At 41.7% G+C, this 72089-nt stretch overlaps 1 protein-coding gene across 1 annotated transcript; it reads left to right on the forward strand.

The window, feature by feature from the left end:
* The first annotated feature begins 12812 nt into the window (after positions 1-12812).
* Positions 12813-50400, forward strand: PPP1R3A (protein phosphatase 1 regulatory subunit 3A). The gene is made up of 4 exons (XM_045008238.1): positions 12813-13606; positions 44924-44982; positions 45092-45228; positions 47473-50400. The coding sequence occupies exons 1-4, from the start codon at positions 12813-12815 to the stop codon at positions 50398-50400; spliced, it is 3918 nt and encodes a 1305-aa protein (XP_044864173.1).
* The last annotated feature ends 21689 nt before the right edge of the window (positions 50401-72089 follow it).

Raw genomic sequence — 72089 nt, forward strand, 5'->3', positions numbered from 1 at the left:
ATGGTTAAGGCAGTTGAATGCTTCCCTGGATAACTGGTGTCTATCGAAGCCCCTGCCACAGAGTTCCGTATGATTCTAGAGAAGTAATGCAAACCAACTTTGGACATGTAGTCACTAACTGTGTGTTCCTCACCTTCTGAGTGCCTGACTTGAGATCCTGAGGTCTGTTTTGCAGAATTACTAAGGCCTGGTCTACACTGGGTGGGGGGGATTGATCTAAGTTATGCAACTTCAGCTACGTGAATAATGTAGCTGAAGTCGACGTACTTAGATCTACTCACTGTGGTGTCTTCACTGTGGTGAGTCAACTGCTGCCACTCCCCCGTCGACTCTGCCTGCGCCTCCTGCGCCAGTGGAGTACAGGAGTTGACGGCAGAGCACTTGGATGTTGATTTATCGCATCTAAATCGACCCCTGCTGGATTGATTGCTGCCCGCTGATCCAGCAGGTAATGTAGACATACCCTAAGCATTTCCTGTTGCAGCTGAAGTCAATGTGAGCTGTGCTTTGAAAGCAGCAAAGAATCCTATGGCACCTTATAGACTAACAGATGTTTTGGAGCATGAGCTTTCGTGGGTGAATACCCACTTCGTCGGATGCAAGTAGTGGTATATATATAGGTATATATACCTGCCCCTGGAAATTTCCACTACTTGCATCCGACGAAGTGGGTATTCACCCATGAAAGCTCATGCTCCAAAACGTCTGTTAGTCTATAAGGTGCCACAGGATTCTTTGCTGCTTTTACAGATCCAGACTAACACGGCTACTCCTCTGATACTTGTGCTTTGAAAGTTTAATGTGCTATATAATGCTAATTACTCTAAAAAATCATGTCCAATGTGTTATAAATTGGGTCCCGCAAACTAGTGGATACTAGAGGATACAGGTTTTCTGTGGTTCAGTTCTCCATCTGTAAAATGGGGATAATATCATAGCATTTTGAAAATAAACTGATGTTTATGAAGCTCTCGGCTAATATAGTGGTTAGCACCATAAGAAATCCCAAGAGGAAATTAATAATTCTGTCTTCAGAGCAGGGTTTGAAAAGTATGCAATAAAAACAGTCTGGGGCCACCTATTGAACAATTAAGAGAAAGCAAAATATCAAATATCTTTTTATTAGCAAGCAGCATCCATTCTGTGCACTGAATGAGGCAGGGGTCATGTTGAAATAAATAATATATGATGATATATAACAACTATCACAATGCATATGCACAAGGATGCCAAATTAAGATGCATAAGAAATCTTAATTTTGGCATTTCCTATCATTTGAGTGCTTGTCTTTGCAATCTTAATAGAATTCTTCTAACTTAGTTTTTTGTGTATAATTTCCTAGGTTTTTTAAAAAGGAAACTGAAAAAAACAGAAATTCAATCATGTGCCATCACATTGACACCAGTCTGGATCATCAGCAGACTTAGAACTTTTAGATCCACCAAACAGACATCTGTAATTTGAGCTAATGGAGTAACTCATAGCGGTAGTAAGTTGTCATTCTCTATCTGGACCAGCAGTAGAGGGGCATGGGACACTTTGTCAGTGGGTTTCGCTGATGTTTGCTGACAGCAGAGGAATGGTGAGACTCAGAAATCTTGGATTCCATTCTAGGCTCTGGAATGGAGTGTGTTCTACTGGGCACAGACTCTTCTGCAGGGCGGGTGCAAGGATGTTTCGCGCCTAGGCGAAACTTCCACCTTGCGCCCCCCCCCAAGCCCTGTGGTAGCTCTCTGCCTCCCCCTGCCCTAAGGTGCACGCCCCGCAGCAGCTCCCCATCCCCCCTGCCCTGAGGCGCCCACCCCCCACCCCCCGCAGCAGCTCCCCCCAGCCCGGGGAGCTGTGTGGCAGCTCCCTGCCCCAGCTCACCTCTGCTCCGCCTCCTCCCACAGCATGCCATCGGCCCTTCACTTCTCCCACCTCCCAGGCTTGGGGCCCCAATCAGCTGTTTGGTGCCACAAGCCTGGGAGGGAGAGAAGCAGAGCGGGGTGGTGTGCTCAGGGGAGGAGGCGGAGCAGAGGTGAGCTGGGGCAGGGAGTGGTTCCCCTGCGTGCTGTGCCCCCCCTTTCTTGCTGCAGGTGGCCCTCCCCATGTCCCCCTGCCCCAGGTCCCTCCGCCTAAATGCCACCGACGACTGGGGCGGCCGAAGATCCGGCCGCTGCGGTCACCGCTGAAGGACCCAAAATGCCGCCCCCCAAATGCTAGCGCCCTAGGCTACCACCTAGGTTGCCTAATGGGTTGCACCAGCCCTGCTCTTCTGTCAATTCCCCCAAAGGAATTTCCATTCCTTCTCTCCAATCCCCTCCAATCTGCCCTTATCCAAGTCCTGTCTCTTCCCCAGCCTATGATTCCTCATTCCAGCCTCATTCTCCTCACCTAGCCAGTCCCAATCTGCACATCTCAGCCATCTCATTATCAGACCTCTTGCCCAGCACATTCTAGGATTACCCCAGCAAACTCTTATCCGCGGGGTCTAGAGCTGGCCCTGCTTATCCGAGTGTATCCCCCCGACTCCCAGTCCAGTTTTCTTGCCCAGCCATTCCCAGTTTTTGCCCAGGGCTCCCAGTCCCAGTCTCTGCCCTCCACATTCAATCTAAACCTCTGCTCCAGGGGACCAGTCCCAGGCTACTTGTCATCCGGTCACAGTCTCCCCTTCCACCTCAATTCTCAGTTTCAGTTTCCCTCTCCCTCTTCCAGTCCCAGTTCCCATCCACTACACTCATGGAGAGTGCAGGAGAGACAGTCCCCCAGCTTTCAATTCAGATGCCTAGACCTAGCCCCCGCCCCCCGACCTGCAGCAGCCCAGAAGTACAATTGTAGGGAAACCCCTGATCATCCCTAGGCTGGCACATGCTCAGTTCACATGGAATCTTTGGGAAGTTTAGGGGCTAAGTTCTAACTCTCTATTGAGTATGTGCAAACTGATTTTTCAAAGGTTTATAACATCATCAAATTTGGGCAGATTTTCACAAGGACAGCAAAAGGCACATCGTTGACAAAAAGGCTTCTCTCTGCCAAATTTTAAGTCCCTGCTCCAAAGCAGGGGGTTGCTAGAGATTTTTTTTTTTAAAAAGTTGCCAAAATTCTTTAACATGGACAAAATAATGCATTTTTCCTAGCCTCATTCTCAGAAATAGCTGAAACCAGTTTGGCTGAAATTTTCCATATAAATTCAGCCTGAAACAGACACCAGCTTGGAAAATTTCAGCCTGAACAAGTAAGGTATGGCAAAGTTATAAGCAAGGAAAACAGGCTCTTATCATTGGAAGTGTCGAGCAACATTGATAACTGGCAGTGCTGCCATTTCCGTCTATAATGTAGTTTGATTAATTTCAGTTTTTATACTTAGAAACTATGTCAGATACATTAAATACATGGTGGTTTAAGATATATTGCTGGAATATGTTGTAACTATTTTACAATACACATTGCTAAGTAGATGTAAATAGTTTATCAAGTAAAAGTAAATGCGTGGTTTAGATGGTCATTAACATATTTCAGGTATAAACTGAGAAAAATATTCACACAACCCCATGCAAAACTGCTTCTTATTTTGGTAAACAATATTATTATTCAGGTGACATTATAAAAAAAGTGTAAATTTTGTAATTTAAACAGGTTACACACAATTAATGGTTAAGCTATTAATTACTTAAAGAGGTTACACAATATATAGTTGTGGGTTTGAGAACCAAAATCAAAATGTAAAGGCTCTTTCAAATAAAAATTAAATTGAAATAATGTTTTGATTGTGAAAAAGTTTATTCATCTGGATATTTATATAAAGAGAAGCAAGTAGAATTCCAGTAATAAAGACCTATATAAATGTATGGTGCCTGTCAAACATAATCTGCCAGACCATAAATAATATAAAGCGAGTCTTGCCTAACAATATCAAATACAACTTTCAGAAGGGTAATTCATGTGGTATTTTAAAATGTATGTGACAATTATAGCATTTCAGAAATATCAGTAATGGGGAAGGGAATATATTGTAATATTTATTACTATACATGATTTTTCAGTAAATGTAAGCATATTACATAGATGCATGTATAATGGCATCAGTTTAAAAAAGCATGGCATTATTACTGGTATAGGGCAATCCTAGTTTAGTTCTGTTGAGTGATCAGTCATATTTGATTTACTCTTATGCTTTTTTAGGCTATACAACACCAGTAATGTACAAGTAGAAATTTTTTAAAAAGCGCATTAATTGTTATAATTGCAAAAGCTCATACTCTAGTTCATAATCATTGCTAATCATTGGCTTAGGTAACTAGGTAAGATTCTCTCTCTCTCTACACACACACACACACACACCCCATTATATATTATGGCATTATATCTATATAAATGTTCATTAATACAGCTGCCTTTGAAATTACTGCACTTCAAGTGCAAGTGACAATCTTTCTGGTACTCACAAGTGTGGCTGAATGCTTAACTTTTCTGCTGACTGTCAGAGGAGAAAAAAATGTAATTAGGGAATGACTGTTGAACATTTAGAAAAATATTCTGCTGTGTAGCTGATGAAGTATGTAATCCATAGAACCAGTCCATAGAATTCCACTTTGGTTCATCAAACTGTATCAGAGGTGAAAACTTTCCCATACTGAAACCATAATTAACATTCCACTTTTGATATTCATGTGCAAAATACAGACTGTCAGCATAAAGCATTTTCCAAACAGGGTCCAGAAAATAGGAATGTGTTTGGTAAAGTGAACTTTGTGCTAAACAGGAACAATTTTGCCATGGCATGGAGTAACTCAGAGAGAGATAAGGCTCCAAATCCTTTTGACGCCCTCGCTTTCGTGTTCTTCGGTGTTGCTTAAAGTCCCCATGAACAAAATCATTTAAGTTTGCTGGGTGGATGCTCCAGTAATTTCCTTTCCCATCCTCACATCTTCCCACTTTGATAAAACAATCATTTAATGAAAGGTTATGTCTCACACTGTTTCTCCAACCTTGATCTTTGTTCCTGTAGTAAGGAAAATTATCCTCAATATACTTGTAAATTGCAGCTAAATTCAGCTTATTTGTAGGGGAGGAGAGAATTGCCTTTGCAATTAAGGCTATGTAAGATAAAGGTGGTTTTTCCAGAAATCCTTCTTCGTTCCTGCTGGTGGAAAGACAATTGTCAGTCCACAATTTAGAACTGGAAGGGTTGGATGGAAATCCAGGAACCAGTTGTAATTCTTCTTCTCCTCTCATTTTACAGGTGTCTTTAATTCCATCATTGTTTTCAAGACTACTGTGAGTCATTATAGCAGTGTGACGGTTACCTTAAGATTCCTGGTATTATATCATAAGAACTTAATGAGAGAATTTGTTCATTGAAGCTAAACTGCAGCAGAAGTAAATGTTAGGCACTAAATGTGCTGCTGTAACTTGTTCAGATTCCTATTTTATACTGTGTTAAGTCAACATCCTAAACAATGAAAACAGAACTGCCTATATTTACAAAAAATCAAGGTACAAATCGTAGCTGAATGAAAAAAAATGCAAAATAATTATAATACGTTAAGTATGAAGATAAATAGACCATGGTGTTAGCCTTTCATTTCATTATGATCTGGGAAAACACCCTTCAGTGTTCCCCATTGAAACCTAATGATTAATGAAAAAATGACTGTGGTTAGATAGCATTGTGAAAAGATTGAACCCTTCACTGATATGCAGAACAAATTGAAATCAACACATTGGTTTCTGTGTTCTACACTAGTCAAATATGTTGTATTTAGTACAATAAATGTTTGGTTTGCACACTAAAAGGAAGTACTGTATGAAATGAAACATGGTGTCATATTCAGTAGCTGCACATTACCTACTGTACATGAAATTGAATTAAAGCACAACTCTTTATTCTTAATTCTCTGGGCCCAATTGTGTAACTGTTCCTCAAGTTGAGTAGTACTTACTCATGTGATTGGTCCCACTGACCCCAGGAACTACTTGTGTGAGTAAGTACCACTCAGAGTAAGTAGGCATTGCACAGTAGGGCCGGCAGAACATACAGTGCAGCATGAACTGCATCATTACATTAAGAGCCAATTTAGGGCATTCTGAGATCTGATACCACGAAGGATAGGTTTATGAATGTCACTTCATCTAATCTGAGTGGCTGGGGAAGTTCACTACATAGTCTCCAGTATGTTTTATAATTTAAAAAAAAAGGCAGGTGAAGCATTACAAGAGTTTGAAGAAACTTGATCTTCAGCTCTTCCCTGTGGCTACTTTTAAGCATTTAAAAGGTTTGTCCTCTATTTGGGCATTTCCTGTGCTCAGATATGTGTTTCCGATAGAAAACAATGATTCTGCGGAGACAGCTGTGAGGATCATTCCTGTGAAGCTGGAGCTCCTGGCATTTTGAGGGTTCTGTGGGTTCTGAAAAACCCTTCCTGCAGGTAATAACTCTGGCAACCAATGACAAAGAGAGTCCTCAGAATATTAAAGCTGCTGATGCTAACGCTTCAGACCCTGTGCAATCCCATTGGCTGCCCAGGCTATGACCCTGTTCCCCAGGGGCGGCTCTAGACATTTCGCCGCCCCAAGCATGGCGTCATGCCGCGGGAGGCGCTTTGCCGGTCGCCGGTCCTGCGGCTCCAGTGGACCTCTGAGCCGCGGGACCAGCGGACCCTCCGCAGGCATGCCGCCCCAAGCACACGCTTGGCTTGCTGGGGCCTGGAGCCGCCCCTGCTGTTCCCAACCTACAATGAATAAACCTCATTTGACATTTTCAGGTTTTCCGGGTTGTTAGCATTAGCAGCTCAAACTTGTGGGCAGCTGTAAAAACACCCAAATTAGGACTGTTTGGGTGAAAGGGATGTGGGGAGGCCCTGGCTCAGAATCAATTTGTGCATGAATTAACTCAAATTGTAAGGATCACAGGATTACCCACCTTCCCACCTCAACCACTTATAAACTAACTGAAGTCAAACAGTCACTAGGGGAAAAGGAGCCAAGTACTGTCTGTGGGCACGAGCCTGCCATGTAGTTGGAGCCCGTTCTAAGGAGCAATGCAGAGCACATTGCCCCTCAAGAGCTCTTGCATGTGGTTTTCTGGATGCAGCTTACTACCTGCCTGCCTAAAATGCTACTCATGATATAGACTTGAAGGAGGACAGTTTAGGTGTTGTACAATTATGGGAAATAGAGGTGGCCACAGATACTTTTTGAGCATCCAATACAATAAAGGGTCTGTACTGGCAAACACAACAAACATAACCTAGATATATCACCTCATCATTGTCGAGGAACTCAGGACCGCGTTGACAAAGCCAAAGTACCACAAGGATTGACCCCGACAACCTGATCTGACACATTTACTCTGCTGCTGATGCTACAGTCCCTCAGAGTGGCACAACACTGGTAGGTTATGGATCTTCTGAATGCACCAGCCTTTATCTCAATTAGTCATTGGAACCCACTATTTTTAAATCAGGAGTCAACATACATTACAATACAATGCTGAAGTTCAGGGGTGCCCAATCTACGGCCAATGGGCCATACATGGTCCACCAAAGCATTTCATAAGGCTCAGGGCTGGCTTCAACACAATATACTAACGGGTGTTCTATCGTCATGTTTTCATCATTTTAGTTTACACAAATGTGTAAATAGACCATACTGTACATAGAAACAACCTATCTAAATACATCTGAAACAATCTGAACTTAAAATATAAATCAATACAGGTGACTTTAGATATTATTAAAATATGTAGAATCTGTTTGGCCCACACAAGGTTGTGCTTAGGTTTATATGACCCTTCTGTGTAACAAGGTTGGGCACCACAGCTATATTGCATAGGTCTCAGTGCATTCAGCACTTTTTGTGCCAATGATGCAGTGTCAGCTTCTTTCTTGTCCTGCTCAATCATAGAGCTGTGTCTTCATAGATCATTGGTATGACCTGGGTCAGACTGGCATCATCCCCATTGACGAACCTTGTAAGTTAATGGAAAAGCCTTAGGATGTTACACAGAGTCGCTGTCAGTGGTCACTCTGTGCCAAGTGCAGGCTGCTGTTTTCTGGGCTGGAATGGAGCTGTGTGGGTAGAAATTCTGGATGACTATGTGCTGTTCATAGTATTAGTTGATTATGTGGCAGGTGGAATTCCATTGTGTTACCATCCCTTGCTTCATGCTATGGCAGAGATGTTGATGCCTCATTTGAGAAGTCAACATGCAACAGAAAACTGTCTAAAATTGCTGCAACACTCTCAGGCAATGGTGGGAATAGTCTTCACTTGCTCATTATCTTGGACAAACCTCTTCACCTCTAGGTTGAAATAGTGCATAAGCAGGATCAACATGTGAGAAACTGCTGTCACAGTCTTTGTTCTTCATATTTGGCCCATTGTCTGAGGCCATGAACCAAGGAGAGAGAAAGGATGTTGTAAGCTCTTTGGGAGAGGGACCATCTTTTCGTTCTGTGTTTGAATAGCACAATGCGGTCCTGGTCCATGATTAGGGCTACTTGGTGCTATGGTAATACAAATAAATAAGAATCTTCTGTGACAGTATCAATTTTTTCCAATCTGTAGCTAACAGCAGGTTGCTCCTCAAACACACATAGGGGCATGATGGTGTGCTGATACATATTATTATCAGTGCATATAGGAATGCATTGTCTAAAGTGCTGATAGAACATTGGAAGCTTCCATCTTTGCATCAATACATCCTGTCCAAGAAGAGAAAAATCTTAGGCTAACTCAGATAATGCTTTAGTCAAAGACTAATAGGTATGGCAAGAAGAAAGTTATCATACAATTATGTAATGGGCAAGGGGTGGATTAGCTGAATTGGATTTTGTTATAATTTGCTATAAATGGAAATTTCTTGGAAAGATAGCCTTGGTGAATACTGGGACAGTAATGGGCAATTCTACTCTGACAAGTGACTGTGTAAGAATGGGGCTTTCTCACTCAGTTGATTTGGTCCTTGTGACAAAAACCTGGAATCACTGCAGTAAATGGGAGTTTTGTTATTGGTTGCAATGTGTTGAGTGTATTCAGAATATCTCCTTGCTTTAGTGACAAATTTATATATGTAATATTTTATTATTAAAATATTTTTACTGTTTCTGTTAGCACTGTAAAACCAGCACAGGTTTCAGAGAACGAACTGGTTTCTATGCTGGCTCACAAAGATCAACAGAACTGAAAACCAACTGGTCACTGCAGGTCCAAATTCTCTGCAGCTCCATTGAGATACTCAGAATCTGTAACTGAGGGCAGAATATAAAGATAGCAAGAGTTGCACAGATACAACTTTGCTCTTACAGCCTTTATTAACTTGTTTCTCTTAAAATCACTGTTTATGAGGCCAGAATATCTTGGCAGAACACAGATGAACATGATGTGTGCATTCTTTCTTAAGACCACAGACTTAAAAAAAACAATGATTTCAGGATATTCCTCAGGGTATGCCAAGACCCTGTTTTCTAAACCTTTTTGGCCTTTTAACTATCTCTCCTCCAGCTTTTATGACCATCGAGCAACTGTCTGAGGTAGTCTGTTCTTCATGGAGAAACCATTCCTATATTCTCACCCTACTCCACCTATTACTTAGGCTGCATACTCTGGGTTGAACTGGACTGAGGTGAATGCAATTTTTTTAGCCCACTGGAGAACATTTGACTGGGGTTCCTGCTGTTCATCGTCAGTTGGCCTGAAGTCCTCTTTTGTGGCTTTAATAAAGATGCTTCCATGAGGCCCCTCTTGGAATGCTCACTGCATTTTGTTTGTTGTGCTGGAGAATCTGGTCCCTGTACTGCTGTGAAAGCTTTACTGGGACGTGTTAATTTTTACAGTAATCTTGTTCCTGGCCCAATTGTTTGTAGTGGTTAGAATATTGCTTAACTAGCATTTAAGAATATGCAGAAACTGGTTAAATCTTATTTCAACATTTGAATTTAATAATATGCAAAGGTAAATAAAAAAGGGAAGCTGGAGCCCTAGAGAAGGAGGGCCCAGGCAAGTTGCGCCAGGAAAATGGTTTGAAAATACCTTCGGTGCAATCCAGAGGGAAAATAAACTGCTCCTCAGTTCAGAAGTGCTGTCTCTCTTTAAATCAAGACTAAAAGTAATCCCCAAGCAGGGATTATTTTGAAACAACTGGGGGATGAATTCCACAAGTGGTAGGGTAGAGTTTCAGAACCACAGACTAATCCCATTCAGTTAAAACACTGACATGACTGATGTTATTTGGGTTTGGAAAAGTTTTGCCCTCCAATGTCTATTTCTGTTTTCCAGAAGGAACTGAAGAGAACAAATACTAATTGCAAATAAAAGTCTGACCTATGCTGACAAGAGCATAGAAATCCAGACATGAGGATGATGCTTTTTACTTAAAGCTCCTTGTAATGCAAAGTTACTTGTCATGTGATGTAACACGCTTTACACTGGTAGAGTTGGCCAAGACAGTCTAACAGTGCCTACTGAAGTCTATGTAAAGATTCCCATTTGCTCTTTGGGCATTGGAGCAGGCCCAGACAGAGCATTTTTTTCTGAATTAATAGGCTTAACTCCCCCACCCCCAAGTCTATCTCTACTCAGACTTCCCTATAGTCTTTTAAGAGTTTCAGCCTTCACAGTTTTTGGTAACCTTCTGCTTACTCACCTCAGTCCTTCCCTTTTTATCTAAGAGTCAACCAATTTTAAAAGGCCTCACTGGTACCAGATAAGCCCTTAACTCCTGATTGCCTTCACTCAGGAGCTCTGCCTTACTAGCCCAGCCCTTCCCAGCTGTGTGGCCTGCCAGAGAGTTCACCAGGGAGTTAATCCCTGTCTGCAAGCTACTGGGTCTCTGGAAACGTTCAAAAAGGCTTTCATAACAAATAAAAGGGGGAAATTGCAGCATGTAACAAAAAAGGACCAAATCATTACAGTAGTACTGCTGTAAGCAAGCTCTAGTGGTTTATACCATTGCTATTGGAATATTTTCTTAGATTATATAGGCAGAGAGGGTGTGAGACAGCCACAATTTACCACAGGCCTCACATGACCCAAATTGCACATAGTCAAAATGGCCCAGGGCATGTAGCTGCCAGGATATAGGTTGCTGCAGCTATGCACTGCTTTTGCTCCTCATAAGCAAGGGCAGAAGAGAAACTGCTGTCACATGAGAACTTACCTAGGGAGAGAAGATGGTGGCTGCTCCTGTGGGACCCCAAAAGGCTCCCAACAGAGAGCTCCCTCCTCTCTATCTTTGGCATGCGGTCACCACTTCTCTGCAGGCCTATGCTGCACAGATCTCCTGTCTTGTGTGCAGAGGCTCTCTAAGCAGCACCTCCTTCTTTGTTACAGAGCATGGTAGCCTCCTTATTAGAAATTATTCTACAGCAATAGCCCCAAATTCTGCGGTTCACAGTAGTGATACTCTGGCGGGATCGGCATTTATGGTAAAATACTTTACTTTTTTTTTTAAATAAAGGGAAGCACTGCTTCTATGTGCCCTGTCACAAGAGGACGTATCAACTGAGATACAGTGACAACAGGGGAGTAGGGAGGAATAACAGCAATGGATGAGACAATGGCAGAGGTGAGAATAGTGGAGAAATAGCAAACAGGAATGGAGATGCACTCACAGTGTGGGAGGCAGTATCATCAGAAAAGGGGGCTCATGGGAAAGAGAGTGACATTGGGGCAGTAGGGGAAGACAGTTAGTAGACATGATAGGGAAACAGTGGTGTTGCCAGGTCATGGCTTTGCCTCCTGATCAGTGTAACATTGTACGTTTCTACGTACAGAGTGCCTTGAAAGTGATATCCAAATGCTGACTGATTAATGGCTCATTTCTGGCATTTAGCCACAATCCCATGCTGAGGGTGATGCAGAGCCATTTAACTCCAGTGGGAGCACTGGGAGGCATTCTGCAGAAAAGGTGGAGGGAGCAATACCCCTTTAAGGGGTGAAGCACACTTCCTTCCACCTCCCTGGCTGGCCAGCATGAGGTTGGTGATTCTGGGTAGCTGCATAAGGAGGCAGGGGTCCCTGTTTCCATATCCATACAGCTGAATAAGGGCTAGCTACAATTTAGCCCTAAAAGATCTTATAGCATAACCAGTAGTTAATAAACAGACATAATTACAGTGATTCCTCACAACTTGATCTCCAGTTTAGTCACTAAAACTTTTAACTACATTCTGGGTTCATTGGAATGTTTATTATTATGGCTGTATTAAAACTGGCAAATGTTTCTGATGACAAGATCCTGGTGTAAATGGGCATAGCTCCAGAATCTGGCCCAGTGAATTTGCATGGTATAGAATCAGGACAGAATTTGGTTCTCTGTGTCCCTTGCATTTTTGTATTTGGACACAATGTAAATAATGTCCTTAAGAAGTAAAGTCGAAATTATGCACAGTAAAGAAAACATTTTGTTGACAGAACATGTATCCCAATGGGACATTTATGGCTTTACATTTGTGCTATGTTATACATTTGATTTACAATGTAAATTCATTGTATAAAAATATATATATTATCACATTTTGACAATGCAAAGAAGTCAGATTTTTAAATGTTACCTTTGTGCTTTGCCTGTAGATGCTTCCTTAAAAAAAAAAAAAGTCGATGCATTATTTAAAACTTATGTCTGAAATTGTAACACTAATGCTATCAGATTTAAAGCCTTTGGAGAAGAGTCCAACATAGTTTACACACCACTGCACCTATTAATAGACCTGACTCCCTTTTCTTTCAATGTCAACTGTAACATTAATCCTTGTTTTAAATCATAGTGTCTCAAATATCAGCTGCCACTAGTTGCAGAGTTCTCTTTCAGTTTATATCAGAGAGCCCAATGGAGTCTTTTGAAGAACCCAGTCAGATTAGAAGGGATAACTTATTAGAAGTTCCTGCTTTAAATGACTCCCTTTCAGAAGATGAAGATATTAAAGGAACCCTTAAGCCTCGTTTCTCCCCCCTTCCCCGAAGGCGGAATTCTGCTTCTTCAGAAGACATGGAACCAGAACCCCCATCTACCATTGCAAGAAAAGTTTCGTTTGCTGATGCATTCGGCTTTGATCTTGTGTCTGTTAAAGAGTTTAATACCTGGGATGTTCCAATCACATCACAAAACGATGACTTAGAAGTTAAAGTTTTAACTGCGGAGGAATATTTTCTCTCTCCTCTGTTTATATTACCTGCCTCACAAGAAGACCTTTTGCAAAAAGTGCGTGTACAGAAAGTACTGCTAGAGTCAATTGAATTCCTACCTGGGTTAACATGTATGAAGGGCATTATTCGAGTTCTAAATGTATCTTTTGAAAAGTTGATATATGTGAGAATGTCACTGGATGACTGGCTAACTTATTATGACATCTTAGCAGAATATGTGCCTAATTCTTATGATGGTGAAACTGACCAGTTCTTCTTTAAGATTTCATTGGTTCCTCCTTATCAGAGAAATGGAGCTAAAGTTGAGTTCTGCATACGTTATGAGACATCTGTTGGTACATTCTGGGCAAACAACGATGACAAAAATTACATACTACTCTGTCATAAGAAAGAAACTGTGCAGGAGGTGGATAATGCATCTCACGAAGAGGCTACTGACAAATACATCAAAGGTTGCTTAAAGACATCGCCAAGCAGGTGAGATGACTTCTTACTAGTTTTCACTGGTTTTCAAAGTCTCAAATACAACAGTCACTATTTAAAAGTCAGCATTGTGTCAACAATCACACAGTTGTATCTGAGACACCAGTTTTTCCATATTTGAGAAAAGAGAATAATTGGTAACTTTGTGGTATCTGCTGGTTAATGCTGACTTTTTAACTGCAACCATTAAGCTTTGCTTCCACTTGTTGTCCAGGATTAGTAAAACCATTCTGCTCAAGAACTGTTTTCAGTAAAGCACATACTTATTTAATACAATTGTGTTAAGTCATGAAGTCAAACGTTATTATTACTAAATATGCCACATTTGCTGTTGGTTGGGAAGGTAAATGTGGGTTCTGCAGCTACATGAAATAATAAAAATTAAGGGGTAAACGCTGATTTTAATCTCTGCAGCACGGAATTACAATTAATATCCGTGGGAATTTGGCTGTACACTGAGGTGGGCTTATAGTCACAAAAATTTTAAATTCAGTTCTTTGGCATATCAAAAACCTTTCTAAAGCAGAAAATATACCCAGATTTTTTATGATATATGTCACAATAGGTGTGTACTGTGAATTCATATGGAATTTTCTAAATATCATTACTAAAACCAAAAACCAGTAATGGTGGTTCAGGAAGCTAATAACTCAGGGAGGGGACTTGTTTCACTCAGAGCAGCTGGAACAATCTTCTCTGTCATTGGCTGGGCTATGCTGCCGGTGGCCTGTAGTGAGATCTTCTTCCCAGCAGTGATGGATGTTTCTATGGGCACTGAAAAAATCCTAAACAGGCGAGAATACAAAGGAGATTAACAGTGACATACAAAAAAAATAGACAAACACAGGCACATTAAAATAAGCCTTATCATGGAAATCTGTTGGTTTATTTTAAAACAATGTCTGCAGATATGTACTATAGTAACTAGAAAGCAAAAAGTTAATGGTTAAATTATGACTTAAACTCACAAACTCAAGGAAATTCAGGAATATATCTGAACTTCTGGATTCCTATTTTCTATTTAACTCAACCTGTTACACATAAATAAAACAGCACATATATGGGCTCTGCTCCTGCTCCCATTGAAGTCAATTGCAAAACTCCCATTGCATGATCAAGCCCATGAAGCCCAATCCTGCAGTTTGTGCTCAGGCACCATCCCAGTAGAAATCAATGGTAATGTTGCTTGACTGAGGACAGCAGGATCAGGACCATGTTTTGTCTGCAGTTCTCTCTGCAATATCAAGGCACAACAGGTGAATTAATAATGAATTTTCAGCCTTAATTTTCTATGTAACTTCCCAGACAATGCTATTTTACCTTTGTGGTTTTAAATGCATATGGCCTATACTTCCCTGTGTGAGCAAAAGTGAAGGGCAGGATACCTGTACCCCAACTGGACCAGGGGCTGGAGGTGCAGGGAGAAAGAAGTCAGTTGAGGACCCTAACCCTGCAGATTGCTGCCAGACTTGAAGGGCAATACCTCTTCTATCTCTGTTACCCAACCGCTGTGATGAGCATCTACCACTTCCAGTTGTTCGCAATAACTGAATGGAAGAGCATGCAATGGGACTTAATGGTGCTGCAGGCATTAATTCTCTGAGTTCTCCTATGGCTTGCCTAGAATCAGGGTGTGGGAAAGAAGCATGCCATGCTATGGATTCTCCCTGCCATCCCTGTATATGCTAACTTCTGACCTGGGGTCAGACAGAAGAATGAACAATAAGAAAGGGAGTAGCATCCCATTTAGCCACCTTCCTCTCCAAAATGCCCCATATGACTTTCATATGGATTTGTTCCCTCCCATACCATGCAGCAGGGAACCACAGGGGATGTATGTTTTTGTGGTAGTATAAATAAAAGTCCTGCTGCCTCAGTCCCATGAAGGTCCCTTTGCATGACATCAGCAAATTGCCCTGACACCCACTTTAAGTACCAGGGCAGCGTAAAGAGGCCTTAGTGTAAATAAAAGCACTCTCAAAGGATCTATATAAGCTGTCTTAAAAATTCTCTCTGGTCCCTGAGAGACTATGTGGGCCTGAATCTAATGTTACATCAGTGTGAATCCATGGACTTCAGGAGAATTACAATGTTCACTGGTGTGAGATCAGATTCGGGCTCTCTGGCTCCGAAAGCACGATTACTTACAGTGCATGCAGTACGTCCATAGCTAAGGGTTATTGCTACCTAGTCATGAAAACAGGGACTTTTAAATGTTAAATCGCATCAAATGTGATTAGAGTGTTTTTTTCTATCAGACAGACACCAAGGCCAAATCAATAAGAACATCTGGTCAACATTTTTGAAAATCAGGGCACTTACTCGGGTACCTATATATGGACTAACAGATGCCTAACGTTAGGGACAAATTTTAAAAGTCTTTAAATCTCATCTCAAAACATGGATAATTTGCCTGACAGATCATGTATCTTTCAGATAGATAAGTATTTAAGAACTTTTTAAAAAAGGGATTTTTAACCAGATAGGTTTATCGACTGTGGGCCGAACCCTGCTTGCCTAATGCAGTGACTTCAGTGTGAACTACTTGTGAGAATAAGAAGAAAAGGATAGCATGCACTGTCAGAAATAAGTTACTGAGGATACACAATAGTGGCCCATCTTGGCACTTTATGGGTCTACTCACATGAGTCAGGACTATTTGTCTGCGTCAGGGCAGGAATGGGCCCTGCAACATGATTATTTTTAAGAAACTGGACCCCTCAACATGGGCTCAAAAATACCATAATTTCATAATGAAAAGTGAACCTCTTGACTTATAAAAATTGAAAAGCACCTGGGTGTGATTATCAGAAACACACAAGTGCTTTTGAAAATCCTGGCACAATACTGTTGTCCCCCCCCCCCCCGCCCCCACACACACTTCTGTGCTTAAACATGGCTAAACAGATCTGTTCTAAACTTTTTGCCTTCCTCTGTGTCCTTCCATGCTGAGATTCAATCAAACATGAATTTTAATATCTGATTTATAACACCTTTCAAAAACTGTATCAGAATTGACAGTATAATATGTAGAAAATGTCTTGCTATAATAGGATGCTTTTGCAAGCTTCAGAAATCATTTATATTCAATGGAGTTTTGAATAGTTCAAAAACTCATTCAAAGGAGTTTTTATAATGCACGTTATTTGCTTTTTATTTGTTGGCCTGTTTGAGGTTGTGCAGTTGCCTTACAAAGTCCCACAAGTATACAAGTCACAGAAAGGGAAAAAGAATATTAAACTCAAACTAATTACATTCTAGCATTTAATCATTTGAAGGTCAGCATTTAGAAAAGAGAACAGTTGGAAAATGCATATGATTTGAATCACATGCATCCTAACAGATTAACAAATATAGCATTGTATAAGCAATAGTTGAAGTGAAAATTGACAATTTGTGCCTCTCACTCGGGTATCTTAACTCCATTTTTCTTAAATAGAAGTTGATTTCCTACTAGTTCCATTAGACTGTACCTAAGAAAAATGTCTGTAATACATAGCAGCAAGTATCTGATGAGCTGTGGAAACACTTTCAGTAAGGCGCAATTTGTATTATATTTCAACAAGGCACAGACAATGAATCTGAACTATGGCCCTTGGTCCTAGAGTTTTGTATATGATTTTATCGTGGATTGATGCTAATAGTGTCTTTGGTCATTATTTGCCTGAAGTCATTAGAACAGTGGTGGCAAGCATATGAGAGATGTGGCTGAATGGCATAAATATTATGCCAAGAAACAGATATGGAAACAGTTGGAGTACATGTAAGCATGAGTGCAGTGTAATTCATGATGGCAGTGTGTGCACATTTGGCTCCCTACCCTCTTTGAAATAGCTGGTGGATACTGTCATTTTTATCATAACTGCTAGAGATATCACCCACTTGCTTCTCTTGCTCTTTCCCCAAAATGGTACTTTCTAAATTGATGGTGCAGCTCAGTAAGCCGGTTGGTTGGTCTTGTGCTTTCTTTCCTAGAAGTAGATTCTTAATTGTTTTATTGTAGCATTCTTCAAGAGTTAATACATCAATTGACTTTTCTCTGTGGACTGTCTGAAGTGATGCTAGTTTGAAACAGAAACAAAAATAAGGACAAAGGCTAGGATAAAGGCTATGTTATATGTAGTGAATAGGTGAAAGCGTAAAGGGTCAGATTTGATGGTCCATTTTGTCCATTTTGAGTTGCATAAGTGCAGAGTGGTCTGAAAGCTGCTGTTGATAGCTGGTGGTGAGTCTTCCTGCACAACTGTCTGCTGATGGGCAGCTAGCAGAAGCTGCTCTGCTGGCTTCTGCTCCAGCTGCTCCCCTCTCCTGGCAGAAGAAGGCATAGGGGGGACATAACATGGTAGAGCTCCCTGATGCCCAATCCTCTGCTGGCATAAGGTCCCTGAGGGCCAATGTTGTTTCTTTGCAGCTCTAGCCTGTGCTAGGGTCAGACAGTCCTGAATCAATGAGCTCCAACCAATTCCCTGTGTCTTTGCCTCCCCATCTGAGTGTGGCTGGGAGGGAGTGGAGAATCAAGGCTGGAAGAACCTGAGAACTACTCTGGAGCATGTTTGCTCCAGGAGTGTTGGTAGAACGACAAGATGCCATCTCAAAAAGAAGGTGTTTAAATTTTTAATCTTTGCTTTTGATTATTGTACATCACAATCAGAAAGAGGGAAACAGTGAGTGAAAAAGGGATTAAAACACCCCCTTCCTGCTTTGTGTACAGCTGTTTAATCTCAAGGTTGTTATGGAGAATCTTAAATCGTAAGGGTACACCTCGGTCAACATACAGACATGGGGATTTGACTAAAGCTCATTACTATTATTAGGAAATGACTATATTCACATTTCTTATCATGAGAGCAGCTGTTCCCTACTGCTGTTAGAGCAGGCTGTCCATTCACAAGGAGCCAGCTGAAAGAGCTGCATTACTGCTGTTGTCAAGCCAGCCCTGATGTTCCCAGCTTGCTCTCTATATTCTTCCTACCACTACAGGTCAAAATCTGTGGAGGGCAGTTCTCACAGCTAGAGTGGTCATGCCGCCAATAAGAGTGATGATATGCTCACGGAGCCCAGTCTTGCCCTCATTAAAGTTATGATAGTCAGAGCCTACAGTTCCATCATGCCCTGGCTGTGGAATTCACTACTTGCCACACAATTGTGCTCATGAATCCAAGGTTTCGTTTGTTAAAAAATGCTATTTCTAGCTCTCATGGTTTTGAAGCAAATCTTGAAAATGTGAAACAAGTGCAAAACACTGGAGTGCTGTCTTCCTGAGTCTGCAGACAGCCTGAAACAATATATCTGAGAGATGTTCATTTTAGCAGAAAAATCTAGCTAATATGCTTACACCACTGTCCCAAATAGGTTCCTAAGCCTTCTCAAGTACCAGAACAACCAATGTCCAGCTACCTACCTGCCAAAACTTGCAGCTTCCACCCCCATGCGTGCCAGGTTTGTATAATTTTTGGTGAGGCCCAGAATGGATCCAAGCAGAGTTGTCTTGTCCATAGGACAGACTGGAGCAACTGCCCTGGGCCCTGTATTTTGGGGGGCCTGCACATCAGGGGGATGTGGGGTCCAGGGTGGCCTGTGGGGTTAATGGCACCGGCAGAAGTGAGCAACCCAGACCCAGCCCGCCCTGCTTCGCTCTGCCCCGACGGCTCACGGCGTCACTTGGGGGAGGGGGTGGAAGCCGGAAAGAGGTAAGGCAGGATCTTGGGGGAAGGGGTAGAATGGGGATGGGGAGAGGGCGGAGCAGGGGCAGGCTGGGGCCGGGTCACTCGCTGCTGCTGGCAGCAGGCCCCTGCTAACCCTCCAGGCTGCCCTGGACCCAGAGCTGTTCTGTCCATAGGATGGACTGGGGTAACCGCTCCGGGCTCTGTGCTTTGTGGGGCCCTGTGCTTCAAGAGGACGCGAGGTCCAGGGCAGCCTGGGGAATTAGCGGGGGGCCTGGTGCCGGCAGCTGCAAGCGACCCCTGCTGCGCCCCCTCCCCACCCCCATTCCACCCCTTCCCCCAAACCCCCACCCCTACCCCATCTCTTTCCGGCTTCTGCCCCCTCCCGCAAGTGACGATGGGAGCTGGCGGAGCAGAGTAAAGCAGGGCGGGCTGGGGCTGGGTCACTCGCTGCTGCCGGCACCAGCCCCCCTGCTAACTCCCCAGGCTGCCCTGGACCCCGCATCCACCTGAAGTGTGGGGCCCCCCAAAGTGCGGTAAGCCCATACATTGGTGGAGCCTGGCCCATGTTCTTAAATATTGATGGAGCACGGACACCATGGGCCCATATAACTCACTGCTTATGTCCACCCTGACAACTTTTATTTTGAAATTAGGCATTGTCATTACAAAAGTTTGCAGCATATTCAAAACTGAAGTCAGGGGATAGAAAAATAAATGTAATGAACCAACAAAATAAACAACATGCCGCTAAGGACTACAGTACTGACTGCTATTCATTTTCATATATAATTGTAAACCTATTTTTGGTCTGCTTCTGTAATGACAACACCATCTCCACCAGGGTAGACTTTCCTTTTAAGTTTGGGTAATTGGTACTGTAAAGTATGAGGAATATTGGTCATGGCGAAGCTTGCTTGTGTGAAACTTGATTAAAAAAGACAGGTGTTTTGCAATTTGACTATCTTTTCTCAACCATACTGATTTTATTACTTCAGTGGCCAAATCACCTAACTTAGTTCTTTGTACATTATTTATCTTTAATTTTATATTTAGGCATGCTGAACTGTTTAAGTGTGTGAGACTCTTCTGCAGCCATTATAATTTCATTGGCTTCTTTAGGTGATATCACTATATTGACATTTATAATAACTATGGGCCTGATCCTGCAACATCCACATGAGCAACTTTATGCATCTGGGTAGTCCCTTTGAACTTCATGAGACTTCTCATGTGTGTAAGTGTTTGCAGAACTAGGGCCTGTGTCTGCAGTCTTTCATGCCACTGCTTAAGGATTTTAGGACAAATGGAAATATACCGCTGAAATGAATGGCTGTACTCCATTGTTCATTGTCTCTATTGTCTGTCAAAGTCCGTTTGCCCACTGAACTAACATGATAATGAACATTTCAATATTGTCTTCGACCAACCATTCTTGTGCGGTTCTTAAATGTTCTTTAAATACAGTCTCAAAAAATGAGAAAGTTGTCATTAGTTCAAATCCAGCCTAGTTCAGTACTGATCAAAAATTATTAGTAACCTGATGGCTGTTCAGTGAACTGTTTTATGGTCTCAGTCCAGTTGTCAGCTGGGAAGTGTCCACATCACAAGTTATATTTTTCTGTATCTATGAGTAAACATTTAAAGTGCCTAAAATTTGTTTACATGAAACACAGCCTGGCAGCATGAGAGACAGATTTAATTAGCGGGTTTGTTACTAGAGTCACTCTAGCTGTTTATTCTGATGAAGAATTTTAAGTCATGATCCAGCCACAGCCTTCTGGCTCTGAAGCTGAAGACAATAGATTTCAATTGCTCTGAAATAATTACTGAAGGCTAACCACATATAATTTTTAAACATAAAACTTGGATTTCCCCTGCCAAATAGAAGAAGGGAAAAATAAGTAAAATAGGCACTTTAACAGCTAAATACGGCCCATGTCCTGTGATGAGGGAAGGGGAAAGACAGCTACAATAATGAGAACAAGCAGCCATGTCTGTGCTAGGAGTGGCTATATAGTCCATAATCCTTCAGTGGCACACAAGAAAATGTTGGATGATGTGGCTGGCTAACATACCAATGACCAATAGGGGCATGGTTTTCTAGATACCTCTAACTGGTGTATGTCCTCAGCTGCAAGAACCAGCTGACTTTGTGACTAGAGCAGGGCAAGAAACAGTTTTCTTGTCCTGGAAAGTTTTTTCCTTTCCTGAATTGGGATAACAAAGCAAAATCTCAAAAATGTTAGTGAATCAACAACTCCCTCCCCACCCCCCGCCCAAAAAATAAAATAAAATTGGGGGGAAGTCAACATTTTGTTTTGATTTCGATCACATATATATTATGTATTTGGTAAATTTCAAAATGAATACTCATCATGAACCAAAACAAAAAACCCAACACTGTTTTTTTTTTTCATTTTGAAAATGTCACAATGGGATATTTTGACAATTCTGAATCTTTTCTTTCCAAAATTTCTTTGAGATGAGAAGTTTGTTGAAACAGGCACTTTCCCACAAACAGTTTCAGTTTTGACAAATCACCATTTTGCAATGGGGAAAAAAAGAAAAGCTTTGTCATGAAAAACTCCCCACCAACAGGGCCGCCCAGAGGATTCAGGGGGCCTGGGGCAAAGTGGAGGAGCTGCGGCGCTTGTACTCACCCGGCAGCGGTCTGGGTCTTCGGCAGTATTTCGGCGGCAGGGGGCCTTTCAGTTGCTCTGCCTCTTTGGCAGCACTGAAGGCCCCCCCACCCCGCAGCCGAAGACCCGGACCGCCGGCGAGCCAGGGCTTGCGGGGCCCCTGCGGGGCCCGGGGCCTGGGGCAAATTGCCCTACTTGCCCCCCCCCAGGTGACCCTGCCCACCAACTCTAATGACCAATTATTTGTCCCTGGTGCCTGCTGACAGCAGCACCAAAGAGTACTGTACCAGGCTGCTGCATGTGATGCTGCCCTGCACCACTGAATTAGACACAAGAGTCAGAACCTCCGCTCCCCTTTGCTATGCAGGCTGTTGAGTGCATAGGCAGGTATTTGGTTGTCCTTGTGGCAGAGTTCCTGAAAATGAGTGTATTAAACTCTCCTGTTCTTATTTTCTATTAGTGTAAGAGAACAATTGGCATAAATCTCCTTGGTCTCCTAGCTTTTTTAATAGATATATTGATAGATATCTCATATTTGCCTTCTCTTTTTAATTCTAGTGATGCAAGAAAGATAAAAATCACTCATTGGTATTGATCATATCTTGGTATTTTTGTGCACATTCAGAGCCCTATTCAAACCATACCTGCTTCCAAGTTTCTACTGCATGCAAGCTTTCTAAGCCTCCCATGCGCCAAAGTCAGGGAGCTGTCCTCAGGTAGTCCCCACTCACAAGTGGCAGAATAGGGCTTTATATGGTCACCAGTTCTGACCCCTTCACAAGGACACTATCTGTCTCTCTGTCTCACCTGACTGCCATATATCTATCTATGGTTTCTTTATGGCACCTGTCACCTTCTTACAGAAGTGGCTTGGTATACTGCAGAGATAAGGTGGGTGACGTAATATCTTTTATTGGACCAACTTCTATTGGTGAGAGAGAAACAAGCTTTTGAGCAACACAGAGAGCTCTGGAAATGACTGGAGAAAGCTAAAAACCTTTTTAAATACTTCTCCTGATATGGTAGCTGAGGGTTGTTGTTTTTTCTAGTTAACAGTGCAGGAAATGCTTTAAAGGAGGTCACGTAGCCTGAAACCTTCTCCCTGTCTGACTTTTCCAAAATAGATTTAACATGAAGAAGCCTGATGAATAAGAGGATAAAAACACCACAATGGCATTCAGGAAGGACAAGAGAATGGGACCCTCACACCCCTCCCCAATCCCTTGCCACAACAGCAATTTGAGGTTGGGCCCATACTCCCTCCAGAGGTCCACTACCTCGTTCAGTGATCTGGGAAAGAGACAATTTTTCACTCTCATACCAAGCTTAAAAAACTAACAACGCTCCTGAAATTTAACCACTGACTCAACTTTCTCCCTCTCTGCAGCTATACAAGGGGAGAGCACACATCTTCAACAGATGGACTGGGGACAGGCACACTGGTAACAGGAAATAGTATTGATAATTTACAAGGTTCCTTAACACAATCCCCAGCAGCTCTGTTACGCCTGTCTTTTTTTTTAGTATTCCCCTTGCCCACCATGCAGACCTTGTCTCTCCAGAAGTTAGCCCATGGTATGAGTGACTGAAGTTGGTTTCTGAGAGTTCTCTGTACCAAAGAGTGGTGTAACATGTCTCCAGGATTAGGTTCTTTATATTATTCTTGTGCAGCTATCTCCATAATGCTCCATATCTTAATGGTCTATGACTGTGCTACAGTGATATCTGGTAAGATACAGAGTTATCATATATATGGCTAGTCTAGCTTCATTCAAGATATGAGCAATCACATCACAATGTTCAAAAACATCATAACTCTAAGATAAGCCATAAAAATTAGAGATGGACCATGCTAAGGTTAAAAAATTAGGTTTGAGACTAGTTCCAGGCTAGGATTCAGGTTTGGATTTGATGGTACAGAAGTCTCCAACTTAGAAAGCTTCTTGACTTCGTAGATATATACTAAATTTTATAGATTGCACAGGCTTGCCACTTAAACTTAAGCTCTTTTATAATGAGCTAGAAAATAAAATCTTATTTCCAGGGACTATGTTTGCTTTGGGGCTATAATTATTTGTATCCCCAGACCTGGCCAAGGCACTTTGTTCTGTGCCATCTATCTTCCCATTTCCATCATAAACTAAGACTTAAAAAAAAGAAGAAAATATTAGCAATTGGAAGCAATAATCCCCCAGGAAGCACTATCCCAAATAATCTTAATCAAAAATAGGTTTGTTACAAACATTGCCTGAACCCTATTGGGTATTATTTATTCAGCAAAAAACATTAAATTCCCTCACAGTTGCTCCCTGGATCAATTGGCCCTCATAATATTATTTATCATTGTTGTATGTTCCTTTACATACAGTATCTCCACCTAGTCATTTGCTACCAGACATTCTTTCTAATCTCTCCTTGTTTGGAAACCAATAATAATATTTTTGCCCTTTTATGGACCTTTTCTGGTTTCATTTCCTAGTTTGAGATGAGGCAACCAAAAGTGGGAAACACATTCAAAATGGTTTATATAATCTTATAATTTACTCATTCTACATATGGGAACAGTCAGCCGTACACTCCCTATGATTGTGTACCTTGTTTGATTGATTTATTTTTGTGCAGATTTAATGCCTGTGAAAGAAACCGAATCGACTGTCCTGGATACTGAAGTCCTCTATTCACAGAACTGGAAGCAATGCAAGCTTCCTCTCACTTCCTTATCAGTGTATTTCCACCCTGACTTAGTCCTTTGATGATAAGTCATTCGGTCTCCATACCCGTTCAGTCCTTGTCCTCTATGCTATGACTGTCAACATGGAAGCTAATTAGTGGCAGTTGTTTTGTTTGTTTGGTGATATCTATCCACTAAGAATTAGACTGAGGCCCCTCTGAGACTATTGGTAGTTGAAGGTCATGTAATAATGTTATGCTTATAAGAAGCAAACGGGATCTTTTTCAGGGGAAAAGGCAATATGCCATGTTTATTGGAGATACAACAATTAGCATATGCATTCAATCACACACACACACACACTGTCCTGCTAGTCGATGTTATAGTTACCAGTCCAGAGTCTGGATCAATCTACTGGCCAGCTAGGTTGATCACAGGTAGAGAGGAGCCGGGTTCTGTTGGTCACGACACGATGCTTTGGGGAAGTCTTGGCAGGACAAAGCCAAAGTTTCATGGCAAAGTTCCCTGTTTATATAGTGATTTTCCTTCATTAGGACCAATGAGTTTTGCACCGTCATGCTGTAATCAATTGTCGTTTGACGAGTGCTTGTTTTCTTAAATTGTTCTCATCCTTTATCTTGTTCTTTCATCAGTCTTTCAGGGAGTTACTCATGCTGGTTTTGATCACAGCTATCTTGTCCCCATTGATGGATGCCTGCCACATCTTTTAGTGTCCTCAATCTGACATCTCATTAGGGGCGTGTTGCAATCTCCTGGCGCCTTTACATCCGTCCTCAATTCCTTCCTAGAACATCTGGTCCAGTGATGGCCTTCACACTTATCTTCTAACACACACATTCCTCATTCACACACAAAACAGGATTGATTTACACAAAGCATTTGAACAGGAACATCAAATTGCAATGCAGGAGAAAACAATAATTGCATTCTTTTACTTATTTCAAAATGCTAAACCTACAACAAAGTGGTATTACTGCCTTGAAATCAGTTTCAGACATAAGATTCTGGCTAATGCTTCTTTACCAATGGCACAGTAGGCCATTGCTTTCTGCTTTCGGAAAGGGTGGCTGGCAGAATATGGTTAAATCATATCATACATCAATACATTTAATACACCCTACGTTATTATTCTTTAGCCTTCATTCTAAATTATACAAAATACTTAAAACATAAAATCCTAGTACTACAATAAGTCTCTGGAAAAGCAATCTTGCAATAAGGTATCAAATTTTACATATGACTTCAATGTCATAGAATCTCCACCAATGGCACAAAATTTTTACCTTTTAACACTGTATTACTTTTTAACACAGCTAAATCTAATCATTTTGGCTGATGCTGTACATTGAGCAGGTGGGTTCACTAAACTTTCTACTATAATTTCTAGATCTTTTCTTGAGAAGTAAGAACTAATGCAGAACCTATCAATGTACGAATATGCCTTACCTAGTTCTTGTCTATATCAAAGGTAATATGCTGTTGTGTTTCCCAATTTACCATTTTTCTTAGAGTTTTATTTTAAAAAATTACAAGATATTTACCTGGAATACATTTAATAGCAGCTTAAAAGGTACAAACACAAAAAACATTAACTTTGCTTCCTAGCAACAGTGCCTATGTAGAAAGAAAGAGAAAGTGATTTCCAAAGAAGGGTGTCCTTTCTTAATTTCTAGCAAATTTGCATCAATACCTTTATATACAGTCTCATATAAAGAAAAGTGTCTCTTGTCTGCTACCTTCTCTGAGTTTAAGACTGTCTCAGCAGGAGCTGCTGAAGGATGAAACTTTTCTAACGATGATGATAAAGCAGCAAAGTGTGGAGACTGAAATTGAAATAATGATTGCTGTAATACTCTAAGGGTATGTCCATGCTACCCGCCAGATCGGCGGGTAGCGATCGATCTATCGGGTTTGATTTATCGCGTCTCATCTAGACGCGATAAATCGATCTCCGAACGCGCTCCCGTCGACTCTGGAACTCCACCAGGGCGAGAGGTGGAAGCGGAGTCGACGGGGGAGCCACGGCCATTGATCCCACGCTGTGAGGATGGGAGGTAAGTCGAAATAAGATACGTCGACTTCAGCTGTGCTATTCCCATAGCTGAAGTTGCGTATTCCTCCCTGTCCAGTGTAGACCAGGCCTAAGCATTTACAAGGTTCTCAAGAGAAAATATTTTGGTCAAATCAGACCCAGAACAACAAAACACTAAAAAAGATAAAAAATGAATAGGAGGTTAATAATTGGGGCAGAGTTAGTATAATGGGAGCACGTTTTCAAGAGTTGTTCACAAATGCATCAGACATAGGGTGCCCAGAGTCCCATTTTTCAAGGGACTGTCCTGTATTTAAGCCCTCTTGCAGGTGTCCCGACTTTTTCTAAAAAACAGGCAAATTGTCCTGCATTTTCTGTCTTCCACTCCCAATGCTGTGCAGAGAACCAGCCCCTGGTCGGAGCACCCAGCTCACCAACAGCCTGGCCGGCAGGCTCCTTCCTTCTCCCACTGCCTCTGGCTGGGCTGACGCACTAGAAAAGCCCAAGACTCTCTGGCCTGGGGTGCTGGCCAGGAGGAGCCAAGCCCCTGGGAAGCCTCTCTGCCTCTGAGCTAAGCTCTGAAGTGGCCGGGGTAGGAGTGGGGAGAGAGATTCCCAGCCTGTTAGTGTCCCGAACCTGCAGGCTCCATCACAGCCCCCGGGGAGGCTTAGTGCCCTCTTCACCCATCCCCATCTACCCTGGGTTCTGCCCCAGGGAGCGCAGGGCTGCTTCATCCTGTAGGCATTCTCCCTTGCTAAGCCACCTCTCTGGCTGGGTTCACTGAAGCCCCTGCAGTCAGGTTCCCTGGACCCTGGTGAACAATGCATCCTGCCTGTGCTGTAGATGGAGGTGGCTTGGTTATGTCGGTGGCCAGCAGCAGCCTTTTGACCAGGGGCGGCTCTAGGCATTTTGCCGCCCCAAGGACAGCAGGCAGGCTGCCTTCGGTGACTTGCCTGCGGAGGGTCCGCTGGTCCTGCGGCTTTGGCATGCCTGCCGCGGGACCAGCGGACCCTCCGCAGGCAAACCACCGAAGGCAGCCTGCCTGCCACTCTCGCGGCGACCGGCAAAGCGCCCCCAGTGGCTTGCCACCCCAAGCACGCGCTTGGCGTGCTGGTGCCGGGAGCAGCCCCTGCTTTTGACACTGTGGAGGCAGGAAGGAACCTGCTTCCAGTCACACAGTGGGATGGGGGAGAGAAGAGATGAACTCTGCAAAGACAGAGTTCATCCCTCTCCCCCCACATCCTCTGCTATGGGTGGAAGCATCTCCTGTCCCTTCCCTCCTGCACAGTGCCAAAAGGCTGCTGCTGGCCACATTCTGGTGTGAACCCTGGCAGAAATCTGGGGAGGGGGGAATGTGACCATGTGTGCCCCTCACGTGTTGCCTTGCTAAGACACGGTGCCGGGTACCAGGAGTGGTGGGTATGTACAGGAGGCCCAGCCAGGCATGGAGGGCTGAGAGAGTTGGGCAGGGAGGGTGGGGTTGGTCAGTCACCCTCCCCGTTTGAGAGAGGGGATGGGAGTGTGTGTGTGTGTGTCATCTCTCCCTGTGTGTGTGTGAGGGGTAGTGGTTTTATGTCACCCCTTTCCCATGTGAACCCTAAAGCCTTAAAGCTAAGAAGGTAAAGAAAAAGAATCCAACTATGTAACGTTTCTTTTTAACAGGGGCTCAGTCAACTTGATGTTAATTTGAATGTTTGTGCAACATAGTTCTGATTGATTGCCATTGAACTTGCTCGAATACGAGTAATTTTACCAGGTATCCCATATTCAGCATAGGGAAATATGGTCAGCCTAATCAGACATCACATAACCCACCCACCCCCAAAAAATATGGTCCCATTTTGAAACTATAAAATATTCTATTCCACTTGATAAATCCCGAACACATTAAAAGTATCAGTGTTATCCACAAACCTATATTTACATAATTAAATTAGATATTCTGCCTTTTCGATAACTGTCACCTCATCTCTGTTGTTTTCACCTCAAGACTCTAATTGTTTCTTTTATTGGAGCTAACCTACCAGTGTCCTTGGCAGTAGAGTTTATGGCTCATGCATTTACAGCAATTGTTTGGGCAATTTGCCATGTAGTATAACAATTGAAAAGCATTTTGCCAGCACAGGCCCAAGTCGTCACATCACAATCCGTTTTTATAATAGATAGTCTTAGTTTTGAAACACAGAAGTGATGCATTCTTCTTATGGTAGATAAAAAGCACTAAAGATGCCCTTTGGAAAAAGGAAGAAAAATGCTAAAGCCCTGAACTGCATGGGAAAAAAATACCAATGTCAGAATGGAGCTAATTAATTTGATGTTGCAAACAAAGAGAAAAGGGCCTTGCATTCATTAATGTCAGCTCCAAATGGGAGCATACAGTTCATACAAGCAATGCTCAGTTTTATTTTAGGCAAAATTTAGAGGTAAGTAAATCAGAAATATACATTGATTCCTGCAGTAACAATTATTTCCCTCTTTACCTTTATACTGAATGTCCACCTTTCCCCTTACTGGGGTGCAATGTTTGAAAAGAACCCATAGCTTGGGGAAGGGGATTTTGTGGGTAGAACTGCCGAATAGGCTCTACAACCCCATCCTGCAGTAGCCTCTATGCCTCTGCTGTGTGGGCAGTACCACATGGAATGGTCAAATGCAGAAGCTGTAGACCAGTGCTTCCATATATCCATGTTTGTGATCCATGCAGTTCATCCCTCCATGCTCCTGATGACTAGAATGCTGCAGAGCTCAGCTACAAGACACACAGATGGCTGCAAAGTTCCCCTGCCAAACTTTCTCCATAGGGATATCCCCTTACGGTAGAACGATGAGGTTATGCTGCCTTACAGCTGTTCTGGATCCCTCTAGGAGGTGTTTTCAAGCATCAATACGTAATGGGCCAAATGCTGCACTGTGGGGCAGTCACCTTGTGCTGACCATGTCAGGAACGCTCCAGAACAGCTTGTGGCATACTGTTTCCTATGCTGTACCCTGGCTACCAGTATAGGAGGGGTTAAAGAGGCATGGACAGGGCTTCCCTGTGCCCGGGTTATTCTCAGCTTCTCTATCATCTCCTTGGGACCAATGGCAGCTGACACAAGTCAGGGTAGCATTCAGACTGCTCTAACTTATGCCCAGGGCACAACCAGCCTTGGCTTAAAGCCAGCATTGCACTTCCCCTTCCTGAGTTGTGCACTCTGTGGCTGCCAAAAGTATGTGGGCCAATATTTATAGGAGTGTTGGGTCCATATATGATAAGACATCTTGCAGCGTGTGGATTGTAAATCTGTGTCCTCAACACTTTATAACTTGGCTTTGTAAATATCCTTTGTTTTACACAAGTCACTAATCAGCCATCAAATGACAACTATTCCTGGTGACTTCTGACCTGAAGTGTATTTGGGGGTTGGTAGTGGAAGATATCAGTGCCAACAACTAATGGATGAAAGGCACAATACCCATTACTAATCCCAGGAGTTAATGACTCCCCTCCCCCAAATAACTAATTTTCAAGTATGCCGGTATAGGGATGGTCTACAGTAAAAAGTTAGGTCGACCAAACTATGTCACCCAGGGGTATGACGAAACCCTCTGTATAGACAGTACTAGGTCAATGGAATAATTCTTCCTTTGAGCTAGCTACCCCCTCTTGTGGAGATGGGTTACTTAAGATGAGGGGGAGATGTCTACGCTGTGGAGCTGTAGCACATCAAGTGGAGAAAACCCCCAAGAGTTCAATGGTGCTCAAAAATGAGATCCACTCTGTGCAACCCATTGAATTAAAAGTCTATTAAAAGTCTGGGATCAATGTAATAGTTTATATAGTCGACTATATAAACTATTACATTGATCCCAGACTCCTTGCTCAAGCAAAACCTCTTTTTAAATCAATGGGAGTTTTGTCGGTGGAAGGAATATTGGATTAGGGCCCTATGAAGGCAGAGCGCATGCAAGGAATCCATTTATTTTTAGTCGTTCCAGGCTAAATCCATATTATCATAACATACTATAAGGATTACAAATAACAAAAAATAATCTGATATATGAGGAATCCCATTACAGTAAGGGAATTAAAGTATATATATGTGTTCTTCAAGGACACTCAAATGCCCCAGTTACAGTCAGGATCCCATTGTGCTAGGTGCTGTACAAAGGGAGGAAGACAGGAGACATGATTCTGATGTAAATTACTGAAATGTTATACTAATTTAAAAATATGAAAATAATTTAAAAATTAATCAGAGATTTTCAAGTAAACTGACTCTGTTTCAAGAAATGTTGATAAAACTGAATTTGGCCTTTTTGTCTGAGAGATCATACTTATGTTCATATATACTGGGGTTCTCTTTGGAATTGTATGTATACTTTGTGTCTTCCTACAGTATTACTGTTATTGTATATTTTCATGGGAATTTTTTTCCTATTTGTGGATTCTGAATTTCTTTAATACAACCTATTTGCTGGTACTGATGTGGGAGCTGAATGATGTGATATTTTGAAAGCTGTAACAGCGGGATAGATTAATGAATGTTTTATATTTTTATTGAAGCATTAGTACCATTGGTTCACTCTCTATGCACCCTACAAGGTGCACCGTATAAGAGTTGTAGTGAAAAGTGGATGCTGTACAATTGTAATTATATATGAGGCCCTACTTGAATTGTGAGATGATTGCAGCTGAGGTGCAGAGAAGCCAAGGAAAATTGTGGAAAAGTAATAATGGACCTTATTAATTGTGGTAATAAAGTCCATGATTACTTTTCAACGATTTTGCCCGAGGCTGAGAGCGGGGGCCTGCGGCTGGCAGCAGGAGCTCACACTGTCGGCTGCATGGGGCTCCTACTGTCAGCCCCACGCATGGCAGGGATCCCGATGTCAAAATTACAGTGGAAGCATAATATTGCGGAATCCGCAATTTCTGCAATATCACAAGTTAAGTAGGGCCTTAATTACGTATACATTTACAGCTTCATGTACATTAATTACAATTTTAAGTATATATTTATATATAGAGAGAAATTCCAGGATGGGGAAACTGGCTGACTCCTCCTGTTTTGGGTGGTGAGTGAGATTTGATCTCTGTTTTCTCCAGCCTCTCTAGATCTTGGTTTCTAGATCTAGGAGAGGTTTTATTTGTTCTAATCTTGTTTCAGTGGCATCTTCTAACTATGATGCTCCTTTCATCAGCTAATACCTCTCAGTTAATTCTAATGGTATGATCGATACAGGAAGTGCTAGGAGAAACATTTGGGGGGGGGGGGGATCTGCTAAGCCACCTCTAAAAGTGACCTTTAAGTCTCACAAATCTATTGTTTTAGCATTTTGTGTTTTCCTCTGCTATCACTCCAGGATCAAGTATGTTGCAGACTATAAGCCTTATTCCAAGCCCACTGACGCCAATGGAAAGATTCTCACTAACTTCAGTGGGAGCTGGAAAAAGTCCCACATCTGCAAAGTGCTTAGTGAAAGTAAAGATACTTCTGTTTAAAATTCCTATTCCTGAATTTTGTGGTCAGTGCAGATGTTTAAGATTGCATTAGTTAACAGTAGCAGTTAACATAGCAATTCCTTATTAAAGAAAAACTGCATCCCTTTAACGCAGACCAGCAGGCCCCAATCTTGCATGGACAGATCCCAGCACCTGGTTGCAGCCCCACTGAACTCAACAGGGTTCTATACAAGCATTGGTGTTTGCTTACTTGGGGACCCACTTGGAGGATAGGGCCTAAAAATTAGACCAGGAAAAATTAATGTGCCCCATTCATCAGTGAAATCTACTTTTAATTTAGTGCTTAATTGCCATCAGCAAATTGACAATTCTGAGTCTTGTCATTATACTGTCTTTGTCAGTGGCCAGCACCATAGAATCATAGAATATCAGGGTTAGAAGGGACCTCAGGAGGTCATCTAGTCCAACCCCTGCTCAAAGCAGAACCAATTCCCAACTAAATCATCCCAGCCAGGGCTTTCTCAAGCCTGACCTTAAAAACCTCTAGGGAAGGAGATTCCACCACCTTCCTAGGTAACCCACTGCAGTGCTTCACCACCCGCTTGCTGTTTGCTTTTTTGACTGCTGCTGCACACTGCATGGATGTCTTCAGAGAACTATTCACGATGACTCCAAGATCTTTTTCCTGATTAGTTGTAGCTAAATTAGCCCCTGTCATATTGTGTGTGTAGTTGGGGTTATTTTTTCCAATGTGCATTACTTTACATTTATCCACATTAAATTTCATTTGCCATTTTGTTGCCCAATCACTTAGTTTTGTGAGATCTTTTTGAAGTTCTTCACAGTCTGCTTTGGTCTTAACTATCTTGAGCAGCTTAATATCATCTGAAACATTGCAACTTCACTGTTTACCCCTTTCTCCAGATCATTTATGAATAAGTTGAATAGGATTGGTCCTAGGACTGACCTTTGGGGAACACCACTAGTTACCCCTCTCCATTCTGAGAATTTACCATTTATTCCTATTCTTTGTTCCCTGTCTTTTAACTAGTTCTCAATCCATTAAAGGATCTTCCCTCTTATCCCATGGCAACTTAATTTACGTAAGAGCCTTTGGTGAGGGACCTTGTCAAAGGCTTTCCAGAAATCTAAGTACACTATGTCCACTGGATCCCCCTTGTCCACATTTGTTGACCCCTTCAAAGAACTCTAAAAGATTAGTAAGACATGATTTCACTTTACAGAAACCATGTTGACTTTTGCCCAACAATTTATGTTTTTCTGTGTGTCTGACAATTTTATTCCTTACTATTGTTTTGACTAATTTGCCTGGTACTGACATTAGACTTACTGTCTGTAATTGCCGGGATCACCTCGAGAGCCCTTTTTAAATATTGGCATTACATTACCCAAAGGGTTCCCCCTACCAAGAGCCCCCAGGAGCCTGAAACCCCCCAAAAGGACCCCTCACTGGGAACTCAGTCTCTCACTGTGGATAGAAAGCTTCAGAGGAAGGTGCAAGAAACCCTGCAGGGGGTATGTGTCCCCCTCAGAAAATCCTTGTTCTAGCGCTACCAGTTAATGAGAAAAGCACGTCGGGGTAAGCATCTCCCCAGTGCCCTCTGTGGTAAAGACTGATCAAAGATCAGAGGGGTAGCCGTGTTAGTCTGGTTTGCATCTGAAGAAGTGGGTATTCACCCACGAAAGCTCATGCTGCAAAACGTCTGTTAGTCTATAAGGTGCCACAGGATTCTTTGCTGCTTTTACTGATCAAAGAGATCATTTAGTTTCTCAGCAATGTCCTTAACTTCCAGCCCCTGGAACACCCACCATTTCTTTTGCAGGCTTCCTGCTTCTGACATACTTAAGTAATTTCTTGTTTGTTTTAATACCTTTAGCTATTTGCGCTTCAAATTCCATTGTAGCTCTCAAATTCCTTCCGACATATTGCCTACTGTAATATATGCCGCTTTTGCTGGTTGCACTCAGGTAGGGTTTCCAAATTTTGAAGGATTTCTGTTTGGCTCAGATAACCTCTTGATTCTTGCCATTTAGCTATGCCGGTTTACTTCTTGTCTTCCTGGTTCCCATTTTTGTTCAGGAGTATACATACCATCTGAAACTGTGGTTGTTTTCTTAAGTAGTATACCAGCCAAATCTAAAGATTTTCTTCACTTCTTTTACTTTACCTAGTAATTAGAGGGTTTTTTTTAGGAATATTAAACCGTTACTAAAACAAGTTAACAGCTACTCTATAGAGTCTTTCAATGGGCTCTCCTAATGTTTGTGTCAAAGCATATGTCTACCCTGCAATAAAAACCTGTGGCTGGCCTATAGCCAATGACTTGGGCTTGTGCAGCTCAGGCTGCAGGGCTATCGAATTGCATTGTAGATGTCTGAGCTCAAGCTGGAGCCTGGCCTCTGAGTTCCATAAAACAAATCTAAATTTAGAAAGGTATAAGATATAACATTTATGACTATCACACTTCTCATTGTGATTGGTGGGAGCATGGCATACGAGCATACAGACACAACTTCTGCCAACTATTTGTATACATTAAAACCACTACAAACTTCTGCCAACTATTTGTGTAAATTAAAACCACTACAACCACTACCAATACTACCCATTGCAGAGATTAGCAGCCTCTGGCTGTAGGCCCAAACCTAAGAAATCAGAGCAAACAAATGCAACTGGCACTGCTTTCTAAAGTTTTCAGGTGTTGGGCCATGGTGAACTGTGCACTGGAGAAAATTTATCCTGGGAGTTACTAGTAGCATATTTATAAAGAACACACTGCCAGCTGTTCCCAATCCTAGACCTTAGGAGTGCCCTACAGCATCCTAGAAGAATAAAATTTCTATTAGAGGCTAGTAAAGGGAGGGCCTCTGAAATATCTAGTTCTTAAGACAGTCAGGATATTATAGATATTAAATATTGAATTGTACCTGGAAGCAGATATGTGACAGTGCAACAAACAAATCACAAGCATAATATGTTCATATTGACCTGCACCATTTAAGAGGCAAGCAACCACATGTTGCACTAGCTGAACCTTCTGGATGGTCTTTGAAGGTAACGCTAATAGATTGTATTAAAGGAGTTACATTAGAACACACAGAAAGCATAACTATCCATTCAGATATATACATAACTATATGGGGAAATGGCAGCAGAGATCAGAAATCAAGTACTGGATTATTCTGTGATCCAGAAATCAAGATGAAAACCAAAGAATAGAGAATTTTGCACTCTAATCTCCCTGCAGGTATTGCACGACATGTAAATCTTCAGATATAGTCAGGTGTCATCTCCGTTCAGGAACATTAACATTTTGCATAGTCATATTTTGTTATTGTTAATCTTATTGTAAATTAAGTGAGTGTGTACCCCTGAAAATCCTTTCAACACAACTTTAGAAGAGCCAATTGAGGGATGAAACATATGCTCATAAGTATCTTTTGTATATACAGTGGTGTGCCTTAAGATCCTGATATACTTCATTAGAGATGTACTTTATTCATTTTAAGAAGGAAAAAAGGCTGAACTCACAAAGGCAGAATTTTCTGTAACCCATACTCCTTGAGATGTTTAGCTATTTGTTATAGTGGCCAAAAAATTCAGGGGGGTTCCCATTTGGGTAGTGCTAAGTACTCTCAATGAAAATTCAAAACCCAAGGATAGTCAGGATGAAACTCTTTGAAAATCCAAGATTTGCATTCCAAATGTGTATCTCCATTGGAAACTAAGTTGTGTTTTGCTGTTTAAGAGCTAGATTGTCCCTTCCCCTTATACCAGCAGAGGGGACCGAGATGTACTCTATGAGAGAGTGCTAATTCTACACCATCATTGGCATCTTTTCTATGACCCCAGGACAGCTCATCTGCCAGAACTCCATGGAATTTGTGGGTAGGCAAGGGGCAGGAGAAGGGGAGGAGGGGGCAGCTGCTCTCTGTTGCATTATATCCTATAATCAAATAGGATTTAATGCTATTTAGAGTAGCAGCCATGGAAGGAGTTAGTCAGCCATTGATAGTGTGTCTTTTCAAGTAGCTAAGCTCTTAAAATGAAATGGGGGAAGGGGATGGGCCCTTCCACTACACTGGGTTACAGTCCAGAGACCACACAACTAGCAGCCATGGGCTGCTCCATCCAACTCCTCACTGCTGCCTCCCTAGGAGTTTTCCTATTCAGTCTTTCTCAGAACTTTTTGCCCCACAACCTCTCTAGGCTCACCCTTCTGTCAGGGCTGGGACTCTCAGGGCCCTCTCATTGAATCTCTTAACAAAACAAAATGTACAAACTCAAGCCGTTTTCCTTGGGCTTGGCCTTTCATGCTTCTTCAATTCCTCTTGCTGGTCTTCCACTGAACATTCCCCAGAGCTCTCTCCCTGGAAGTCTGGACAAGGCCCTTTTTCCAGCCTGCATTGCACCCAGTAGCTGCTTCACCTCTCTTCTGGCCTCCTCCCAGGCTTCCATACTCAGGAGACGATCACAGAGTTTAGTGTCCCCCCGGGCTTCCTCCTAGTCCCTCTTGGTGTCTCTCTGTCATCCAAGAAAGTGACTGCAGATATTCTCCCTGCATCCCCCTTCTTCTTTTTCCTGGGTTTTGTGGCACAGCATACTGAATTCCCGAGTCTATGACTGCCATTCACTGGACTCTGTAGTTAGACTTTAAGTCATAACCTGTCACCATTCACAGAATTGCAGAATTGTTTTTTTAATTGTGCCCCATTTTTCTTATATTCTGGATAGGTGTTGCAAAGAAAATTGTGTTTCTGAGGCTTCTGAGTTTTCCATATAAGTATCTCCTTTCACTGGTACACTGGAAAGGTGTTGCAAAGAAAATTGTGTTTCTGAGGTTTCTGAGTTTTCCATATAGCCATGTTCACAGAATATCAGGGTTGGAAAGGACCTTAGGAGGTCATCTAGTCCAACCCCCTGCTCATAAGTATCTCCTTTCACTGGTACAATCTTTACAATTCCATAACAGATGATCTGTCAATTTCTGAACCTTTCATGTTTCGTATAGTCCATCCTTGTTTGTTTATTAGAAATAGATTACTGTTTAATCTACAATGACCTGTTACAATTCCAAATAGAGGTATTTTACTCTTTCTCTCAGGGTCTTGGATTATATCAACTATTTCAACTACTGGGCATACTTCATGAAATTTTTTCCCATTTGTTTCATGTGCCCACAGTTCTTGCCATTTGTTCCTTAGCTTATTTTTGAGTAAGTGTTTAAATTCCAGTTTGCTTAAGGGGATCTCTAGGTCAACTTGTTCATGCTTAATAGCATTTTTAGCCTCTTTGTCTGCCAATTTGTTGCCAGCTATCCCTACATGTGCAGGGATCCATTCTATTGCTATGGTCATATCCAGTTGTGCTAATTCGGTTGTTAGCAGTAATATTTCATTAAGTATATCATTTCTGCTGTCAGACTTGCCATTGTATAGTACCTGCAACATTGATAAGGAATCAGACAGGATGGCCACGGCAGCTGGCTGCACATCTAAAAACCAAGTAAGTGCTAGCAATGTCCCTGTTAGCTCAGCTGTAAAGACAGAGATAAAGATAATTAGTCTTACGGTTTTGTTAACCCTAAATGTGGGCACACAGAAAGCTGTTCCCACTGTACCCATTCCTTCCTCTTTGGAGCTATCAGAATACATTTGGCAATAGCATCCCCACTTCTCACAGGTATATTGATTTATCATTCTTTTGCGTTTGTTTATTATATAATTTCATATCTGTCTTGAGGGGATTGTTATCCAGTGATACAGTATGTTCCCATAACTATAGATTTTGGCTTCTTTTAAGCCTTTCTTTTCATTGAGATCCTTTATCCACTTCTTTACCTTACTTACATGAGGAATTTTCAGTTTCTGTCCTACTTGGTTTCCACTTAATATGCAACAATCAGCATATATTAGCTTAGTTTTATCATCTTCACTGTTACCTAGTGGTTTGGCCCAAAAGGTTAAGTCTAGGGACTTCATTCTAAGAGTGATAAGCATTTCTCTGGTGGCTAACTTCATCACACACAGAGTCATAATAATGAAGGCACCACATGCTATCTGCAATGCCAGTGCTTGGATACAGTCTAGTTTTCTCAGATTTGTTTTCTATGCTGACCTAAAGACCTGCCAGCTATACTCAGTAATAGATCTGATTAGCCCTCCAAATAGTATTATCACCATTTTCTTATCTGCTCCCCTGGAGCTTCCATATTTGCTTATAAGTAAGCTGATTCTTCCTTTTCACTTATCTATAATATTTTCAGTATGGTCCCTCCAGATGAGCTTGTTATCAAATATCACACCTACGAGTTTGTTTCTTTTTCACTATACTTATCTGCTGTATTTATAATTTTACTTTTTTTAAATCTTCCATGTGGTGAAGATCATTCCCTTAGTTTTGTCGATGGGGAACTTGCAGCCCCACTTGTTTCCTCATTCTGTACTCCTCTGAAATGCCTTATTGATTCTTTTGGAGACATTTCAAGGTTTCTGCTTTTGGTCTCTATAGCAGAATCATCAGCAAATAATGTGATGCCTGTGCCTGTATTCATTATCTTTGGAAGTATCAGAGGGGTAGCCGTGTTAGTCTGGTTCTGTAGAAGCAGCAAAGAATCCTGTGGCACCTTATAGACTAACAGACGTTTTGCAGCATGAGCTTTCGTGGGTGAATACCCACTTCTTCGGATGCAAGTAGTGGAAATTTCCAGGGGCAGGTATATATAAGCAAGCAAGCAAGAAGCAAGCTATCTTTGGAAGGTCGTTTATGATGCTGTTATAAAGGGTTGGGCTAATGACACTCTCCTGTGAAGTTCCAGATCTCTTCTGCTCTCAACTTCCTCTGTTTGTAGTTCTCTCCCTGCCCCTCCCCAGCTGGGCTTCATCCTCAGTTAAGCCTGGCTCTTGGTCCAGGTGAAGCCTGGTATGTTAATTGCTGTCTCAGGCCCACATCACCCTTTCGGAGCTTGTGTAGGATACACTCCCCAACACAGAATGCATCTGCATTCACATGACTGAGACAACCTACCCACATAGATACCCAAGATCTGTGGAGTACATTTACACTGCTTTTTAAAACCTGTGACAGTGAGTCTTATTGCCCAGGGCTACTGACTTGGGCTTGTGGGGCTCAGGTTATGGCTCTAAAAACAGCTGTATAGATGTTCAGGCTGGAGGTCAGGCTCTGAACCCTGGGGAGGAGGGTAGGTTTCAGAGCCCAAGCCTAAATAGCTACTCAGCTACTCAGCTGCTTTTAGCACCATAGTGCAAGCCCATGGGGCTCTGAGACACGCTGCTGCATGTTCTAAAATGCAGTGTAGACATACTCCAAGACACCTACCCTTCCATGCTGCCCCAAAGACTTCCCATCTGAGTGGCAACTCCACGTGGGTATTCTCCTGGCCTTTTCTGGCTCCATATCATTATCTAAACATGTGTTGATTAAAAGGAATACCAAATAGTCACTGAACCTACAAGAAATTATGCCATTTTAGATTTGGGATTGGTGAGTGATAAGGACCTCATAGAAGAACTGGTTTTGGGGACAACCTTGGTTCAAGTGATCATGAGATAATTCAGTTTAAACTAAATAGAAGGATAAACAAAAATAGATCTGCAACTAGTGTCCTTGATTTCAAGAGGGCAATTTTTAAAAAATTAAGAGAATTAGTTAGTAAAGTGGACTGGACCAAAGAACTCACGGATCTGAATGTGGAGCAGGCTTGGAATTATTTAAGTCAAAGTTGCAGAAACTATCTGAAGCCTGCGTCTCAAGCAAGGTGGGGAAATCGTAGGGCAGGGTTGCAGGCCAAGCTGGATGAGCAAGCATCTCAAACAGGTTGTTAAGAGAAAGCAGAAAGCCTACAAGGAATGGAAGATCACATGGATCAGAAAGGAAAGTTACCTCTTGGAGATCAGAGACTGTAGGGGAAAATTGAGAACTGCCAAAAGCCATGCAGAGTTGGACCTTGAAAAGGAAATTAAAAACAACAATAAAAGGTTCTATAACCTTATAAATAAGAAGAAAACAAGGAGAGAACAAATGGGAGGCTCTGAGTTACTACAGAGAATTCTTCCCCAGGTGTCTGGCTGTTGGGTCTTGCTGGAATGCTCAGGGTTCAATTTACCATCATATTTGGGATCAGGATGGAATTTTCCCCCGAGTCAGATTGGTAGAGGTTTTTTTCCACCTTCCTCTGCAGCATGGGACATGGTTCATTTGCAGGTTTAAACTAGTGTAAATGGTGAGTGTTCTGTAACTTGAAGTCTTTAATTGTGATTTGAGGACTTCAGGAACTCAGCCAGAGGTTGTGGGTCTATTATAGGAGTGGGTGGGTGAGGGTCTGTGGCCTGAAATGTGCAGGAGTCTGACTAGATGATCATGATGGTCCCTTCTGGCCTTAGAGTCTATGAGTCTATTTTGAAAGTAAACAGAGGCTTTGTGGCTGCCAAGACAGGGGAGATGCATGTAGAGTCCTGTGAGTCTCCTGCAATACCAATGAGATAATTAATACATAAAACAGGAGCTGCATTATTTATTTATTTTATTTATATTTTATATTGTTTATATAACCCCAAAGTGAGCTAGGCACTTTCCAGGTGAGTATGAAGTATTGGTTGATAGCCTGATGGACTTACAGTCTAGATAAATAATGTACAAACAGTGGAAGGGGAAATGGATGCAATGAAAAGCAGTGAGACCAAATGGTGATGTTTAATATCTCTTCTTGGTAATAGACTTTTCTCCCATCTAATTACCATTTCCCCCTGGAGATGACTAATATTTGTAGGCTTTTTAGAAGAAGTATAGTTTAAGGATGAACTTGAAAGAAGGCTGGAGGCATGGCAGACTCAGGCTATGTCTACAATACCGTGGTAAGTCGACCCATGCTATGCAACTCCAGCTACATGAATAATGTAGCTGGAGTCAACGTGCCTTAGGTCGACTTACCGCAAGGTCTACACCGTGGGGATCAAGGGGAGAAACTCTCCCGTTGACTTACCTTACTCTTCTCATTGAGGGTAGAGTGCAGGGGTCGACTGGAGAGCGATCTGCTGTCAATTTGGCAGGTCTTCACTAGACCCACTAAATCGACGGGGCTGTAGTGTAGATGTTACCTAAGTAATGATTTATATGCTTTAGGTATTAACTGAAGTCCTTATATGTATCGCAGGAGAAACATAGAACCCCGAATTAAGTTGTCACATGTAAAGGAAGGAAGACTAGGGTTTGGATTTTAAGTAGTTTAGTTTTCCAATGTACTTTTTATCATTTAAGTTTGTATATATTCAGTGAATAACTGGGGAATTTAAAGTTTTTTTTAATATACTATATGTGAAGTTTGTAGCGATCCTAGAGTAATGTTGCCTAACACTTTCCATTATAAGCTCCTGTTTTCAGCTGCTTATAATTTGCCAATCTTTAACCATTTTGTCTGAAGATTTCCATGTTTGCTCTCTGCCTTAGGTTGAATTTTTAAAATAAATTTCAGCAAAAGCAATCCATCCATTTCTCAGAAGAAAGTTAGGAAGAATAGGTAGTTTTCTCCTGTTAAACATGTAAACAAAGTGTGTGTTATGTTTCCTCTGATTCCTTATAGCCACAAAGAGTATAACAGCCTGTTACTGCTATGGGTTGTTCTTTTAATTCAAGTGGGGAGGTCTGTGTTGTGAATCTAAAGAGCTTGGTTTCAAACCCATATCATAATACTTCACACAATGGAATTTTTGTTTTTTCAGATTGCTTTTAAACCTAGAAAATTACATACAAAACTACTTCAAACCATTGCTTCAACATTAAGGTTGAAAGTCAAGCACTCAAAAGTTAGGCAATGCCAGATTTTCAGGTTGTCCCAGCCATCTGACTTTGGAAAATTGACATTTTAAAAACATATCATTTGTATGATAGGTTCTTGTGGATAAGGCATAGGAGAAAAAGACAGAGTATCTTGGTTCTTTCCTCTGGTTTGTCACTGATATCAGTACATTTGCTGAAAAATTATTTTTTTTGCAGCATCAAAACTATTTGCAAATTTGGGTCGAATTCAGCATATAGTTTTGTGCCCCCCCACCCCAAGGAGGAAATATGGTTTGAAAAAGTTGAAATGTTTTGTTTCCACCATTTCAAAATGAAACATTTCTATTTCTTGAAAGTTTTTTTTTTATTATTTTGGGTTCTGTGAATACATGCAGGTATTAGAATTTGCCCTCCACAAACACTATTTATATAGTTTGTGGTTGTGCACTTTAACATTTGCAGGCACAGTATTAGAAATGTTTGAATGTGTTTTGAGGTGTTTCATCCTGCAAAGTGCGGCAGTCTGTCTGTGTGTGTCTACTTGTGGATTGTACATAAGTGGAGGCTCAGTAGAGGGATGGCTGAAAACATGACCATTAAACTCTCTGTGATTCAGTTTCTTATTTAACAGGGTTGTCTCCAGATTATTAATATGTTAAATGCTCTGATCCTTCATACAATCCAAAATGGCACATGAACATCAGTGTAACTGGGGTAGGTTCTGAGGCTAAAGTAGAGAAAGAACAAATTAAGAATTACTTAGACAAATTAGATGTTTTTAGGTTGGCAACACCTGATGAAATACATCCTATAATACTTAAGGAACTGACTGAAAACACCACTAAACTGCTAGCAATTATCTTTGAGAACTTGTGGAGAACTGGAAAAGGGCAAATATAGTACTTATCTATAAAATGGGGATTCAAGGCAACCCAAGGAATTATAGACCAGTCATCTTAACTTCAGTAACCGGAAAGACAATGGAACAAATAATCAAACAATCAATTTGTAAGCACCTTGAAGAAAAAAAGGTGATAAATAACAGTCAACATAGATTTATCAAAAAGAAATCATGTCAAACCAACCTAATATCCTTCTTTGACAGTGTAACAAGCCTTGTGAAAGGGGGGAAGTAGTAGATGTGATATACCTCAACTTGCCTCACATGACCTCGTAAACCAAATAGGGAAATATAGCCTAGCTGAACCTACTATAAGGTGGGTGAACAACTGGTTGGAAAACAATACTCAGATTGTAGCTATCAGTGGTTCACAGTCAAGCTGGAAGGGCATATCGAGTGAGATCCTGCAGGAATCGGTCCTGGGTCTGGTTCAGTTTAATATCTTGATCAATGATTTAGATAATGGCAGAGAGAGTGTACTTATAAAGGTTGCAGATGATACCAAGCTTGGAGGGGTTGTAAGTGCTTTGGAGGATAGGATTAAAAAATTAAAAATGATCTGGACAAGCTGAAGAAATGGTTTGAAGTAAATAGCATGAAATTCAATTAGGACAAATGCAAAGTACTACACTTAGGAGGGACTAATCAGTTGCACATATACAAAATGGGAAAAGACTGCCTAGGAAGAAGTACTGCAGAAAAGGATCTGGGATTATAGTGGATCACAGACTAAATATGAGTCAAGAATGTAATGCTGTTGCAAAACAAGGGAACATCATTCCAGGATGTATTAGCAGGAGTGTTGTAAGAAAAGACATGAGAAGTAATTCTTCCATTCTACTCAGCACTGATTAGGCCTCAGCTAGAGTATTGTGTCCAGTTCTTGGTGCCACACTTCGGGATAGACTTGGACAAATTGGAGAAAGTCCAGAGAAGAGCAATAAAAATTATTAAAGATCTAGAAAACATGATCTCTGAGGAAAGATAGAAAAAAACAGGTTTGTTTAGTTTGGAGAAAAGAAGAATGAGGGGAGACATGATAACAGTCTTCAAGTACATAAAAGGTTGTTATAAAGAAGAGGGTGATAAATTAATTGTTCTTAACCACTGAGGACAGGAAGTAATGGGCTTAACCACTGAGGACAAGAAGTAATGGATTTAAATTGCAGAAAGGAAGATTCAGGTTAGACATTAGGAAAAACTTTCTAACAGTAAAGGAAGTTAAGTACTGGAACAAATTAGCTAGGGAGATTGTGGAATGTCCATCATTGGAGATTTTTAAGCACATATTAGACAAACTCCTCTCATGGATGGTCTAGATGCTACTTAGTCCTCCCTCAGTGCAGGGGACTAGACTAGATCACCTATCAAGATCTCTTCCAATCCTACATTTCTATTATGTTAATTCCTATGTTCCTAGAGGAGTAAAGGCAGGATTTTGTGAAAAGGTGATGACAGTAGATGTCTAAATTCTTTTAACATAGTATAAATGTATCATCCTCCTTCTGAAATAAGGAATTTTTTGGTGACAAAAGTAATGTTATATCAGTTCAACTGAATGAAGTTTGAATAAAATGGAACAGAAAAAAAGTTAATTGAAAAATATTAGAAAGCCATTTCCAGTACCCACAACTGGTCTTTCAATTCACAAAACTTAATCACTGAGACCAACATAAAAATATTCTGTCTCATGGAGATGGAATCCACAACTGCTATAATAATTTACATTAGTCCTGTCTGTTTTTTTTAGTGAGATTACATCCCTACAAGGGCCTGATCCTAAGTGCCATCAACACCCATTGAAGTGGGCACTTGGCATTTATCTTTATGTGCTTTTATTGTATCTCTCTCTGAATCAACAATAGAAGGTGATTTCAGTAAACGTCATTCACTAGCATGTCTCAATCAATTCCTTCTCTCCCCAAGGGTTAATGTCACATCATCACAAAAAAAAATTCTTTTATAAAATTGTGACCAGCAAGGTTATATTTCTGCTGAATTTCAAATCACATAAAAGATTTTGCATCATTAACTAACTGTCTTTAGGTTTAGGTCTAAAAGGATTTGGAACAATAATTGTTGCAGAATAACACATTAAGTTTCTTTTGCATTTAACAGCAAAGAAGAAATATTGGCACTATCTGATGAAGACATATGGAATAATTCAAGGACTTCAGGTACAACAGCTACTTTAATTAGTTCTTCCTTATTGCACATGTTAATTAAAATAGATAATGTAACAAACAGTCCAATGGCTGTTAAAGTATATTTTTGTTAACTCTTCAGAGGCAAACATCCCCCAAATTGTTTATTCACATGAGAAGGACAAAGACATTGAACCGCGTCGTGAAAATGAAAAAGATATAAATGTTGAATGCAATGAAGATAATAAGGAAGATAATGAAAAAGAATTAGAGTTGCTGGTAAGTGTTATACAATTATATCCACAGTGTTAGATGAGATGAATCCATTTACACATCAAAGGTGGTGAAAAAGCCCCTTTTAAAAGAACTGACTGATGTACTAATTTACAAATGTAAAACCATGGTCTGTATTTTCATTGTATCTCCCTCTGAATCAACAATAGAAGGTGATTTCAGTAAATTTCATTAAGTTCTTGTGGTCTTAAATTAATGACTTCTCTCTCTTACTTCCTTACCAGAGGATCTAAGTGACAGTTTCAAAGAATTAGAACAGTGACTTTTCAAAGATCTCACTTCCTAGTCTCTGTGATGAGTATACACTTAACATAAACACTTAACGTTTGGTAAAATTCCTGTATTTATGGTACTGTGAGCCTTACAGATGTTTCAGAGATTAACTATATAATACACTACATGAACAAAATTCCAATTTCTATAATTTTAAAAGGAAAAATTATATAACTACTACAGTAGACTCTTTTAGACCTGTATTTAGTATTAAATTTGTTATCATAAATTTCACATTCACTGAACATTCAATCTGTTTGGGGATTTTTATGGTTTGGCTTGCATTTTGCACCATGAAGGAAGAAATGGCAGTAAATGAGACATATATAGCCATCTATTATTTTCAGTGTCTGTTCTGAGCTTATGTTTTTTGGGTACATAGATTCATAATCATAGTTTAAAATGGCTATTGCCTGTGAAAATGTGAATGCTGAATCAGACCAGAGAGGAAGAGGAGTACCACTCAGTCTTTTTGATAGGGAGAAGAATTATTTCCTCACACTTAAGTATGAAATTTTCTTAGCTCTAACTTTAAGAAAGTTCAAAGTTGTCACCTATTGTGGGAGCTCTTACTGCCTGAAAAATCAACATCTCCTTATTTATTTATTTTTAAAAAAAATATTTTTTTTAAAAGGCCTAAAAATCACATACTTTTTCTCAATTTATCCTATTACAATGAGCAGGTTCAAATATAACAGTTTGTTTATAAATTACAGAGATTGTTCATACAATAAATGAAGAGGGAAGCTGTAATTTATATGTTAATTTGTACTATGCACTCTTTAATGAAATAAACAATGAATATCTATAATAGATGGAAATACAACCAAATCTTTGAAACCCACAGGCATTGGCTCAAAAGACAGCTGTGCAGTTGACAAGTAACATGAGCCTTATGTGAGAAGAAGGGGAAATCGTAAGATTTGCATATAATTATTGAGATCATGCAAATGTCAGTTATGAGAAGCAAAAAAAACCACAGGCATCTCACTGTTAAATCCTGACAGTTGGCATCACCGAAGAGCTCAAATACATTTGAGCACCAGTTGGCAGAGGGTCATTAAAACAGAATTTGCAGAGACATTAGCTCCCTCACTTTTCTTTGAGTGACGTTTTACTATTAATAGTTTGCAGTGGCTTTGCAGAAAACATATTAATAAGAGAAATTGTAATGGGGATATCTACAGCAAGTGTAAATGTAACAAGGGGTACCCAAGAAGCTATCCTCTAATTGATCAGCATGGAGCTATCAGTGTGAGTATCCGAAAGTGAGGAGAGAATGCAATGACAAGCAGGCACAGTTGAATAATACAATATGATATTTGGGAGGTGGGGGAAGGAGAATGATTAGTTTCTGGCCTTTTACTTCACTAATCTCATTTCCAACGTCAGCCTTACCAAATTGTCTAAAAACATTCTGGTTTGAATCCTGCAAAATGGTTCCTAAGAGAAATGAAGCAAAGATAATTCTAACTGTATTTGTCAGTGTGCAACATGTCTTTGTTTTACTGGACAATACTGAATGTTACCAGGCTTTGATGTGCTGTATCAATGCTCTCACTACAAACAAAACAAAACAACCCAAACAAGCAAACAAACAAACAAAACCCCTCAACCTTAGAACTGAATGTGCAAAGAATTGATTAGCCTCCCATTTAGAGAATATTCTTTTTAGGTTTCATTTGTATAAAATACACTTGCAGCTTACTGAATTCATGAATAAAGAAACAGCATTCTGAATACTATTGATGTCCTGCTCCTTTCAGACTCACTATAAAGCTCATTACATATGTTAAAAACTACATACAATGCAAATTTTGCAAATTGTTCGGAACATGTTTCCATAAAAGCTTTGAAACTGAAAACAAAATTTTCCATAATGAAAGCCTGCCTCATTCATTTTGAATATTTTTATAGAGCTCATTCTGATCATTCTTTTCTATTCTGTTGTTTCAGCTAAGTCAGCAGTTCACAAGAATTAGAAGTACTTCCAGAGATGAAAGGAATTTATACACAACAGAGCCAGTTAATTTTCCAAATGAAGCCCAAGGACTGGAGAATAAGCTAACACTTATGGAAACAGGCACTGACTTGCTCAGGCAGCCTGTGCCTATCAGTTCCCCTTCAGAAAATACTTTACAAGAGCTAGGAGAAGAATTACATGATAACAAAAAGTATTCCATACGATATGATTATAGTCAGCCATTAGCAGAGGAACTTACTGCAGGCACTGTAAACAATAGTGAGCAGCCTTTGGAATGCATTGGTACCAGTGAAATGCTTTTATCACAGGAATATTTGCCTGGAACAATGCAAAATGTGACTATCCGTATTAAAGATACTGTCTTAAGCAGACAAGGAATGAGCCATGTAGATATTTCAAAAGGTGAAACAGATAGTGCCTCAGGAAGCGAAATGATGGAGCGGTTATTCATCAGTGACGATGATGCTGATATCTACAAAGAGGCCTGTGAAATGAAACCAGAAACAATTTCTTCAGAGCATGATGAATCAATGCAATTAAATACATGCGTAACCGAAGCACTGGATGACAATGCTAATCCAGCTCCAGAGCGACACATTCTGCAAACATCTCACCTAATGCTAGCATCAGTATTGCCAGACAGTGACAAACATGAAGAAAAGGGGGGGATGATTTTAAGCAAAGATCAGGTACATTTAAGAGGAGATATATATGCTGAGGCTTTTGCACATTCTGATATCTCAATAGATTGCTCAAAAAGCCCGTATACAGAAAAAGAAGTTGTGGTGAAAGTATCAAAGAAAGACTATAACACTGATATAGGAAAAGAGGAGGAAGAAATCAAGTTAAATGAGTTAGGACTAACTAAAGAGCAGGAGAGTGTTGACACGGTAGCTCCGAAACTTTTCAGTGTTCAGGGAAAATATATTACTGAAACAAAAACCATAACATTGCCATCAGCGTCAGATAATAAACATGAAGCCAAGCCTTCACAAGCAGAAGACCAGATGATTTCCCATGTAGCTGATGAAAGAAGAGCTGAAGACACTCATGAATTCAAAGAGTTTACTTGGCTAAAAGATAGGGGAAGCTCTGACAATAGAAGTCGAGGAAAAAAAATCACAAGCTCTGTTGAAGGCAAACAAGGGAAAGAGGAATATAGTGAGTTAAGTGATAACTTGAGGAAAACAGACAGTAGATACACTGATGCCACTCGGAGTAAAATGACTACTTTCCCCACTGGCTACCCAGTCTTTGCAGTGGCAACTGACAAAGCAAGAGCTACAAGTATTATGTCACTGAACCCAGAGGATACGCTTGATACTAAGGAGAATGATCACAAGCTTTTTGAGGAACGAATGTACAGCCAAGATAATTTCTCAACAAACAAAAATATTTTGGAGACAGATGCTTGTCAACTTCAAATTGAGAAATCAGCCAGCATGGTTACAGATGATCAGAGTAGGGTAGTGTGTGAAAATCAAATGTGGAGTGTTTCAGGAAGTCAACCAGTAGAAAGAGAGAGTGAGATAAATAGAACAGAACAGATTAAAGAGCAAACAGATGGTGAAATCATGTTTGGAATGAGGGATAAGACAAGGTATTTGAATGTTACTCCCACAGAAGAATTGTTTACCTGCCAAGAGACAGTGAGGTGTGAAAAGTCTTCTGTAGCTGAACATGGTAATACAGAGGAAGCAGAAGCAGGTACAGCTTATATAATTAAAACAACATCAGAACGTGCTTCAGAAAAAATGTCTGCTAGTGAAAAAGCAGTAATTGCTAAGCTACCTCAAGAGACTGCAGTAAGTGACAGGCCCACAGAGGAAAAGGAAACAGCGTTTGATACACATGAAGGGAGAAATGATGGTTCACATTATACTCTTTGTCAACGCAATACAGTGGGTGTATTATATGACACCGAATTTGAAAAGGAATCAGTTTTAGATATTTATAATGCACATGTACGTGAAACACTGCAAGGCGAAATGATGTCTGTATGCAATACCAAGGAAAAAGTTTCCAAAGCAGAACATGACATTGGAAATAATCCACCTGTAGAGGAAACATTATGGGCTTCTGCTATAGAAGGAAAAGCAGGTTTGGAGCAGGATTTATATTCAGAAGAATTACTGAAAGTTTCCCCAAACCCCGAGCAGTGTCTCTACAGTGACGAAGCTGAAGAACATAAGGAAAAAAACATTTTTGGAACACTTTCCCATTCAGGTGCCAAAGGTGAAACAAAACCACCACCCTCTGATACAAATATTGTGCCCAGTTGTCATTATGAAAGCTCTCCAGCGACAACTTCTGAAAAGTCTATTGAGGTGGTTACTGCTGAGGTAGAAAATACAGAGCATCCATATACAGCCCCTGCATTCAACTCCATTGCCAATATTTCTGCTGAGTCAGGATATTATTTCAACCTACCAAGCGAAATGACATGTATTAATAAAAACATGTTGACTTCAAGTGATGAAAGAGAAAGGAATATAGGCCAGTGTTTCCATCAAACAGAGTTCAGACAAGAGGAGTCATTAGGGCCAATAATTTTAATTAGTGAGCCTTCTGAAGAAATAGAAGAGACAAGCTCTGAATCTGAAGGTTTAATAACTGAAGGAAAAATATTAAACTGGCCTGATGACTCAGAGCACGAAAACCAGCACATTTCTGATTCTTCAGATATTTCTGACCAGAAAAGCGAAGCACATAGTTTACCTAGCGAGTCTCTAGTTTTAAAGCATATCAGTTACAGAATCTTTTATTTCCTCTTGTTTGTTGTATTTGTTGTAACAATCTACCACTATGATTTAATGGTTTGCGTTGCACTCTATCTCTTTTCCTTGTATTGGCTATATTGGGAGGGAGGAAGACACAAGGAGTCTGTCAAAAAGGAGTAACATTAAGTTTCATTGTCTACATACTGTACTTAAGGTTTGAGGTTGATTACTTCCCCCCACCCTAAAGCATTTTAATTGTTAAAAGGAAATATTCATTGTTAGAACCAGAACACGTTTTCTCTTGAAGCATCTGTCTAAAAGGAATACAGCTGAAGTTTGCTCCTTCATATAATTATTCTATATAGGACCATTATGTTTGGATCATTAAATACCTATATGAATATGAGATCTGAAGCACGTCAAGTTAAAATTAAGTGCAGATGTTGCTCCTTAGCAGGCTGTGAGGTTGCAATGCTTCATATCTCTCCAGTACTTAAAAACACCATTTCTTGCATTAATTTCTCTTGCAGTAAAGCTTCATGTTTTTTTCTGAGTTTTTCTAAGGTTTTATACAGTAGATAACAGGGGAATGGCATTATGACTAAGTAATATGACTTTAATATTGATCTTGCAATTGGTGATCTACTACTGTAATTAACCAACATATTTTGGGAGATGAAATCTGTTGGTAGATTGAATAGTTCTTTCGGTTTTTTATTTCATTGTTTTAAGTTAGTGCAATAATAATATTCATATCTGAAAATGTCAAGCTCAGACTCCCGTAACATTATGTAACTTTGTGTACGTAATACTTCAGCAGAATATATTAGTGGCTTTCATACTACCGAGCTGAAGAATACAGCTATGAGACTATCATCATTCACGTGCACAAACATTTATAGATGGGTTGTCTTCAAACAATATTTATATATTTTTTGTAAATGAAGACTGTGTAACATGACTGAAAAATTTAATTGAATTCAAAATTATTCCAGATAGACCTTTTGAATGATGTTTTTCACCAGTGTTGTTTAAGAAAGGCATTCGTATCTTCAAAGCATTAAATAAATAAAAAAGAGTGAATGATTTGATTGTGTGTGGCGTGTTCAGAATTGGGTTTAGTGGCCTTTTTTTATAAGCTAACTAGGTCTCATTAGAGCACAATAAAATAAACCCAGAAGGAAAACATGGGACATGATCCTTGCCTCCACAGGGGTTGTGCTGGGAGATTCACTGCTTCAAAGACATTCTTGTCCAGTGTACAGGCATGCCAGGAGCATGTCAAGGGAGGAAAGGGAGTGGCCAGAGCATGCAGCAATCCAGTAATTTCTAGCTGCAGAAAAGCCTGTGGGGAGTCATTGCAACCAAGTGTACTGTGGAATAGCCCTGAGGCTGTATAATATTACTGGGACCCCAGAGATTGAGAAAGGGCAAAAGTGGCTTTGAGACACATAGGTTCCTCTCCCCTCAGCTCTGAATAGCTGAAGACCTGAGCCATTGTGGAGGCTGCAAAAGGCTTCAGTGCAAAATGTGGCTGAAGCTAAATAATGGTCAGGTTAATCACTTGTTTCAATCATTAGTTAAGCACTGAAACAATTTTTTAAAAGCTCACTTACTAGTAACAGAATGTTAGGAGACCTTGCTACAAGAGTGACCTTGACTTTCCTGTTCTCCAGGAGGGTGAACCTTTGGAGCATCATGGAGGTGATCTATTCTGTGGGTATGGAATGGTGTTGATGACCTACTGCTGATGTATCTACTAGTGGTTGAATATATGGACTACTGTTGACTGCAGTCCTGAACTGGGTGATGTTAGTAGGTGCCTAGAGGCTTCGAACAGTTGCCAGGGGAACTTGTAGTAACACAGTCCTTACTGGAAGGACAGCCAGGGAATCCAGTCATGAAAGGAAATGTGGCTAGCTCCGGTAAGGCGATCCCTGAATCTTGAGGGAGTGCAAGAGCCATGAGACCTGGAGGAATCTCTTGCTCTTTGTTGGATTGAACTAGCAACTGGTCCATGCTAGAACAATAGGGACACTTTGGTCTGGGAAGCCATATGTATTTAATTTAGTGGTCACATGTGGCTTCCTTCATTTATTTGAACTCAAAACTTTGCTTTGTGTTCTTTGCTTGGTCTTGATTCATCTGTCCTGTCACAGTGAGAAAGGAAGGGAGGGGTAAATGGTGGGCCCAGGATTAAGGGTGGAAGAACATCAGGACACTTCATCTAGATCAGTCTTTGAGCAATAGCCAGGCAAAACTAGGGAAAGCCCATGGGAGAGTTTAGGTACACGCGAACTACAGATGAGCCGAATAAATATGTATGTATTTGAGCTACACCGGAATGATAAATTTTTTATGAATATGCATTGAAAAGAAAAAAAATCAGCATCTTTCTAATCTGTTCTGTGTTATAATGTAATTTAAACAAATAGCTGAAGATCATCTAAATTATATCTAATTTTTTTCTGTCCCTTCATATAGTAAATATACACTGTAAGCTAGCTCCCAATAGCTGTGTTCCATTCATCCCTGTGTCCAGTAGGTTAGGAATCTCAAACTTTGCCATTTTAACATGTACAAATATTCTGAGTTGAAATTTAGAGTAAATATTTGAATGTTAGAGTGGGCATAGTTTAATCCAAATACAAGTGGAATACTGTTAGCATTTCTCAGATTTGAAATGGGATTTCTGTATTCTATATTTACGATGTTTAGTCAGCATATCATATCTTATGATTGCAAAACATAGCTCTAGATTGATCTGTGAACACAGGTGCCTGAACTTTTACTTATGTGCTTAAAACAACAAAGCTACTCATTTTATCTTTTTTTATTTAACATTTGATATACCTTTTTAAAATCCTCTTACCTTTCTTTGTAGTCTGAAAATGCTACTCTTCTAACATTGGGAAAATATTCATCTTTGTGTTTTTAGTTATTTTCAAGAAGAAATGGTTTATTGGCTTAAGCATTTTTTAAAAAAATCACATTTAACCTGTCCAGTAGTTCTCACAGCATGAATCTGATTAGCCATTAATAGCCACTTCTGCATACTAAGCAAAACGGATGGCATGGTTCTATACAGCTTGCAGGCCTGTCACTATGAGAAGCCCAGAACTGATCTAACATAGAGACTAAATCATATTTAATTTAAACGAAAGTCTTTCTTTACTATATCAAGGGTACAAATCAGGGAATATCACATGGCTGCTGTCTGAGCTATACAGTTTTTGTATTTCAGCATTTCCTCCTGTCTACATGTAACTTTCAACTAAAATTCTGAAGAGACTCAAGGAAGGTTTGTGTCTGGGCAAATGGTTATTAGATGACAGTGAGGCTTAAACCACCAGTAAGGTCACAAACATGTGCTATGTGGCTGATGTATTGCTGGTTGCCACTGTTGGCCTTCTGTCTGTGCAGCATACAGACCACAGTCAGCAGAGAAAGGAGGGTCAGAGCAGAGATGGCAGGCTTCTGAGGGGCTCTTTTTGTTCATCACTAGAGGTAGAGCTAGGAGTGTCTACAGATGTGAACTCCTGCCTCTGCCCTTGCTTTTCCAAACCCAGAAACAAGTGAGGAGCTTCTGCATGGGTGGATGGGCAGCTGGGTTCTGAATCTGGTTGTGGTGTATGTTGGGACGGCGGGTTCTAAGCTTAACAATGGCTTGCTGAGCCTGGAGTATTGGGGCAGGGGAAGTGAAAGGTGGCAATAGGGAGGGAGGGGAATCAGGATGGTGTTCTGTGCTTTGGAGTATTGCGCGGGGGAAGTTTCAGAGCTGAGGCAGTTAGTTCAGAGCAAAGGAGATGTTTATATCGAAAGAGGGGGATTTTCAGCCTAAGACACAAGTGAGTATGTGCGTGTCTGCTGAATGGGGTTGGTTCTGAGTCGGTTGGGTTGGAGACAGTTGTGGGGATTGGAAAAGTTCTGAGCTGAGAGGGGGATGGAATGGGCTGGGTGAAGAGGGACATGGAATCAACTGATGAACAAGGTTATGTGTGAATTGGTGGTATGTGTTGTGTTGCAGCAGTGTGAGAGAGGGGTGATAGGAGGAGCATATTGGTACCAAGAAAATGTTTCCCACAAAATAGTCATTTGCAAGACTTCTGAACACCCTTATCTAATTACATGACCATTTAATGGTTCAGACAAGATTGTATATATAGATTAAAAGAGCAGAAATTAAAAGAGACACTAATGCACCTGAACACTTTTATCAGTTTCCAGCTAGTGGAATTACTGTACAGATCTTCTCAGTTAACATCCTGACCTTAATGTTCTATAGGTAGGGAACCCAGCAATAACTCTGTGGCCCAGCCAGTACTCACAGAACACTACAAAATTCCCGAGGGCGCCCCCATCTTCCAGTGGCCATGAGTTTACTTCAGTGGCTGGCTATCCAGGCCTGTGCTACTGAGATGAAACCAGAGGCCATAATTCTCAGCTGTAACCAAGAAGCACATGGTGTATGTGTGCTTTCTGAAGTCATTCTGGGTTATTTGGTTCCCTCAAATCACTTAGAGCAGTCTGAGGGCTGCTCCAATTTGTGCCACCTGTCAGTGGCTGCAGGAGGTCATTATGGCTCCCAGGGACTACTGGGGAGCACCTGCCACAAGAAGCAACTATGGTGGCTCTGTATCACCTGAAGATTCTCTCTCCCCTGGGGGGATCCTTTTGTGACTGGTTCTACATCAACTTTGCACTGCTAGAAGTACCCTAATGCAGAGGAAGATCAGGATAAGATACTCTGCCCCTCACTGCTATATATGGCCATGGGGGACTGAGAACTTCTCAGCTAAGGGACAAGTATGGCTCCACTTCCAGGGTAATCCTCCTCTGAGGCTCTACTATATTGTGTGGCTAAGGAGCTGCTTGGCATCCTCTGCTATGCCTCCATGAAGCCAGTCAACAATCACAGGAGCAAGTGGCTTACACACCTCTTAGTTTCATGGAACGGGGTCAGGATCTGGCCCTTTGAGTTTAATGAGCTGCTTTAGTTAGGAGACCATACTGGTTGATTAATGGGTGTTATTTAATATGTCTGTCACTTTATATCTATAAAGCTTTATCCAGTATATATGTCTGTCCCGATTAATAAAAGAATACGAACGGAGCCTCTAAAATGCAAAATGCTCTGTCACATAGTGATGTGATGTATTTTTAGAGCAGAATCCTTTTTATATTGTGTTTATGTTGAATTTTAGCAGAATTTTTAGAAAGTTCCTTAAAACAGAGAGAGAAAGAGAGGGAGGAAGAGCAAGAGCAGCATGGATATGTATATGTGTGTGTTAGAACTTAAATAGTGGCTAAAAGGGAGTATTATCTTACTCCAAATTCAGGTTGATCTTGTGATCAACACATCACAGCTCTCTAAAACACACCCCACTCCAGAACAGGGCACAACGCCAACCAAGACTTTTATTTTTCCCCACTGATGATATTAACAACGATAAAAGCACCAGTAGCAGAAAGCAGATGATGAAGGACTGTAGTCTCTGGGGTAAAAGATATGCTTCACTTTCTCTTAGGGCTTGTTTACATGGTGCTTTAGTCTTCACTACAGGAGGGTAAATTCTAGTGTGCAGTAGTGTGTTGTGAATCCTACTGGTGTGCACTAAGGGTTCATCTACACTGCCCACCACTTGTGGCAGCATGTAGGGCTTGTGTAGCTACACACTGCAGTGAAACGCAGTCTGCGTCTACACTGAAATGCAAGTTACATGAATCAGTGAAAGGCTCTGGTAGCAGGGAGCTGCTGGATCCTTTCCTGGCTGCTGGATCCTTTCCTTGCAGTGAGAAAAGACTACAGCAAAGTGGAGGCAGCAGGACACTACATTATTAAAAATAGCTGTGTAGACAGGGGAGGCACTGCGTGGGCAAGTAAAGAGCTGTGTGGAGTACATACCCAAAGAGTTCAGGCATGTTTCTAGTCTACTCACCTATGCAATGCCTCACCACCTACACTGCTATTTGTACCTGTGCTAGAGGTGCATGTAGTGTACAGGGCTGGCTCCAGGCACCAACGCAGCAAGCAGGTGCTTGGGGCAGCCAAGGGGAAGGGGCAGCAGGTCCGGCTCTTCGGTGGCAATTCGGCTTGGGGTGGCAAAACCCCTGGAACCGGCCCTGGTACTGTATGCACTCTACATGCCTCCAAAAGGAGTGTGTAGTGAAGAAGTACCTAGTGTAAAAAGTCCATTGCATGCATTAATGCTACATGAAAACGCACTAAGAAACTTTTAGTCCATGCCAGCAGGATCTATAAGGGACCAACTAGTGCACAATATGCTAGTATGCACTAGAATTTACACCCCTTTAGCGGAGACTAATGCACTGTGTAGACAAGTCCCTACAACATCTACAGTAGGTGCACTGCTGTAAACACAACAGAGTCTGTGGCACTTCATGCTAAAAGCCAGCTTTAGATTGGGATATTACTTCCACACTTCACATATCCAATTCATGTGACAGTTATTAACCACTCTACCACATCTGTGCTGAAGCACTGACCTTTACCTTAAATCCCATGCTAAGATATACAGTAAACTGCAAGTATAGTAGCATACTGTTTCATTCTTTCAATAATGTGGAAGTTCGTGGTGCAAAGACATGTTTAGATAAATCAACACATTAGCATGAAATGATCAAACATTACAAGGCATAAAGTGCGAGAAATTCAACACTAGCAACTGCTGCCATGACCTTTAAGACTAGCTGATCTGGTCAAACTTACACCTGTAGCTGTACATCAACTTTTAATGCAGACATATCATGTAGGAAGCAACCAGAATGATTTTTCTTGTCTGATACTGCATACGGTGATATTGTGGCTTGTCATGTAATGACTGTAACTTCCTTTTAATCCTACAAAACTCAAGATTCTAAAAATTCAGTATATACCAATTATAAATGCAATGAATGAAAACTATGTCATTAATTCTAATTTTAAAAAACACAGTTTAACCATGTTGCATTGCCTGGGAATATGGCTGTACTTTTGACTAATAGATGGCAATAAAAATTTGGCATTCATCTGATCCTTTATGAAGATTATTTTTTATTATAGCTTTCAAATGTGTACAATGATCTTATTGTCATGGGAAAGTCCTTCCCACTATCCTTATCCAATAAGATGTTTTTTAAGAATCAAAATTGCAATGCAAAGGAAAAAGCGTTGAGGGTGGGGATGCCTGGTCTTCAGTTGGTGTAATTCAGATGAGTTTAATTGACTTTAATGGAGCCATGCTGAGTTACACCAGGGGAGGATCTGGCCCAAATTTTCTTATGTATTTTTAATGCAAACTCCAAGAAAAAACAATCTTGTGGCATAACAGTAGTAAGGACTCAGTTCAGCGCTAACGGCCTTCAAATGTATTATTATTATTGTTGTTATTTGTCTTACATTAACAATTAGAGGGCCCAACACATTGACAGCCCCATTGTGCTAAGTGCTGTACAAACACATACTAAGAGACCGTTCCTGCACTAAGAATTTACAATCTATATCAACATCACACATTAAGGATGTGAGAAAGGAAGTATTATTATCCCCATTTTATTAAAGGGAATCTGAGGCACAGATGGATTAAGCGACTTGACGAAGGTTACATAGCAAGTCTGTGACAGAGCTGGAAAACTGGAAAATGAACCAGCTCTCCTAAGTGACTGTCCTAATAGATCTAACGAGTATTAATAAAAATTATGCAAATATCTTTTAACTGTCCAAGAGAGACTGTACTGGCTTCTAATGAATCATAACATTACTCTTCTTACTGTTAACCACTTCTACTACTTGAAAGTGTAATAGAAGTGGTTCGCAGTCAGAAGCAGTAGACAAACAAGCTAATAGAATGTTAGGAACCAGTAGGAAAGAGATAGATAATAAGACAGTAAATATAATAATTTTACTATATAAATCCATGGTACACCCATGCCTTGAATATTATATGCAGTTCTGGGTGCACCATCTCAAAAAAAGATATATTAGAAATGGAAAAGGTAGAGAGAAAGGCAATATAAATTATTAGAAATATGGAACAGCTTTCATATGACGATTGATTAAAAAGGCTGGGACTATTCAGCTTTGAAAAGAGATGATTAAGGGGAGACATGATAAAGGTCTATAAACTAATGAATGATATGGAGAAAGTGAATAAGGAAGTGATATTTACCCCTTCACATAACACCAGAACTAGGGGGCACTTGATGAAATTAATAGGCAACTGGTTTAAAATAAACATAAGAAAGTATTTCTTCACACAATGCACAGTCAACAGTGGACGCCAGGGGATGTTGTGAAGGCCAAAACTGTAACTGGGTTAAAAAAAGGGAATTAGGTAAGTTCATGAAGGATAGGTCCATCAATGGCTATTCACAAGATAGTCATGGATGCAACCTCATGCTCTGGGTTGGACTCTCACTGCCACATGCTGAGACTGGACGGCAGGGGATGGATTACTTGATGGTTGCCCTGCTGTGTTCATTCCCTTTGAAGCATCTGGCATTGGCCACTGTTGGAAGACAGGACACTAGGCTAGACAGACCACTGGTCTGACCCAGTATGGACATTCTTATGTTCTTATGTCCTCATGCCAAGCTGCATTCAGGGACTTGCAGCATGCTGCAGCAGTGGATGTTACTATGCAGGCAGTTGGTGCGCTATAAATTCTCACCCTGACTTGCAAGCACAGTAACTGGCTATGTAGACACACTCTTAGTTTTGGGGATGCTAAGAGACAAGATATAAATAAGGCAACAACGATATAGGTGAAGGGAACAATTAGGGTAGATTCTGGCTAAAAACTGAGGCTCTCAAAATTAGTGAATATGTTGGACATTTTTTGGCCAGAGGTTTTACAGTCTATCACATTTCACATCAATATGTAATGAATATAGCTTAAAATACTGAAAATCAATAGAGTGCTTGTGATACCTATAACACAGATGGTGACACATATAACACATAAGCTGATATGTCATGAATTCCACTAGGGAACTCACTATCTCAAGCTAATTAACATTGTTGCCACTCAGACACTGTGGGCACTAGTGAAAAACCCTGTGAGAGAGAGACAGAGAGAGACATGCATTTTCAAAAGCATAGATGCCAAGTCACGTGACATTTTATGGAAAATGCATAATGAGACTATTTGCATAACCCCAATTAATGTTCATATAACCATAAACTTTAATTTAAAAAAAAATCATTGTAGAGTTGTAGTGCTGGAAAAATGGCATCAAACTGACACTACTCACAAGGAGAGACGGATAGCTCAGTGGTTTGAGCATTGGCCTGCTAAGCCCAGGGTTGTAAATTCAATCCTTAAGGGGGCCACTTAGGGAGCTGGGGCAAAAAACGATTCTTGCTCCCCTATTATTCCCCATTGCCTCCTTTCCACTCCAGAGCTTCTGCTTCCATTAATTTCCCTTCCTCCATTAGCTCCTGCTGCCCTTATAGTCCCTCTTCCCTTTCCCATTACCCCCCACATGCCAATGAGGTGCTGCTGCTGCCACTGGGTCCTTTCCTCCCTGTGGCTGGAGGGGGATCAGACAGCAGACAGAATGGGAAGCAGAGAGGCCTCATGCCTGTCTGCTCAGCAAGTACAAATCAGCCCCTGGTGACAGACTGGACCACCTGCACCCCAAGATCTCCTGTTTGTCCAGCAGTCTGTGTGATATTAACACTGGCCTGAGAGAATAAATAAAGTGGGAGCTGCAGGTGTGAGTGGCACCTGAGAGGCATGTGGCATAACAGCAAAAGTGCCCATTGATTTTGGGTGCTCATTTTGAGACAGGACAGGATCTAGGTGGGCACCCAAAAACTGAAGGAGTCAACATGAAGGGTGAGATTTTCAGAAGTGTTCAGCATTGACTTAATTCTGTTCTCATGGTGGATAACATCAGTGAGAGCAGAGTTAGGTCAATGTGGAGCACTTCTGAATACCCAAATCTTAAGTGTCCACTTTGGAAAATTTGGCATTGTATCAATGAACAAAGTGATTAAACATTAAACAAAATATTGGCCTCAACCTTGCAGTCCAGTACTGGGGAAACCTCACGTTGACTGAAGAAAGGACTGCAGAGTATTTTACCATTGAGTGCCAGGTTGTGCTGAGTGCATGAAGGAAAAAGGAGATTCTCCAATATTTTTGTATTAAACACAACAGCAGCTCTGAGCTGAGGCAGGGGAAGGCTGAGGGCAGCACCACAAGAGCTGAGCTGCGATGGCATGAAGTCAGGCATGGGGTAACAGAGCTGCTGCTACAGCTTGCCCTGTGCCAGAGCTCCAGGAGAAATGCTGATTGACTCAGAATTCTCCCTTGGGTTCCTGCTTCATGGGGGTGTGACACAGAAAAACTGAATCTGGCCTTGACAGTGTTTGTTCTACTATTGTTAAAACAGCATTAATGGAGAACTAAAGTTGTTGTTCTTTTGTTAGTCTGACACAGCTTTCCAATGTGACAAATGCTATTACTTCTCTACAAGAAGGCCAGAAACAGAAATTTTGCCCTTCAAACTAAACTTTGAATATTTAACACTTTTAATCATGCTTACTCTACAGCACTGAAACTTGGAGACTTAAGACCCTACTATTTAAACCCCAAGTTTTCATAAACAGGTGCCTCAGACAAATCCTCAATATCAAATGGCCTGGGGGGAAATCACAAACAAAAAACTCTGGTGCAAAATGAAACAAAAACTGAAAAGATTGGAAATTACAGCATGACATGGAAGAAAGAGCCAAATAATGTAACAAGGCAGGAGTTGGACTGGAACCCCCAGGGCAAGAGGGGATGAAGTAGACCAAGAGAACATGGAGAAGTGCAGCAGAAGCAGAATGATAAAGTGTCAAAATGACATGGGAAGAAGCTAAGACTGCAGCAGGAGACTGACAAAGATGGAGGGCAGTGGTGAAGGCCCTATATACCACATGGAATAGAGAGACATTAGAGAAGAGAAGAGATATTTGTGTTAAGAAAGTATACAAGCCCTATAAGGGGAAACTCTGATAGACTGGCAATGGATCCACAAAGAGCCCTCTTGATCCCTCATCAATGAGGCAAGTTCCCGTCCATCCTACTTGTGGAACTCTGACCCTAAAGGTGAGACCAATAGCATGGGCTTCTTTAAAAACTCCAGTCTGCCACCCCAAAACTATTTCTTCCTCATCAACGACTGTGCCCCACACATTTTTAGAGAATAACCTAGAATGAGATAATACTGGCCCAGCAGAGTTCCCTTTGCAGGCCTCAAAGGGCCTGTACACTCCGTTACAGTGTTGTTTGAAAAACGAATAAACAATCTGAACAAGCAAAGAATAAATGATAGTTACAACTTAACCAGAGACTCAAGCCAGTAGGAGCAGCTGCAAGAGCAACTAAAGCAGAGACTGCTGAACTGAGGGGGGAAGGGATAAAATGGAGCCCAGCTGGGGAAACCTTTCCCTCACTCCAAAATCCTCCAGGCCCAGAACTGTGCAGGGGAGATTTCCCCTCTGCGCACTAAGCCCCATGTTGTAGCCTTGCTCTTTACAGCCATGTGGGATCAAGGAAAGAAATTTCAGAGAAGGAGCCAGCCAGAGACTCAAGCTGGCAGAAACAGCTGCAGAAACAGCCAAAGGAGGGACCCAAAGACACTGATGAGATCAGTGAATTGTCTACAGTTCTGACTGGATATTCTCTGCACTACACTGCTTGTCTGTTTGCTTACCCCTCTCCTTTCTCAGAGTCTTTTCACCTCATCTTCACTCCACACCTGTCCCTCTTACTGTTCCCTTTTCCCTTTCCCTTTTCATTCCATTTAGCGTATCCCCTGCCAGGTAAACCCCACCCAAAACAACCACAACAGGATGCTTGCCACTATCACACTGATTTTTCTGGTTGTGTGTTCTACTTTCTTTCCCCTACACTGTGTCTGTTTTCTTGTCCCAGCTATGGCTGCCCCATCACACCCCGATTGGGTCAAACACAACACTGCATGCATTCCCTGACTACATTTCCAAGGGGTGGCAGCTTGTGCCATATGCTCAGCATTAGTCTTTAAAGAGTTAAATAATAAAACAGAATTTGGCTGTTTTCACCTTTAAACAAACAAACATAAAAGGCAACTGCTTGGTCACAGTGCTTTAAGCCAAGGGCCTGATCCAATTCTGGGCTAATACTAAGGGAGAGCTCTCCTGTCCCTGTCTCGCCCAGTATTGCCTCTCGAGGAAGCAGGCAAGCCTTCTTAAAAGGCCTACTGGCTCCCAATTGTCAGTGTCGCCTGGTCCTTCTAGCCTCTGGAGGACTAAGTCTTGTTGGTAGCCCTTCCTTAAGCAGTAGTGGTGTCAGGGTGCCAGTGCCTCCAGCATGGTGCAGAGACAACATGTAAGACACTGTCACACTAGTCTGTTTAGATTGTAAGTTCTTTGGGACAGAGATTGTCTACCAAAATTTACAGTGCTTAGCACAAAGATTGGTCCTAAGGCACTACCATAATGAACATGATTAATAATATCTTATTTTCAAATATATTCACAATGAGAAATGCTTCATGCCTGTTGGAGTTTTATATTGCTGGACTGAGCAAAATGGGTTCTAGTTTTCTTTAAAGCTAGAGGTAACTGTGCTACACAGATCAACAAATGCAGGAGTGTAAAACATTCAAAAAGTTTTCCTATTTCAATGAAATTTACTATGTGAATTTTAGACATTTTAATGAGACTATCTAGATGTTCACAAAAAATAAATAGCCACTTTTATCTGAAAATTCATATTTGTGAATTAAGGAGATGGAGAATGAGGCAAAGGTACCTTCTCAGTAGCTACTTTTTGGAATATTGGTTCTGATGGCTTACATATAATGCAGCCACATTGGAATCAGTGGGTCACAGCCTGAAGGACATTCACCACCTCACTGCTGCAGCAATGTGCTGGCTAACAAATCTAGATATTAATTTGTAATTGTTGATACTTACCCAAGCCATATGAAAAAAAAAGTGGGTTACTGTGGGCTATAAGGGAGCACAGAATATGGACCAATGACACTTGCATAGGAAAGACTTGATCCTAACCTCACACCAGTGTAAATCATGAGTAACTCTATTGGCGTCAATGGTGGTAACTAGTAAAAAAAGCAGTGAAAGAAAAATCAGAATCAAGGCCTAAATAACATTTGTGAAGTGCTTTATTTGTGCAAAAATCTATTAAGATATATCAGTCAGTGGCAGAGGTTGGGATGGTTTGTACAATGGTCCTCAAAGTGACTATGATCTTGCACATCATAATTGTTGCAGAATCCATAATAAGTCACAGCTGAATTGGCATGGAGATAGCAACTGAATATGAGCTTTCATTTTGAACATCCATTTATTGTTAGTTTTAGGCCACAAATTATTTTTGCATTTAGTATTGTCCAGAAAGCTCACTCTGTAAAAATGTCATCTTGTTACTGCAAGATGTACCTTCTGACTCATAACATAGTGAGAAAAACAATGTTTTATTAGTCAGCTCTGTAGAATCAATGTAGCTGTAGAACAGCAAGCTGTCCCCTATCACCAACATGAATCTTTAACAAAACTATCAGATACTCTATCTGGATGCTATAGTGATGGCCAGATAGAGATATATGGATAGATGATTAAAAATGCCAGATAGAGATATATGGATAGATGATTAATGCTGGTGCCAATGTACTGTATAAGACAGAAATAATACAACTTGCAATGGAATAAACTAAACTCATTGGGTTGGCGAAGTGGTCAGTGAAAAAAAACAAAAAAAACCTTGGTTTTGGATTTGTAAATTGAGGATTTAGGATTTTTATGTGAATTTATTAAAATTCAACATTTTAAAATAGAATGTGTGTGCCAGAGCTCAGACTGTAAAAATAGCCTACATAGAAGACTATTAAAATGCCTTTTGTTTTAACTGATGCACGTTTATTAGCTTTTTGTATATTTCCTTCACAGTTTCAATCCCATTAGTCTTAATCCATTTTAAACAACAAACCAAAAGACTGACATGGACAAAGTGTGTAAGTGAACTCTCCATCATTTACGTCTTTATGCTATTGTCAGAATTGATAAATACTCATTAAAAAAAACCTGGGGTCAAGCCACTTATTAATTTTGCTGCCCCGTGGTTCCAAAATATGTTTTTCTTTCCCATGCAGCTTATGAAAGCTGGCAAAAGTACAGAAACAATCTTGTTGAAAAATTAAGCAAATTTCTAATGGGGAAAATTCAGTGTTCATTAAACCTATCCTCATGTGATCTGTGGTTTGGACACTAGCAGTATCTTTCCCCCTAGTAATCTGTAATTTTCTGCCTTTAGGACCTGAGTTCTTTCTGCTTTTAGGTTATTATTACATTAGACTCGTATTGCTTCATAATAAAAAATATCCATTTTGTCAATGGATTTAAAAAATAAACATGCAATGCAAGTAAAAGAATAGTTAGTGCATCAAAACAATTAATCAAAAGCTGCTTAGAAGTGTTTGAGAGCAACGAATGGCTTTGTTTAGTTGCCCAGCATTTTTTATCCTGTGGTTTTTGTCTTCTGTCAGCAGTGCATTTCAGCAAAGAGGACATCGGTGCTGTTCAAGTTATGCTACTAGACATCATGTACCTGTTCAGTTCCTCTCCCTTCTAGGTTGACCAGAGGGCAAGTGTGAAAAATCGGGATGTGGGGGGGCGGGTAATAGGTATCTATATAAGAAAAAGCCCCCAAAATCAGGACTGTCCCTATAAAATTGAGACATCTGGTCACCCTACTCCCTTCTCACCTGTAATTGAAACTTTCATCTTTGCATTGTACTCATCCTTTTCTACACCAACATTTGGAGTTCTTTGAATTCCTAAGAGCAGGCATTCCACTCAACTGAACGGCAACGTACTCTAAGGTTATCAAATAAGGCCTGATTCTATTTGTTGTTGTGTTTGTCTGGGCAAAACCTATAGAGTTGCTGTTTATTATTCTAAAACAACTTTAAAATTTGTTATTCAATTGTTACTCAATTGTTATTCAATTGTTACTCAATTGTTACTCAAGAATCCAGTTATTCAATTGTTACTCAGAATAAATTCTTTTTGGGGTATCAAATTTGAACCGAATAAGTCCTGCCAGAATGAACGCTATAAATATGACTTGTGTCCATGCATTTAATTTCAAGATAAACTTTAAGAAGAAAAGTTAATTTAGGGTCAAATGCTGCCATCTATGCCAAGGTTGATTAGTACACTACTCTGTGAGTAGACCCATTGATTACTTGATGGCCAGTGATTATTTACTAAAACTTAAAGATGTTGCAATCCGATTCATAGTTGTGGCTATGTATGGCCACTTGTCGGTCCACGGCCATCTTGAACCTGCTAAAAGGACAAGACAGCCTCCATGTTGGACCAAGTTCTTGTTAAAGGGCAGAGATGCTATCCTGCCCAGCAACACTGGCTGTGTATGCTCTCCTGTGTTTTTGCTTTTCCCCTCTCTCCTACTGGGTCATCTAAGGGTCAGGCTAGTGCCGTGTGCAGAGACCTGATCCTGCCCAGCAACTTGTAGTGTCGTGTGCAACATTTTGGTGCTGTGTGCATTTTTCCCGCTCTTTTTGGGCCCGGTCGTCTGGAGGTCAGGCTAGTTCTGCCCAGCAACTCCAGAGTACTGTATACAGAGACCTAATTCTGCCCAGATACCCCAGTGTGCCGTGTGCAAATCCTTCCGACGTGGGGTGGCAACAGCTCGAAACCTGAAGGGAGGGGGAACCAGGGAGCCAATCAGATACTGACACAAGGGAGTGAGACCTTTCGATAAAACTAGGTTTCCCCCCAGAAAATCTTGTCTTGACCATCGCCTTTTTTTTGGTGGAGTATCCGCGTGTTAGCTGAGGGTCTGATCAACCTTTTGGCCAGGGTCTCCTCCCGGTAATAGCTAGCTCGTGTTCGTGTGGAGTATCCGCGTGTCAGCTGAAGGACCGGATCAACCTTTCAGCCAGGGTCTCCTCCCGGTATTGCTAGCTCGTGTCGTGTCGTTTTGGATCCATTTCCGTCAGCTCGTCATGCTCCTGGTGTCTGTTCTGCTGGTCAGCTGCTCCTGGAGTGCGGTATTTGCTTTTTGATATCTGACAGTTAGCTTATTTAGCCTCTTATTTGTTCCCCTCCCTAACTTGGTACCAAATATCTACTCAGAATATCAGGATTGTATTAGTGAGCTCAGAATTGCACAATTGTTTAGCTAGCTTGTATTATTGTTCTCTTTGTTATTGAATTGTTAATTGCAAACTGCTTTATGTGTTTGAATCACTGCTCTGTCTGTGTCCAGTGTGTGTGTGTTTAACTGGGGAGCTGCCTCTACTTAGAGGGTGGCTGACCAAGGGGGTCCAGTCCCCGCGGTCTGAGTGAGTGGAATCTGCCCAGCTGCAGCCGCACCACACTCTGGGTTTACCCTCTGTGTGAAAGCAAGGGTGGCTGAGGCAGTGGCCCGTGGGTCTCTTTTCTGTGTTTGCACCGGGCACCACCCTGACGAACCCGATTCCTATCTGTGTGATTGGTGTGTCTGCCTATTTGGTGTGGTGTGGTGAGCAGTATAAAGTGTATTATTACTGTGTTTTGGGGTGTGTTTGTACTTTTGATACCATCCCAGCCAAAGTTGCCTATTCCCCCAGCCCAAGTTGTAAAAATCCCTAAATAAACGCAGCCACTTGGCTTTTCAGTGTTACCCTGGTCCTGCCTGTCTTTTCCTCACTCAATACCAAGCTTGAACGAACCCCCAGCTAATTCAGACAAAAGATAGGGATCCCATATATCACATTAAATTAGCAATTGAAAAACTGGTAGCAGAAATCTTTCCTTTGATGGTGCAAGAAGGAAAATGTTAACAGGACTGAGGCCATGTCTACACTAGTGAACTTACAGTGGCATAGCTGTACTGACATAATAAAACCACTTCTATGAGCAACAGTAGGAAGGTCATCGGGAGAAGCACTCCCGCTGACCCAGTGCTGTGCACACTACCACGTATGCTGGCAAAACTTACGTTGCTTGGTGTGTGTTTTTTTCACACCCCTGAGCAACATAAGCTTTGCTAACATAAGTGGTAGTGTAGACATGGCCTAAATCACGTCTTGTCAACACCTCAGTGTGGAAATGCAAGGTAATATAAAACTGCAAACAAAGGTTCTGGCTCTACTAGAGTACTTACAGTGGCGTAGCTGCACTGATGCAGCTGCACCTCCGTAAGCGCTGTAGTGTAGCTGTTCAAAGCTGAAAGGAGAGAGCTCTCCTGTTGACTTAATTAATCCACTCCCAATGAGCAACACTGACATAGCGCTGTCCACACCGGGGCTTAGATTCGGATAACTTATGTTGCTCGGGGGGGGGTGGCTTATTCAAACCCCTGAGTGACATAAGTTACACCGACATAAATGGTAGCATAGACATAGCCTTAGGGACAGAAAAACATGTTATGCAATGGCTTAATAAGATATTTCTAAGGGCTTGGCTACACTTGAAAGTTGCAGCGCTGGTGGAGGCTTTCCAGCGCTGCAATTAGTAACCGTCCACACCTGCAAGGCACATCCAGTGCTGCAACTCCCTGGCTGCAGCGCTGGCTGAACACCTGGTCTGCTTGGGGTGTAGCGATTGCAGCGCTGGTGATCCAGCGCTGCTCATCAGGTGTGGACACACACCAGCGCTGTAATTGACCTCCAGGGTATTAGGAGATAATCCAGAATTCCTGTTCAGCCACTCTGCTCATCAGTTTGCACTCTACTGCTCTGTCCTCAGTGACCCGCCCTTTAAATGCCCCGGGAATTTTAAAAATCCCCTTCCTGTTTGCTGCAGCCAGGTGTGGAGTGCAATCAGTTAATCTTTCCAGGTGACCATGCCTCCACGCAGCTTCCTCCCTGCAAACACTAATGAGCCCCAGCATGGAGCAATGGCGAGTTGCTGGACCTCATTAGTGTTTGCAGGGAGGAAGCTGTGCAGTCCCAGCTGCGCTCCAGCCGTAGGAATTATGATACCTTTGGGCAGGTATCAAGGCCCATGCTGGATAGGGGCCATGAGCGGGACGCGCTGCAGTGCAGGGTTAAAGTGAAGGAGCTGCGGAGTGCCTATTACAAAGCCCGCGAGGGAAACCGCCGCTCCGGCGCTGCCCCCATGACCTGCCGTTTTTACAGGGAGATGGACGCGATACTTGGGGGTGACCCCACTGCCAATCCGAGGACCACAATGGACACTTCTGAGCAGGGTGGGGGACAGGAGCAGCAGAAGGAGGAGGAGGAGGAGGAGGAGAAGGGGGTGGAGGAAACTGCGAGTGAAGCTACTGGGATGGGGGAAGACACCCCAGAGTCCCTGGAGGCATGCAGCCAGGAGCTCTTCTCAAGCCAGGAGGAAGGTAGCCAATCGCAGCAGCCAGCACTTGGTGAAGGACAAGCAGAGGAGCGGGTTACCGGTAAGCGGCTTTTATTTTCAGGGTGGAAATGTTTCGGGAGAGGAGGGGGGGTTAGGGCTGCATGCATGCATGCCTAGATGTGGAATAGCCCATTAATGTGGTCTATCACGTTGCGGTAATCGGCTGCAGTAATCGCCTCAAAAGTTTCAGCCAGAGCATGGGCAATGTGCCTGCGCAGGTTTATAGGGAGAGCCACTGTGGTCCTTGTCCCAGTCAGGCTAACGCGTCCGCGCCACTGTGCTGCGAGGGGTGGGGGGACCATTGCTGCACACAGGCAAGCTGCATAGGGGCCAGGGCGGAATCCGCATTGCTGTAGAAGACCTTCCCGCTCTTCCCTGGTGACCCGCAGCAGCGAGATATCTTCCACGAGTAACTCCTGTGGAAAATGTTGGGAGACTGTTTAGTGCAGATCCCCCCTGTAGCTGTTTGCTGTCCCCAACGCACAGAAACCCCTGCACAGCCCTGAAGCAATCAGTATCCCTTACTCACCATTTCGTGGCTCCTGTTGTGTTATGTGTGCTCTTATTTGGTATGGGAAAAGTATGCTAAAGTGAAGACTGTAAACTCCTTCAGTGTGTGGGAATTACTGTCTGGATGAGATAATGAACAATGCTACCCTGTTAACTGTTGCCATTTTTGCCTTTCAAAAAGCGACCTTGACTGCTGGACTGCCAGGCTCCACCACTGCACAAAGACTACAAAATCTGAGGAAGAAGCCGCGAAAAACCAAGGAAGACATGCTGAAAACAGTTATTGATCACTCTGCTAGAGAGAGTAAAAACCTGCAGGACTGGAGAGAAAGTGAAAGCAGGATCTGCCAGAGACATTGGCGGAGAAACGCAGTGGCCAAGAGGAAATGCACAAACCAGCTGCTAGGCATCCTGGTGCGCCAAGCGGACTTTATCCAGTCACTCGTAGCCATGCAGGCAGAGCACTATTGTGCTCCCCCCCCCGCCCCTCCCCGTCCCAAAGCTTTTTCCCTTCTGCCCCAATGTCAGCTCCAAACCCCCTTCCCCAGCATCCAGGTTCTTACCACCACCAGCTGCCTCCAACACCTGTACGTTCACCAACCAGCCCTGAGAACTACGACCCTTACCCTCTGCACTCAACCCCCATCACCATGCAGTATATGCACCCTGAAGTGCAGCAGTCATTGCACAGCACTCCAGACAGGACATATGCAAACTTGTGACTGTACAGTTCACCAACCCACCCCCCTGCCCTTGTAGGTTCCTGAAATGTTGTGTGTCTGTCAAGGAAGTTTTTTTCTTTTCAATAAAATAATTCTTTGCTTTGAAAACAGTCTTTATTATTGCAGATAGTGAAAGATACCTTAGCCCAGTAAAGAAACAGGCACTGCAAATCATTTTAGGGATAATGGAATCCTAACAGTGTAACCACTGCACTTCACTCCCATGCAAGACAGCAAACATTACTGTTGGCTTTCAGCCTCAAATTCTTCCCTCAAGGCATCCCTAATCCTTGCAGCCCTGTGCTGGGCCTCTCTAGTAGCCCTGCTCTCTGGCTGTGCAAATTCAGCCTCCAGGACTTGAACCTCGGTGGTCCATGCCTGACTGAATGTTTCACCCTTCCCTTCACAAATATTATGGAGGGTACAGCGTGCGGATATAACCGCAGGGATGCTGCTTTCCCCCAAGTCTAGCTTCCCATACAGAGACCTCCAGCGAGCTTTTAAGTGGCCAAAAGCACACTCCACAGTCATTCGGCACCGGCTCAGCCTGTAGTTGAACCGGTCCTTGCTCCTGTCAAGCTTCCCTGTATAGGGTTTCATGAGCCATGGCAGTAACGGGTAAGCGGGGTCTCCAAGGATCACAATGGGCATTTCGACGTCCCCTACTGTGATCTTCCTGTCTGGGAAATAAGTCCCTGCCTGCATCTTCCTGAACAGGCCACTGTTCCGAAAGATGCGTGCATCATGCACCTTTCCAGGCCAGCCTGTGTAAATGTCAATGAAACGCCCACGGTGATCCACAAGCGCCTGGAGAACCATAGAGAAATACCCCTTCTGATTAACATTCTCAGATGCTAGGTGGGGGGTGGTGCCAGAATAGGAATATGCGTCCCATCTATCACCCTTCCACAGTTAGGGAAACCCATTTGTGCAAAGCCATCCACAATGTCCTGCACGTTCCCCAGAGTCACGGTTCTTCTTAGCAGGATGCGATTAATGGCCCTGCAAACTTGCATCAACACGATTCCAACGGTCGACTTTCCCACTCCAAACTGGTTCCCGACCGACCGGTAGCTGTCTGGAGTTGCCAGCTTCCAGATTGCAATAGCCACCTGCTTTTCCACTGTCAGGGCAGCTCTCAATCTCGTGTCCTTGCGCCGCAGGGTGGGGGCGAGCTCAGCACACAGTCCCATGAAAGTGGCTTTTCTCATCCGAAAGTTCTGCAGCCACTGCTCGTCATCCCAGACTTCCATGACGATGTGATCCCACCACTCAGTGCTGGTTTCCTGAGCCCAAAAGCGGCGTTCAACGGTGCTGAGCATTTCCGTGAATGCCACAAGCAATGTAGTGTCACACGCGGCAGGCGACTCGATATCATCGTCGGACTCCTCGCTGTCACTTTGGAGCTGAAGGAAGAGCTCAACTGCCAAACGTGTTGTGCTGGCGACACTCATCAGCACAGTCCTCAGCAGCTCGGGTCCATTTCCCACAGAAATCGCGATTCACAGACAGAGAGTAAAACGCAGCAAGAGACTCACAATGGCGCCAAACGTGGCCGGAAAAACTGTGACTGCTGGGATGTGAAGCGATGCACCACGGGGCGTTGGGACAGGAAGCGGAATGACCCGCACCCTTCCGTCCCCTTCCCACAACCCACAGCGCCAAAATGGGACGAGGTGCTCTGTGGGATAGCTGCCCACAATGCACCTCTCAATACAGCACTGCAAATGCTGCAAGTGTGGCCACACTGCAGCGCTGTTAGCTGTCAGTGTGGCCACACACCAGCGCTGTCCCTACACAGCTGCACGACCAGCGCTGTAACTCCCAGCGCTGCAACTTTCAAGTGTAGTCAAGCCCTAAATGTCTTCAGACTAAACAGCATTTTCTATAAGTTTAATCATTCTAAATTTCTGATGTAAATAGCTTACAATAGGTACATCTGATTTGTGTGAAATGTTGTTACATTTGGATCTAAAGCTAGTAACATCCACCATAGTGAGTGATACTTGAGAAGTCTTTCTAGCATTCCTTGTTCAGTTAATACATTGCAGTAGCATCCCTTTGCTTTGATGTTAATGGGTTATGGTGCAAGACTTCCACTGTATAGGAAACCACTCTTAAATCAATTCATCTTCTCTCCATCAGGGCCTTGTGAAATGAAAGACAATGGCAGGATTGATTCTATATCTATACAGGACATTTTTGTGAACATTGAGAATAAAAATATATTGTTAGTCTTGCTCTTTATTAATTGCTTT

The sequence above is a fragment of the Mauremys mutica genome, chromosome 1, assembly GCF_020497125.1.
Source record: "Mauremys mutica isolate MM-2020 ecotype Southern chromosome 1, ASM2049712v1, whole genome shotgun sequence".
NCBI classification, from domain to species: domain Eukaryota; kingdom Metazoa; phylum Chordata; order Testudines; family Geoemydidae; genus Mauremys; species Mauremys mutica.

Coding starts and splice junctions, on each gene's coding strand:
- PPP1R3A (XM_045008238.1), top strand. CDS start 12,813: ATGGAGTCTTTTGAAGAACCCAGTCAGATTAGAAGGGATAACTTATTA. Junction 44,983..45,091: donor GAATAATTCAAGGACTTCAG/GTACAACAGCTA, acceptor TTAACTCTTCAG/AGGCAAACATCCCCCAAATT. Junction 45,229..47,472: donor AAAAAGAATTAGAGTTGCTG/GTAAGTGTTATA, acceptor CTGTTGTTTCAG/CTAAGTCAGCAGTTCACAAG.